We start from the raw sequence: 70,885 nt of genomic DNA on the forward strand, positions 1-70,885 counted from the left end.
TATTTATGTATAACAATTTTTAAACCAAATAAGTGCGTGTGAAGATGGCGCACAATTTTGGTGAAATCGCAATGCGGATTTCGTACATTTAGAAACGTTGTAACGTACCGGAAACCAAAACATGGTTTATTGCTGGACTGGTTATCGTTTGTTAGTTGAGAAGTTGGGAAGCTCAAACCCAATCAAACCTTGCATTTATGCGAGTTTGAACCGATAACGGAATAACCATCACGTAAATTACTAGTTATGTAAAATATCAATATATTTCTTTAACCCGAAAAAATATCGCGTATCGTGCTTTTTTCGTTGCAACTAATCAAACGGAGTGCCGTTCCTGTATTGATTCGTATTAGCAGGAAAGTGGAACGAGATATTCTAAAGTAAAGATAATGTGTAAGGTCTGCAGTCGTAGACCTTATCGAATCTATTCTTAATCGTTTCACTCAAATGAATAAAAAATTCGTAAAATAGATATTATTTTGCAGATTTCATAGATTTTTATTATGGAAGAAAATTTTATCCGTTCGGTACTTTTAAAAATTCCTAAATCTTATAAAAATCGATTCTGAAATGGATATAAGCATTAAAACTGCTCCAGTCTTCAACAACAACCAACAACAAAATAACAGTAAACAACCACAATGGTTGCCATGGTAAAATGTTCAAGAATTTTTGCGCCTTTTTAATCAATAATATTGAAATATTTGTATGGTCGGAACAAATAGTTATTTCACGATATAAGACGTTAGTAACTGTTAACATTACATTCTTAACTGGGATACCCACAGCCATCACAATACAATAGTAATAATAATAATAATCAGTTAGGCTAATACCTAATAACAAAATACTCTTTCGGTTACTACATCACCGGCAACTTAGGCGCTGCCAATGATCACTGCGAAACTGTGGACATTGAAGGCAACAAATTCGGAATATACACCATCAGGGACATCGATGGACGCGTCAGACAAGGATGGTTTCAGAGCCAGAATCAACTCATCTTACTGTTGACACTTTTTACAACGGCCAAAACATCTTAACCATCAACCACGCCGAAGTATTTCCAAACAGCGCGGGTGGTCTGTTCAACGGGTCTTAACTGGTCACCACCGAGAAAAAATCATTGATTTTTTCAATAAATTCATTTTTATAAATACGACTAACAGCCCATTCTTTTTACTCCATTACTCTGGAGCTCTCAATCCAACAATTTCGTTCGATGGTCTCGGAATTCTTATTTGCTGATCGTATTGTTCCAAATTCTTAATTTAATGGTTTTTTAAATTTATATTTTTTATTGATTAGTTTCGTAATGTTTAAAAACAATCTCTTACCTTAACTTATCTTAACTTTACTTTTATATTGTTATTTATTTATTTAATATGTTTATACATGTTCTGATAACCACCCACAACAGACTTTGCCTCTGTGGTTGCCTGTAAAGTGTTTGGGTTTGTGAATTTAATACTTATAAATGTAAATATTTTAATTATACGAAATATAACATGGAAAATAATAATTAAATTTGTGTTGGGCTTTGGAATATTGCTTTTAGAGCGCATTAATGTGGATTTAATTTGCAAATTAATAAATCAGGATTGTAATCTTTTGATACGCGAAAACCTTGAGAGCGTATTTTCTTTTACATATTCGCGATTTGTCTTTAACGTGATCCAAATTCTCAAGATGAATTACGTTTAAAAATCGATACGCTAGCTCCCTCAAATTCGAAAATAATCCGCGTGTAAAAAGCAAAAAACTGGTCGGTTAGCGGCAGGGTTCCCATATGTTTTCCAGCTCGATCCCACGTAAAGGACTATATTTCGTCCGAATCTCGGGAGCTTTATCTGTAGGGTGAATCGTTATATTTTTTGTTTTCAAGGTAAACTTGTAACGAGGGTGAGGCATTGAGGTAACCACGCCTCATACGTGTCTTGATTTATCACGGACTGTTTCTTTTCTCAACTTCAACCCTCTCGTGACAAACGTCCATCTGCCAACAGCGGTTCCATTTGCAGAAACTCTTATTTCCGATGTATTAAACGATCCAATTATCAAATTATATAAAATTATCTTTTTAAATGAAGTCTTGTTTTTGCGCTCATGGACCAGTGTGACTCATATTACTGGCTGAGGCACCATAATCTCTAGAAAAATATTTAATAATTCTGTTTGAAGCTATACAAAAATTTGAGGCCTAATTTTGGGGATTAGAAAAAAATACCGGTATTATTTATAAGAACTCGTTAAAATGCCCAAAGTGATTTTTCTTAATAGAGAGGTTTTTTGACCGTATCATCTGCTTATCACGTGACTTTTGTTGGCCTTGAATATACGTACATGATGGTAAATTTCATATAAACGTATTTTTTTATACCTTTTTAAGTATCTTCGTAAAGAGAGTTTGCTTTTGTTATTTTGACAGTAGATAGACCAAAAAAACTGAATGGTTATTTTAGCAGACGTTTCCAAACAGCTACAGGGAATGAACCGACAGGTTAGGCCCATGCTAGTAAACGTGAACGCGGAGATTCTAGGAAGGTTTGCGTAACTTTATCTAATCTTTTACAAGTTATCCCTACACGTTTTTAAGAGGGTGGCTTAAACTATGGAAAAAAAAATATAATTTAGATCCTAAAAGTGTGGTCGTTGTCCAGAAAGATACACTGGTGTTTAATAATGAATAATAATAATAATCAGCTTAGCTAATACCCAAGGCACCACCATAGGCCGAAGTCAACTAGCGATATCTAAAGCCAATTTCCGGTGGCCGTGGGTTACAATGCGTAGGAGGGTGGTGGCAAGCCCTTCATTCCACGCGAGCCAACAGCTCCTACACACCTACTATTACCGTTACTCTCAGCCAGTTTGGTTGTGGTAGCTTAAGGTTTTGGTATCTTTATGTAGCCCCTGTAGAACTGCTCGACCCGCGCAGCACGTATACAAAAGGCTAAATTTAAATAAAATGATTAGCTTTTTCATTTACGCTACCACCAACCATGCCAAATAAAATATTTATTTTAAAAGTCATCAGATGGCGGAGCGTATATTAAAATACGCTTATTAGCGACCACCCAAAAACGAGTTTGACAATTTGACCTTTTTTTTTCGTCCAACGAATGGCTAATTGAACTTTTTGTATTTTAATTGTTAATTTGGTACCCTAATTATAAAGTAATGTTTGCCTTTATAAATACAAGACAAAAATAAAATCCTTTAAGCTCCAAATTAAAAAATGCAAGCGGCAAAAAGTGGAACAACGTTCGTGGTTCAGTCCGTGAATCTCAGTCGCCAATATTTTTGTCTAAGACGCTTGTCGAAGGCAGCCCCTGGAAACAAGTTCCATTTAAGTGTATATAATTCGGTCAGAAGGACGCGCGAGGAAAACTTCGAAAATTTAAAAAGCTTTTTCTCAAGCAACGAGTCTCAATATCAAGTTCAGGGTCGTTCAAACGAAATCGAGAGTTGGTTTTTTTTCTCCAATCTCCTTAAAAAGTCTACATCGTAATATTTAATAATGAACAAAGAGCCCCTCGATAGACGGATGGCAGCTTGTCCTCGGGGGTTCACGAGGATATGAGTAGACCGAGAGATAATTCTCGAGTATCTCGCTCCTCGGGCCAAATACCTCGTTGTATCCAACCAATCAGAATACTCTGCGTGTATAATTTTAACTTTCTATATAAACCTAACGTTAAGAATATTTATCGCCTATTTATCCTTTCTTACGTAAAACTATTTACATTTATATTTATATCTTGGCGTGATGATAAATATAGCTGGTAAGAATTTGAAATACCACTGTAGTGAAGTCTGCATGTGGTGTTATTCTTTAAATTGAACAGCGCCGATGGGCTGGAATGGTGGAAGGAGGGAATTTAACCCGGACTGGCCAGTCAACAACCCAGAGGAGACTGGTTTTTAAAAACGAAGCGAGTCATTTTTGCCCGGGATAAGGATTTTCTTTTTTTGGGGGGAATGGAGAGGCAGTCGAGGGGCCAACGGAAAAGGGGAGAATTCTTTATAAATAGAAGAGGAACGTCTAATGAAGACACTAGTGTTGTTGTACTTATAGAACTATCACGGTCAAGATGCAGGTACGCAGATCATTTTTCTTTTCTATAGTTCTTCGTTACAGCGAGAATATTTGTTAAGCCTTGGTTACGTTTAGGTTGTTGTGGTTTTTGGATTGCTAACTTTGGTTGCCGGCTTACCTGAACACGCTCCTATCGGAAATTCTCGAGTAGTGAGTTACGTCGCCGACGAAAATGGATACCGAGCCGAGATTCATGACGCGGATGGGACTGTGGCTGATCCGTCCGCATCTCCGGGTAGCTCTCAAGGAGTTTCAGTCACCAACGCTAAGGTGGTGGAGGTAGCGCCCATTAAATACAAGATACGGCATTCTCCCGTGTTCCATTACTACGCGGGTGGAACCGCGCGCGATGACAGTCCCACCCGCGTCCGAGTGTCTTTGAGGAAAAAGGAAAAGGTCGAGGAGAAACCCATCGAAACCATCGTTCCAGCGGTGACTTACTACGGTGACTGGTCCGCGGAGGAGGAGGACGCCATTCAAGCGGGCTCTTCCAATCGAGCCAAAGATTCCAAGGAAGCTGTACTTCGAAAGATTCCGCATTATAGCGGCGCCGAGTCTTTGACGAGATCCGTGGAACCAGTACCGACCTTTTATTCCCAAAACTGGAATCAGGGTGCGGGTGTACCGCAAGAACAAGGCGATCTTAGAAAAGTACCCATCGCTTATTCACCCGATTGGCCATCTCAAGGGGAACTACGGGGACCTCATCAACCGAGAATAATTCCTCTCAAGTTTTACCAATACGCGCCAGGATTTCAACTCGGAGACCAAGGCGTGCAACCGCAGCCTGACGCGCCCGACAGCCCTCAAAGTATTAGAAAAATGGACCAATTTCACAGTTATACCATAAATCACAACGTCCCTGGGGTCCAATACGCGAAGAGATGGTCGCAGGGCCCTCAGCAGCCCGTCGCTAAGTACCCTGTTCAGTACGTTAGCTCTTGGTACGGTCCTAAGAAAGAAGACTCTCAACCGGTAACAGTTCCTGTCAATGTAGGAGTACCTTTGGTCCACTACACCGACGACATTAAGAAGGCCGATTACAAACCATTCACCATCCCGATCTTCAATCATCCAGCCGGACTTCACCGGCATTTGGAGAAACTCAAAGATCACACCATCAAAATCGGCGAGACAATAGAAAGGCACTTGGGCCAATACGCCAGCGTCTTGTCCCCAGTCAGAAAACAAATCAAACCCAGCACCGGCCTCCATAAAATGATCAAACCGCCTGTGGTTTATCATTGGAGTTTACCAGTCGACGGGGGCTCCGGGAAGTGGGAACAGTCCAGCTTGAATCCACCGTCGTGGACCGACGCCAGGAAAGTCGTCGAAAAGGTCAGCGCCATTCTGCCGTACGCAGCCGGTTGGTCCAACTGGAATCCAAACCCTAAACCCGAAGAAGACCCCAAGTTATCCAACACTAGATCGTGGCATTCTGTACCAGAAAGTGTACCAGCTTGGTGGTAAAATAGATTTTATAAAAATGACCCTCGATTTTAATATTATTAATCATTATTATTTCGTTCATATCCTCCAGTCGCCTCAAAAATAAATGTTTGTTGCCAAAAACTGCGTTTTTTGTTCCGTTTATCTAACCGGATTTCTTTAGGGAGATTTTCGGTTTCCTTCGTAGTATTTAAGCCACGTATAAAATCAACCTACTGATGTGTCTATACTAAAGTGATTGCGTATGGTTAACACGTAGGGGCGTTTGCGTGGGTTTTGGTATATATTAGTTCTAACGGTTTTTCCTCCACTGACCCCGTACTTCGAATTTTAATTTTCTTAAATATACCCTGCAGGTCTGCTAAAGAATGTATTTTGTTATTGTAGTCAATTCCCGGTATGGAATTTTTAATTCATTCGCTCTTAAAATAAATTCACAATATTATAATTATTACACAGGCTATACTATAAAAAAATTACAGTGCGCGTGTGGAGAAGAGAAATATCAAACTATCGATAGTTTTGGTCAGATTCAAAATCGTTGCCGTTTGTATTGCCAACGTAAGAGATTTTAATGAAATGCTTCGACATACGGTCGATGGTGCCAATTTAAGTCTTGGGCACCAAAAGTAAATAAACAGGTATTTTACGTCCGCTTAAGCATTTAGTTTATGATTTGACTCAAAGACCGGATATAGCGTAACATACTGTCACTACTTAAAATTTAACTTACACAATCGATAGTTTGATATTTCGATATCCGCCCCTTCTTCACATGCGCATGGCCATTTTTTACGGATCAAGATTTTTTTGTCATTTTTGATTTTTACAGAATAGCCTTCCAGGTTTTATTTAATCAAGCTCCTATTTTTTTATTCCAGTACGAAAATTTTTATTCAATAGAAATTTACGATAAAACATAATCCCTTGAGCTATGATAACGCGTTGAGATTTTGACAAACTTTTTAATTAACGTTAATAAATTTAAAAAATGGCATAAAATAACGCTAGAGTTCTTTAAGGAAACCAAAATTTCTATCTCTATCTTTCTCAAAAAATGGCGTTGCATAAAAATCTAGTTAGTTTTTGTTTTCAAGGGCGCTCGTGAAAAGAATTTGTCAAAGTCTGGGATTCTAGCCACCAAAAAAGCATTCGACAAAAGAAAGTCACCCCCAAGAATGACATCCCGCCCATGGGCGTTTCGAGAAAAAAATATACTAACTGAATAAGAATTTTTTAAATTTCGTCTAGGATATATTTTCTGCAACCTTTGCCATTATCAAACGTACTTTGAAAATTTTGAATTTTCACGCATTTTTCTTCTATATTTATTCAACGTAGCCGCCTAACGAAGTAAAATGTACTTATTTATAAATCATATTTTATCTGAATAATTGTTTTGGAAACTATTAGATGTATTTCTACATATTTCAAGTTAATAACATTAGCAGTATAAGAATAGGAATACTTCTCTAGTAATATTACTTACTTCTGAATGTTTGCAATTAATATATCCAAGGTTTTCCGCATCGAATTAAGAGAGCCTGACATTTCATAATATAAATGAAACGCATTCTAAGTTTTAAGTATTTCTAAATTGTTTCATAACGATCTCATCCTACGCCACAAATAATTAAGAACATTCCATTTCTAAGAGGAAAAAGTTTCAAATGATTTAATAAAAGTTAACACTTTCTCCAAAAAGGCGTTAATTGTGGGGTTAGCCATTAATCCCTGATAAATTAGAATTCAGAGTATATTTAGGAAATCCACATTTAAATGCGGGATAATTATTAATAATCGTAACAATCCAAACTGCCGGGGTGATTTTTTTAATTACCTCTTCGGAAAAATAACGTTTTTGTCGTCTGTGTTCAAGGTTGGGTTGCTTTTAAGAGAAAAGGCTTAACAACTTTTAAACCACACCCTTAGGTCTAAGTAGATCAAGGTTAATATACAATCGCGACTTGCCAAGAACTGATGGCATTTCGGAAAAGACGCGCTTTCGCTTTTTGAATATTCAGGGGGGGGAGGAGTGGGGGGCGAATCGAAGAAAGCGTCACGATCTCGAGGGAAGGGGTGCAGATTATAGGGGGGCGCAACGGAGAATGTTAACGAAGAGTCGATAAGTCAAATAATATGGTTTTAAGGAACCCCAAAATTAACTGTAGAGAAGATTCCCCGACTTGAAAAGACACCGAAGAGATGATATTGGGAGGGCCATCTTTTTCAACCCCCGGACAGCGTCGCACTGTCTTGGGCGGTAGTTTTTTTTGGCTTTTACCCGGTATACTTTGAATGTAAATTTGGAAAGGTATAAAAGGGGATCCTCTTGGGTTGAATCTTCACTTTGGGTCCATCCTCCAAACCGATCTAACACCAATACTCAAACCAACATGCAGGTGAGAACGAAAATTCCTATTCCACCGACAACCAAACTTATATGAAGTTTTGGTTGGTTGTCGAACTCGATTGATTTTCGGTGTACGGGATATTTGATATAATTGAATAATTTTTGTGGTCCAGGTTGTAATTCTCGCCGCTCTCGTCGCCGCCACTTGCGCCTCACCTTTAATCCAGGCCGGAGGCACTAGCGCTACTTACAGCGCCAGAGACGTAAGTCCCCATTATTTCGCGTTTATTTAAAGATATACTGGATGTTGAATGGGTATTCTTAATCACCGAAATAGAACGTCGGTAACTACAATTTCGGTTACGACGAGTCTCACGCTACCGGTGGCACTTTCCGCCGCGAAAGTGGCAGCAAGAACGTCAAGATTGGATCATACGGATTGACCGACGCCGATGGACGCCGAAGAATTGTCAGCTACGTCGCCGACGAGAATGGATTCCGCGCCACCGTCAACTCCAACGAACCCGGAGTCGATGGCTCCAAGGACCCAGCTAGTACCGCCATCAACGGAAGCCCACTGGTCTACGCCGCCGCCGCTCCAGCCCCTGTCCTGTCTTACGCTCTCCCGGCGGTAGCTCCCGGCGCTGGCCCAGTTGCCTACAACAGCGTCGTCCAACACAGTCCACTCTACTCCTACGCTTACCGATTTTAGAAGTCACCCGCCGCTGGTAACCCGTTATTCTTTCAACGTTTTTTCTAATGTACAAACGATTTCACGACGTACTCCGTTGTTGTTATTAATGTTGTTGTTAAATTTGAAGACGCTAACATTGTTTCCGAGATTTGTATCACAATTGTTAATAAAATGCCAATAAAAGTTCATGTTGACGGCAAATTCTGTTATTTGTACAGTATAGGCCTATATAACATTCTGAAGCTTATTATTACGCCTCGCTGAAACCTAGGAGCAACAAACACAACACCCCACACAAGGAGAACGCAACCCGTCAAAAGTCGTGGATTTTCTTGTGTACGTTTTTCATTGGCTAGACGCTTTAGCACCTGCTGCCGTCGGAAGGGGGAAATTCGGAAATTGTCTCCCCCCCACCCGTAAAACGTTCAGTGTAAAGACTCGTGACGCTCGTCCAATGAAATTCGTACACAATCCTTCGTTAGCGTCTTTAAAGGCTAGCTGCGTTCTCCTTGTGTTTGTTGCTCCTAGCTGAAACAGACGCCATTACGTACGTAAGTTTAATTTAGTTGAAAAAAATCACTTTCACTGGCTATTTAATATTCCGCTGGCCCTTAACTAATTACTTCGCGACTGTCCAATGGAAGGGACCTTCGAAAGCAATTAGAGTTTTGAGCCTCGAGGGCTGGTGATTATGGAAAAATGACTAGGTTTTTTATAGCTTGTTTAAATACGGTTTATTGCAAGCCCAGGCCTTATAGTCCCAAGCAACATTTCATTGGATCATTTTAAAAGAAATATAAAGAAATTATTTTTGAGGTACATTGCAAAGCGTTTTGGTATCGCATCCCGTAAACAAATATGCCCGTGTGAAAATACTTTTTTACACAATGAAAATTCAACCAAGTTGAGATATGACTAAAAATTAATGCCTATATCATTTTCTTTGAACGCGACGGTATTTACAACAACAACAACAATAACCACCGGATAAGGTAACATTAGAAAAACCACATCTTATTGTGTCTTTTTTAGATTCTGTAGCCGTAATTGCCCAAGTGCGGAGCGTAGAGATGAGGATAAGCGGCGGCGTAGTGGTGCACGAATGGGGCGTATTGGTGGGCGGTTGGGGCGGCGGCGTATGCGGCAACTGGGGCGGCGGCGTATGCGGCAACTGGGGCGGCAGCGTAGGTGGCGATGGTGGCGGCGGGAGAGACGACCAAGTCCTTGTTGATGGAAGTATGAGCCGGGTCCTGGATGGTAGCCCCGACTCCTGGTTCGTTGCTCTTGATGTCGGTACGGAAACCGGCGGCATCGGCGACGTAATTGACTATTCGGACACGGCCATCGATGTCGGTAAGTCCGTAAGACCCAACTTTGTTACCTGTAATTAGGAATTAAACTGTCACTGGCTACTAAAGTGGTAGGAAAGTATAGGCTGGTTTGCACTGTGGCAAAAACGGCACGACGCAAAAAAGGTATTTGGCTTTAAAAAATACTTTTGTGGTCTGCGTGGCTTTTTGCCTAGATGAAACCCTGGATTAATTAACGAACAGGAATATTACGGCTTAGCTAAAATTTAAAACGTTTGTTTTTGTTGTAAGAAAATTCAAAACTATATCTCCACAAAGTACGAAAAACAGAGCATGGAACTGCTTGCGGAAAATCTAGATAAACCCAGTTTTTAACGCATGCGCAGACGTTGTTACGTCTCTATTTCTCGATAGAGAGCCATTTACAAACGATTTAGCACCAATCAGGGAAATTCTACCCTGCGCGTTAATTAATCCATGATGTAACCAACCTTTACCCTACACAAATGGAACGTACCATACACATCTCCTACTTCCTTTCTGAAAGTACCACCAGTAGCGTGTCCTTCATCGTAGGCAAAGGCGTAGTTTCCAATGTTCTTTCGGATGAAAATAATGGTTTACAAATCTATTGATATCTAAGCAGTAATTACTTACATCTTGACTTCTCTGTTGAGTGCTAAATCCGGTGCTGACGCTAGAAAGTACCGCTACCGGTGCACCTGCATTAGCGTAAGCGATCACGGCTAAGATAACGAAGACCTGAAACGTAAACCAAAGGAAAGAATAAGTTATAGTCCAACTACAGTTATATCGGTGGAAAATGCACCTTCATTTTGTTGAAATCAATGGTGTTGCTAAGACACTTTATGCCGATTTGGTGGTCCGAGCGGTCCCTTATATACCCCGAAACGGACCGTCCATTGTTTAATTCATAAATGGACTTATCCCACCCTTTTTGGGGCTGGCGAAAAACTCCGCTCTGAACATCTAACATGACCGTCTAATCTTTAAATAATAAATGGGCGTTCATGTGTCAAATTCCAAAACAGAGGAAGGAACTCGACGATATCGCAAATAATGAAGTTTTTACTCTAATAAGCTGCCATATAACAATCTTTATAATGACCCGCTATGCGCGTTAAAAAATGTTCGTGAGTTTAACATTTTAGTTAATGGCCAAGGACGTTTCTTTTACTCTGCCGGGGAAATTTGCTCGGATTTTTCGGTGGAACAATATAGAATCTACGTAGCGCGGTTAATATATGGGCTCTGGGTGTGAAGGTTTCAGGATTCTACGCGGATCGCCACGCCCGGCTTGAACTTATATATATCTAAGTTTAGTTTAATTTAATCGGCGCAATAAAAACATTATTTTCACCCCACGGAAAACTTTCGTTTTGGAAGGACCTTGAAAGCCACATCCTTTTCGAAAAGCTATACAGCCTTTCCGGATGATTTTAAAAAGAGAGGCGTGTGCTCTATGGGCATTTTTAATTTGGGAGGAGATTTCGTGCCTGGATCTTACCGGTGCACGACTGCTGGCTGTAATCTTAATTCTGTTTTATGTAACTATATTTGCATAATACATTTTTGATTCGGAAATGTTTTAATTATTTCAGTTAAGGAATAATATCAGCTTAGCTTATACCTAAGGAACCCACACAAGCCGAAGTTAACTAGTAGCTTTTGAAGCCAATTACTGCTGGCCGAGTTAAATGGCGGAGGAGGGTGGTGGAGAGTCCTTGATGCCACGTGAGCCACTTATTAGTAACTTTAATGGAGAGGGGGATGCCGAAGAGCTCGAGGAAAACCCTCTAACCAGCAGGGAGATAACTTGCTAACTCAACGCGGAAGGAGTGGTTCCGAATTTTAACCCAGTGTCACAAACTGAGATCGAGCCCAGCTCCTCTTGCAGCGAGGCGCGAGTGTAAACCACTTCACCTTATATATATTGGTAAACCAAATAATTACACAAATTGTTTTACACTTGAGGTCAAGTACAAAAAACTGTTCTGTACGAAAAATAAGATAGGCAAATGTTTTGGTTTAAGAGAAAACTGTTACACTAACTGCTGCACGAGAAATAAGGTTCATAAACTGCAGGAAGGGAAATAAGTGACATAAACTGCAACCACGGAAATACATTACGTAAACCGTAACAAGGGGAAATAAGTTACATGTACACCAACTGCTGCACGATCTGCTGCAAGGGAAATTATTTACGTAACCCTTTACAAGGGGAAATAAGTTACAAAAATGCTGCACGATAAATAAGATGCACGAGCTGCAGCAAGGAAATTAAGTTGCATCATTCACTGCTCGGGAAACAAGTTACACAAACAGCAAAATTTAAGACAGTTAAAAAAATCGTTGAAGTTGTAAAACGGATTGGTTAACATTATTTTCAGCTGGTTTCACTCAAATAGCGTACTTAATTTAATTTTGAATAGCAAATACCCCGGAATATTTATCAGTGGGTATTTACCATCTCAAACCCTTTTTATCGTGTCGCGTAAGACCTTCAGCCCCTATTATTTTCAACGTTTCCTCTCTTTTGTGAAATGGCGTACGACATGGTTTCATTGTTAATTTGCTCGTTCTTGAGACACAGAGTTCTCCAAAATAACCGGAACAAAAAGTCCGACCAATACATCACTCTAGAACCTGCTACGCAACAAATTACTCTTATTTCGAAGAGTCCTGGAAATTCACCCAAAAGATTTCAAGTGTCTGCGTAGTGTCGCTCCCATTCTTATTAGAAACGTTTCGAAACATAGTTTAATCGTGACTCAGATTTTAGTGGATCAACCCTTCGAAACTACAACGCAATGCGTAAATTTTAAAAGGACAAATTTGAATCCCACTATAACGTCAAACCCTTGAAATAACGGTTCTAGATTTCTACAAAAACGATTTAAAAGAAAAGGGAAATTTTGGCTCGGGGCGAATATTCTCCCAATTAATTTCATTTTGCCTTTTTATTATTATACGACTCTGGAGAAATTGAGAAATTTCAAACGACTTGCCAAAAGACATCGGGAAAAATTAGTTGTACTTCTACAACCGTATTATTTTCAATGTTGTATTTCTAATATGGTTAACGTATCGGTAGCGGTGATGGGATTAACGAAAGTAGAAGGATATTTTTCTAAATGTAAGCGGTGAAAGTTTTGAAGATTCGTTATAGATCCGCCCTTGCCGTTTTGATAAACTGTTTACGGTGAAAAACCCCAGCCAGTTTTTTGAAATATGGTTGTTATTTTATCGAAGGCTAGTCTCTCTGACGTTCGTGGTTGAAGGGAGAAAAGCTACCTACGAAGATATTTATCTGGGAGTGGTTTTTGTATTAGTCGACTAAGCTGACTGTGTAGAAAAAATGGGTCAGGAAAAACCTAGCTTCCTTCGAAAGAGTTTTTCGGACCTTGAAGAGAAAGATTTCTCTGAAATACGAAGATCGGGAATAGTTTTCGATTGTCCCGTTATGATGGCGTCGCTCTTAAAAGGGGGGCCAGCGGCGACGCCCCGAGTCGGAAAATGGGAACGGGTATAAAAGTGAATTTTCACTTTCTCAACCGGTCATATCTTTCTTCGGTGCCGCAGTAGACGCTTGGACACAGGATCATGAAGGTAAGCGATTTGATCTCTCTCCACGACTAAACAATGGATTATTAGGCGAAGGGTGGGTTTGATTTACGGCGTTAAATGTTTACTCGCTATTCTCAAGCGTTCTTTCACCCTTCGTTTATTAGCCCATCAAGATACGTCCCATGTACGGATTAAATGGGAACTTAAATTGGTTGGTTGTTTGTTTCGTTTAGTTCCTCGCTTTATTCGCTTTTGTCGCCGTGGCCCGAGCTGGGGTGGTTCAAGTGGCACAACCAGCTGTCGCCGTTGTTGAAACTGGAATCAGTACCCAATCCCGCTCCCAAGACGTAAGTACTCAGTCTCGGCTTGCTTAATCGTATTGATAATTTTGCTTCAATTTGAAATTAACGACAGCTAATTGTTTCTATAGAACCTCGGTAACTACGCCTTCGCTTACGACGAAGGTCACACCACCGGAGGTACCTTCAGGAAGGAAGTTGGAGACTCTTTCGGCAATAAGGTTGGATCCTACGGCCTCGTCGACGCCGATGGTCGCCAACGTATCGTCAACTACGTCGCCGACGCCAATGGCTTCCGCGCCGATATTAAGACCAACGAACCGGGAGTCGGAATTAGCGCCGAAGATCCAGCTCATACCACAATCAATAAGGAAATTGTGGCTGTCGGAGCTCCGACTGTTGTCACCAAGTCCATCCAAGCTCCAGTTGTCTTAGCCACCGTAGCTTCTGCCCCACAGGTTGTTCACGCCAAATCCATTGGTGTAGCTCCCGTCGCTCATGCCCCAATAGCGGTCGCAGCCCCAGTGGCGGTCGCAGCCCCAGCCGCTTACACTCACCAAGTCGTTTCTCACACCGTTCCAGCACCAGCCGTCGCTTACGCTAGTCCCGCCGGCGCTTTGGCCTACAACTCTCTTTTGGGTCACAGTACCGTATCCCACGCTGTGTCCGGACCAATCACCCAAGTTATAGCTCACTCCGCTCCAGCTACCCAAATCGTTACCAAGAGCGCTCCGATTATTCAAAACACCATCGCCGCTCCATTGGTTCAACAACCTGCTGTTTTGACCCAACAAGCTGCCGTTGTCCAACATGCCCCAATTGTCCACCAAGCTCAATTGGTCCAACAAGCGCCAATCGTTCACCAAGCGCCAATCGTTCACCAAGCTCAATTGGTCCAACAAGCGCCAATCGTTCATCAAGCTCAATTGGTCCAACAAGCCCCAATCGGTCAAAAAAGCCAAATCGTTCATCAAGCTCAATTGGTACAACAAGGCCCAATCGCCCACCAGCAGGCTGTCTACCAACAAGCCCCATTGGTTCAACAAGCCGTTTACCAACAAGCACCTTTGGTTCAACAAGCCGTTTACCAACAAGCACCTTTGGTTCAACAAGCCGTTTACCAACAAGCACCAGTCGTTAAACAAGTTGTGGAACAAGCTCCATTGGTCCAACAAGCCATCTACCAACAAGCACCAGTTGTTAAACAGGTTGTCCAGCAAGCCGCTCCACTCCAAACCCTGAGCTACAGCTCTTACACCGCTCCACAATCTTCCTTGGCCTATACCGCCTACTCTTCCCCAGCTACCAAGGTCGCCCACGCCCAAGCGGCCGCCTACGGATACGGCCACCCCCATCTGGCTTACGCTCCGAGTCCACTGTCGTACATGACCGGACCTCTCAGCTACGCCCCGAGCCAATTGTCTTACGCCGCCAACCCCATCCCAATCGCCCACCATCAACTTGGAGTCAAGAGTATCCATTCAGGAGTCCGATACATTTAAACGGAGCATTTCTGTAATTTATTAATTTTATATACATGTATACTATTGTATAACGTCTTTCATTTGTTTAAAAAATAAACACGAAACCGTGATGACTTTTAAAAGCTATTCTTTTCCAATCATTACTAAACTTTATAACAGAATCGAAGACTTACAAATTAAATTAAAAAAATGAGAACTAATAAATAAATATTTTACCTCCGTATTATTGCAAGGGTTTTAAAAATTTGCTTTAAACTTGATCACTTTTATTGTTGGCCTATCTTTATTTTCTTAATAATATCAGATTTACGATAAAAATTAAGTTTTTGCGAATTTTAAAACATTAGCCGTTAAAACTTTTAACCTCAATTTATGGTAAATATTTTCAAGTAAACAAACCCGTACATTTTTAATTAATCAATTCCCGTAACCTTGTAAAAGTTGCACTTGGCAATTCTGGCTGGCAAAGATTCGACTTTTGAGAAATAAGACCATTTCAAGGTCCGCGACTGTTGGGCTGCTTTGAAACGTATAATCACGCAGTACGCCGAGTAATATCATTTTTAAACCGTTAGATTTATTATATAGTTTGGAAGTTAGATTATAACGGATCGGATAAATCAAAGCCCCAGGGCGCGTTTTAGCTATGATCGAATTATTTTTATTTCCTCTCTTTACACGCTGCCAGAGTATCAATGCCAAACGATATACGGTAATTAAAGTAGGATTTGCATACAATAACCTTGCGAGGTTCGCGCCGAAGCCCCAAAGACAGACAAGTCCTCTTTGTACGTGATTGCAATCGGAGGCGAAATCTTTCCCACACTTCCCAGTACTTCTACCGAGAGGAACGTACCATTTATCAACCTCGAACGGTACACACTTATTTTACGACTCGGCTGAAGGGAAAGGAAACACCCCCTTTGGCCCGAAAAAGGGTCCGTACTCTTCTGAGGAACGGACCGAACCACCTCCCGCTATTACGGAAACTGACGTGTTGACTAAGATAGGGAAAACACACAGTCTCGGTTAATAAAATTCACTCCATTATCAAGATGTTTCGGAGAAAAAAACGTCGAATTTTTTATTTCTCTCTTACCGCCGACACACCAGCTGTGGTGCCATTTCACCCTGAGAGCATTCCTCCGCTGTAACAGAGCCTTGAGCTCTGTTCCGAAGTTTTCTTAATAGGCTATAAATCCCGCGAAACCTTTGCCATGAAGCCCAGACGACATCCGAGTCTCCCGAAGGATTCAAACCGTCACCGACCACCAACTCTTCCTCGGATATCATGGTAATTCCTTTTGATTTTTCTACCCTAATCGAATCCCCGATTCCATTTGATTCAGTTAGCTTTGGTCGATCCCAGTCGCTTTCGTTACACTCGTTCGCTAATTCAATGTCCTTCGCTCTTGAACTTGGGCCACCCTGAGGTGTGAACGCGAATGCACCTTGAGCTTCGCAAATACGTGGGTTGAATCTATATACACGAAAGAGATTTAACTGTTTTTGTAATCGCGGATTTGATTTGCTGAGAAACTGAGATAGTAATTAACGGGGAATATATTCCCGTCGTTTCGCCCCGAGGGTCCCTAACGGTTCATTTTTAAAACGACACCTGCTGGAACAATGCCTAATTATATTTCTCCCAACTGAAATCATATTTAGATATTTCCTTCAATTGTATACTTTATGTCCAAGGTCATATCCGACTAACTCTAATCGGACAATCGTATCTCTTCGTGAAACAAAGACCATTTTGCCATTGGCGTTTTTTTTCCAGATAATTCGTATCTTTCACGCGTCTTTGGTGTTATTAAGTCTGGTGATCCTGTCCCGACAAACTGGCCTTCTTTACAGACCGATTCAAGTCACCACAGTCAAAAAACCAGATAACTCCGTACAGTTTCGAAGATACGATGTAAGGTTTTTACCATTTTGATAACGTTAGGCTAGGCGCCCACTGGCTGTACGTTTCGTATCCGTCCTGCCTTCCACAAAGCATTGTCTTCGTCACGAAGCAAAGGCTTGTGAAAGGTAGGACGGAGACGTTACGAAGAGCAGCGAGCGCCTGGCTTTAAGCCCCATTTTCATGCTCGCTGGTAGCGGGTAAAAATCGACAAAATCAGCTTCAGCTATACACTTTTTCACTTTCCGCGTCGATCTGTTTCAAACAAATATTTTAGCTTTATTTTCACGCTTGCGAGTGGCAGAAGCGAATTTTGACGATTTTTATCCGCTACCAGCGAGCATGAAAATGGGGCTTTAGAGTTAGCTAATTTCGTAAGCGTTAAAATAAGGTAACGTCGATACTAAAATTATGAACTACAAAGAAAATGGCAGTGATGGGCACCGCTCATCTTATTTGAGGGGTTTTGTAAGTTTGAGCTAAATTGAGCGGAAAATATATTTTCAGCTCTAAAAATTGAGCGGAAATTACGAGCGCCTATTCCGGCTCTCAATATTGAGCGGAAATTACGAGCGCCTATTCCGGCTCTCAAAATTGAGCGGAAATTCATAAGCGCCTATTTCGGCTCTCAAAAATGAGCGGAAATCCGCAAGCACCTATTCCGACTCTCAAAAATGAGCGGAAATTTGCGAGAGCCTATTCCGACTCTCAAAAATGAGCGGAAATTCGGGAGAGCCTATTCCGACTCAAAATTGAGCGGAAATTCATAAGCGCCTATTCCGACTCTCAAAATTGAGCGGAAATCCGTGAGCTCATATTCCGGCTCTAAAATTTTTGAGAGCGTGAGCAGTTAACACACGAGAGACCACTAGCGGTGTGCGAGCTGAGCGGTTCCCTAATAAAAGTGCCCATCTCTGCAAAATAGTATAGGCGTCTATTACGTCGCGAACCGATTTTCTGGGAGTCAAAGGCTGTTTTAACCTCCAACCCTGAGATGCTTCGGGTACGTGCGGAGGTGAAAGAGTCTATCTCTCCCTCGAGGATGCTCGAAAGGGAAAAACGGGGTGAATAAATTAATAGCGTCGACTACCTGGTCGTTTTTTTCTTTATCTTACGCCACGTACAGGATGAAGGGAATTACGCCTTTGGCTACGAGACGGAGCAGTCGTCCGCCACATCCTTTCACAGGGAGATCGGAGACGCGAAGGGCAATAAAGCCGGCACTTACGGATTCACGTCCAACGGAAGGATCCGAATCGTCAACTACGTGGCGGATTCGCGGGGTTTCCGAGCCACGGTTCAAAGCAACGAACCCGGACTGGCCAAATCGCCGCACGTCGCCCTCACGTTACCGCTCACGCTGGCCCTCTGGAAGCGAAAGAATCTAGAGTACTCCTTCTAAGTGCCGACCAATAAGGTTGAATAAATAGAGATCCAAATCCGCCTTCCAGGACCTACCGTTTTGCGGGACAGTATTTGTTGAGTTGGAGATTTAGGCCTAGGAAATGAACTTAATCAAATCGTGCTGGCGCCATCTATCGTGTTATTGGTCAACTAAACCTTAACATATTTTGCAAGAGTGTCTGCTTATAGAAACAGATGGCGCCAACACGATTGGATTAAGTTTGAAACTTGAGTCTAATTCTCCGACTCAAATAAAACGTGTCTCGCGAATCCCAGATTTGTTTGGATCTCTATTTATTCTACCTCATTGGTGCCGACACATTTTGAGCGTTTTTAAATGAACAGTAACGCCTTCGACCATTCCTTTACGTCTTCAGTTCCCGGACATGGAAGTTCTTGAGACAAAAGTGGGAGAGCTCAGCTTTAGTTTCATTGTTTTCATTATGGTCTGGAAATGATCCGCTGGAATGGTGAATTAATTATTAAGAAATCGCGTTGGATTTGGTCGTCTTGGCCTACTACTACTCCTACTACAGACAAATTGGTTATCACATTGATAGTGTAATTAGGTTTTTTTTTGTTTGTATTGAAATAAATCCGGATCTTTTTTAAATTTCTTTGTACTTGAGTTTTTAAATTTGCGAAACATTGGAGTTTAATTATATAACGTCAAAAAGTTACAAAAACAAAGAGCATTCATTAACGCTTAAAGGTGGTTGCATTAGACCAAACGAATTTTTTACGTCGATGCTAGCCGTCGTGCCGTCTTTGCCTTAAGGCTTACTTTCACTATGACAAAATTTCCGTTAGCCTTAGTTTCAATAGTTATAAAGTGACATTATGACGCGAGCTAGTGCAAACTAAGCTTTAGTGCCACTCCTAATACAGATTTTGCGCCTAGTGAAGGATAGGTTTGGTTAGGTTAAGGTTAGTTTAGGCTTAGAATATAATTAGGTCATGTTAAGTTTAGGGAAGAATTAGGTTATTTTATATTTAGAAAAGAATTAGGTAATGGGTTTAGGAAACAATTAGCTACATAAAACTTCTTTACCGTGGTGAAATATAAATAAAACAAATAATAAATTTAAAGAGACTAAAGTGTCAGTCTTTTTAAATTTATTTATTGTTTTAAGCAATTAGGTCATGTTAGGTTTAGAATAAGGTTAGGTTAGGTTTAGGTTAGGTTTAGATTAGGCTTAGTTTAGGTTTAGTTTAGGCTTAGCTTAGAATTTAGTTATTCTCTGCGGCCAAGAAGAGGCGAGGTATTGAGGTAATAATAAATAGTGTTTTAAAAAGGAACTACTGATAATTTATTAGATATTTATTTCTTAATTAGAATTAATGTTTCCATCAAGATTGGAATACCATTTTACCAAATTGCTCTGTTAGTATTACAGTTTTCTTTCGCAGCCTCATATATGAGGATTTTTAAAATTAAGCAAAATCAACCAAAATTATGATAAGATTGGTAAATGTCACTTCTGAAAAAAATTACCCATTTTAAAATGACATCCAGATCGAAAATATTTTGCTAGTAGCAAGAACGTATATATGTATAAGAACGTTGAACGATCCAATTGGCACCTGGTGCCATGATGCAAAAACCGCGTGCGGCGCGCGCTAAAGGTTAAAACCGTTTCTAGTTCAAGCGCGGGCTGCACGCGGATTTTAGGGCGGAGTTATTCTGTAACCGATTAAATCATGGCCCAAGCGATGCCTTTTGTTCAACGTTCTTATACATATATACATGCTTGTTAGTACTCAAATTTAGAACTACCCAAATTTCGACACAACTACCCATTAAAGGGAATATAACCTCAGGTATTTGGTGTGGAACACCAACGTTTGCTGCTCTGGCCGCTCTTGCCTTTGGCTTTAAAAATGTTTGCCACCAAATACCTTTAAAATAGGCCCTGCCAGTTTCCTTAATAAAAAATGAGTTGATTAAAATAATAATGTTTTAATACAGGATAAAAAAAAAGCTGTACACTTATTGGGCTCTGATACGCGATACAAAAAATACTGTAACGCTCGAAACAAAAGAAACTATTTACATTAATATTGAAACAATGATAGTGCCCGAAAAACAAAAATAAAAAAACAGAATTTCACAAAAAAAAAAGATAAATATGAAGCGACAGTAATAAAATTAAAAAAAGGCTAATAGTAAGTAATGCTGAACAACTTAATTATTCAAACCTTTTTAATTCAATTACGTTTTCGTAAAATAATTAACATTTATTAGGTTAGTCTGATAGTTCCAAGCTAAGAATAATAAACCTACATAAATTAAGTATCTGCAGACTACCAATATCGTAACCTATGAAACGTAATATTCAAAACTAGCAACAAGGACAAACATTCCGGAAAAATCTACTAAAAATCATTATTTCTCGTTGTACGATACGTCAACAGTATAATTAATTATCTTTCAGACGAAATACAGTTAGAGAAACTTGGACCTTGGAAATGACGCGTTTTCTAGTTATTTTTTTCTTCATTGTTCATTGGAACTCTTATTTCTCGCCCATATGAGATTGACTCATTTTCTACAGGGTAGATTAAGAAATGAAGTTTAATTTAAAAAATATTTAATTTTCGTAATTCAACTTTTCAGTTTATGAACCCCTAAATTTTAATTTTGATCACCCTGTATATAGTCTTCTTCGCCTTGGTATAATTTCCAATTACTTTCACACCCTAAAAATCCGGTTAGAATCGAAAAGGTTAAGTTAAGAAATTTTCGCTATGAAATGTTCATAAAAATATCGCAATTTGAAGTTTTGCTATAAAATTAATCCACTTTATCAAACAAAAATATACTTTTCAAATATCAGAGTTTCGATATTTTAAAAACCGAAATATTTACCATATCTTCCCTTCCATCTCATACAAGGAGACTACCCGAGGTATTACACACCGATTTCGTTCAAACTCAAGGGAATGGTAGACCTTCATGTAACTTGAAAAATCCTAAAGGGAATTTATTCAATGGGAAACCGTTTTGCCATGACAACGAAAAATGTTTTTGACAACATAAAATGGAAATTTTTCCTATTTAAGCCATATCGATTCATTTTCACCCATTTGGTTCAAATTGATCAAAATGTGATCAATTTTGATTTTTTTCGTCAATTTTTAACATTTTTTTTTATAATTTTTGGTATTTTAAATTTTTTTAAATTTTTTAAATTTTTTCACAGGGGGGGAGGGACCATTGTAATCGGTCAAAATCCCATGTTATTTTCAATGGGAAAATTTCCAATTTATGTTGTCAAAAACATTTTTCGTTGCCATGGCAAAACCGTTGCCCATTGAATAAATTCCCTTTAGGATTTTTCAAGTTACACGAAGGTCTACCAATTCCCCGAGTTTGGACAAAATCGGTGTGTAACACCTCGGGTCGTCTCCTTGTTAGTATCGCGAAATCGATTGTCCGTATGATAAAATCGAGTTAATTACTAGAAAGAAAATGTTCGACACAGAGTCACGACCACCGTTTATCAAGCTTATTATATCAAGCTACTGCGAATTCCTAAAAAAAGTGAGATTTAATTGAGTTGTGATGGTTCCGCGTTAAGCTATAATAGTCCAAAAACAAGCGTGGGACGATGTTACCGTTTTTAACTGCCGAGTTGCGATAGCCTTGAAATCGATACAAATCGATTCAAAACCTTTCGAAGGAGTTGTGTGAACGAGGCTAAATCATTTTAAACCGATTCAAAACGTTTTCTACCGCTTAATAAGGTCAATGGCCCGAATTTGTTTATAAACGATCATTTTTCAATATCCCCTCCAGACAATAACATTTTGAAGGACACTAGTCTTACATATTTTACCACATTTTATTGAGCCCACCACCGTTTATATGATTGATCATACCAGGCTATCCTTACACTATAAACGAACTTTGGTAGATCGTATAAACGGTAGAAATATATATTAATAAACGCTATCAATTTAAAACAAACGTTGCAATATCCTCCCGACTTTCTAATAAATATTTATTAAAAAAAAAACAGAAATCGTGTATAATTTCCAACGAAATATAGGGGTGACTTCTGTAGACTTCTGTTTGGGTTGGAAAAACGCCTAGATCGTTTGTATAAAGTCATGTTTTATTAAACTTTTGGGATTATCCGCGCGTTGCGCCTGAAGCCATTATTTTACATAGTCACCCGCGAAAAGACAATGAATTTCAATAGCTTTAAAATATATTCCCCGTTTTGACCTTGTAGACAAAATAAATAGTTTGAAAGGGTTTATTTCGCTTCTGTGTGGAAAAAGAGCTTTATTCTTCGAGAAAAAAACCAAGGCTACTCGAAATGGCTCAGAAATTCCGTTATATTTTCATCATTCAATTAGGCTTACCTGGATGACATTGAAAATGAAGAAGACGCTCAACTTAACGATATAACGACGCTTCTTTTGATATCCCGCGCCAAAACAAACGTTTTACACGTTACTAAGAATGTAAGTCATTCGAATGAGAGGTAATTATGACGACTCCAGCACGCCCAGGGTATATACTTGAAAATTGACTCGTTGAGATCTGTATAAAAGGGACCATCTTCGTCATTATTGGAACCATACTGTAAATCATCTTCTGCAAAGCTGGTGCCCTTATCACTCAAGCATCATGATTCAGGTACGTTTTGGTAACTTCAGACGATTCGATGACTTAATAAACGAATGTTTTCCGGTAGATTTTGCTAATTTTGACTACCATAGTAGCTATAAATGGAGCTGCCATCAAATCGCCTCCCGAATCCGGTGTCAGCATCCAGCAACAGCACGAAGATGTAGGGTGCTTGTTCAATTATATTACGTGATATTAGTGTTGCCGTGGCGTACCGAGGGTATATGGCGCCCGGTTAAAAAGCTTCAAAATGGCGCCCTCCAATATACCAAAAAAAATTAAAATAGCTTTGTAATTTTTTTATTAAATGAAAATCAATTTAATAATATTTTTTTATCCTGAGTGTAAAGCCGGTCTCTCCCCCGAGAACAGACCGCGAATTTAGTATAGACTATGCTACCTTTAACCGTTACTTTAGTATCGTCGTTGGTACGGCCTTACTTCAAAAATTATATAACCTACCGATTAATTTACCAACCACAACATTAGTATGTCCTTCGTAAGTTCGATTTTGTTCTGATATTGTGATAAATTTTGGAAAAACTAGAAATTGTTTTAGATAGAAATCTGAACAACTGAAAAATTAAAATTCTATTGAGCGAAGAATCAGAATGATCACTGTTTGAAGGAACAATTGGAGATTAAAGATGGCAGTGTTTTGGCACCCCCTACATGATAACCATATTGGCGCCCGGTTAAATATTAACCACCTTAACCCGGGTCGGTACGCCTCTGTAAAGTCGATATTAATTAATTTAGAGTTTTCTTTTTAGGAAAAAGGTAATTACGCTTTCGCTTACAGCGAAGGACATACCTCGGGTGGAAGTTTTCACAAAGAAGTGACAGACGCGTCTGGGAACAAATATGGTTCGTACGGACTTCAAGACGCGGATGGTCGCGTTCGTATCGTGAATTACGTGGCTGATGATAAAGGATATCGCGTGGATATTAAAAGCAACGAAGAAGGAGTTGGTACGCATCCGGAAGATCCGGCCCACACTAGTATAAACAAGGCCGCTTTCTTGGTCTCGACACCAGTATACCACATCATTAGTCCCCACACCGTGACGACGCCTCTGACCGGACCTGTCGTCCTCGGTAGCCCTTGGGGTGGTTTCGCTTATACCACAGGCGTGGCCCACCACCCATTTGGTTGGCCGATCGCGTCGTACAGTTCAGTGGTTCGAAGCCCTCAGTAAGACGATCAATGTTATTTTTTATTATATTATTTGTAGTATGTTCAATATTTTAATTGATAATAAAGTTAATTTTATATAGGCTTGTGATTTGCTAATTTAGTAAGACACATATTTAAATAACTTAATACCATAAGTAACATAATTACGTAAGTATGACACTGAATGATCTCGAGTAGTAGAGTGGTTGCGTAATCGGAAACTGGACTCGTATTTATCTCTTTGCTGGCGAAATTTCTGCCAAATTAGTTTGATGGCTATAAATACGAGCAAACACACGTTGAAGTCTCCAATTTGAAAATAAATAATTTATATAATCGTAAATTTAATAGACAATTGCTTCGTCAGTCCATAATGATGTATATGGTCATTGGCGAAACAGACTATCATTAAAGAGCTTAGCGTTGTGAGAATAGTAAGTGCCATACTTATGATAATTATGTTACTTATGGTAACATATATAAGCGTGATAGAATGTCGCGGAGGAACAGGCAATTCGTTACTTCCTGCTCAATTTGTTGGTAAAAATTCTGCCAGGTTAGCTCGAGTGAAAAAACATTATTTAGATTTCAAATTTAAAAATAACTACCATCAGTAATGAAGCGAGTGTTAATAATAGCAAATTTTTCCATACGATTCAATATGTCATCAGAAATTTGTCAAATAAAGCGTCGTTTTTACTTTTAACAACGTTTTAATTTTGATTAAGCCTTGGTTAAAAAAGGCTGACGACTTTTAGTCAGTCGTTATCTGATATTTTAAAACCACTCAGTCTCTAGCCACGTTGTGATTTTCAGTGGCGAAACAGACTACCATTAAAAATAGAATAGGAAGTGTTTACTTATAATGTTACTTATGGAAAGCGAAACGTAATTAGACACAAGGGTTTAACTTTGTATTTTTATTACAAATATTTTGGCACAACAAAAATACAGTCCATTAGTAATACACTAGCTTGACTAACATTTCTTAAATGTAGTGTACCTTAGGAACAACTGTAGAATTGATTATTCCTAGGGCGCTATACTCTAAATCAATATCACCTAAGACCGTGGACAGTGAAGTGGTTTATTAAAGCTGTTTTGGGGAGAGCGTTTCAATTTCCCAGACTTCGGTAGAGTTCTTAGGTGAGGGTGATTTGACGTACAGTTTGTACAAATAATTACGTAAAATTATTAGTCGTAAATTTACCACGATTTGACGATGGCACCGGCGGACGTAACTGGGAGGCCGTAGGCGATGTTGGAGCTGCTGTAGGTAATGGCTCCGGCGTATGGGTTAGCCAGGGCAATCGGGGCGGCGATTGGAGCGGAATAGGCAATTGGAGCGGAGTAGGAAATTGGAGCGGAGTAGACGATTGGGGCGGCTACTGGAGCAGAGATGGTGATAGGGGTGTTGAGGGCGGCAATTGGGGCCTTGAGGGAAGCGACCAAGTCGGACAGTTTCTTGTTTTCGGCGTCCAAAGCGGCGCGGATCTTGTCGGCTTCTGGGGAAGCTGGGGCGGCTGGAGCTTCGGACCTCAGTTGTGCTGCTGGTGCTTGAGCTGGTGCTGGTTCTTGAGCTGGAGCTGGAGCTGGGGCTGGGGCTGGAGCTGGGACTGGAGCTGGGGCTGGAGCTGGAACTGGAGCTGGAGCTGGGGCTGCGGCTGGAGCTGGAGCTGGAGCTGGAGCTGGGGCTGGTTTTGGATCGGCAGCCTTGGACAGACTGACAGATTCTGGGATGATGGCGGAAGCCAAAATTGGGGCAGAAGCTTCGACAACGATTTCTTTCTTGTTGATGGAGGTGTTGGCTGGGTCGGTGGCGGTGGCTCCGACTCCCGGTTCGTTGCTCTTAATGTCGACGCGGAAGCCAGCGGCGTCGGCGACGTAGTTGACGGTGCGAACACGTCCGTCAATGGTACTGAGTCCGTAAGATCCAGCCTTGTTACCCAAAGCGTCTCCTACTTCCTTTCTGAAGGTACCACCGCTAGTGTGGTTCTCATCGTAGGCGAAAACGTAGTTACCTAAAGTCTACGTCAAAAAAGAACCAAAGTTAGCCTAGTGTCTTACCACTTAAGTCTTTTGATTCACGAAAAACTTACGTCTTGGGTACGGGACTGGGTGCTAACACCGGTCTCGACTACCGCTACTGGAGCTGCAACTGGTGCTTGGACGATCACTCCGGCACTGACGCAAGCGACCAAAGCGAGTAAAACGAAAGACTAGAAAGGAGTTATTCAAATTAAAACTTTGAAAAGGTTCGAACTTAACTTAAGGGTTAATCCGTTGGAGAGAAAACAGTGCGGATACTTACCCTCATGTTGCGTACCGTTCTTTGCAATGGGCAAAAGTGGAATTGATGTCTAATGCCAGATGGAACGCCTTTTTATACGAGCCCAACATTTTCGCATTGCGGGGTGTGGTACTATAAAAACGATTTAAATGGTATCACCATCATTCCATCAAAATGTATTCCGAATTTTTAAAATATTCGGGTATCATTTTTTACGTTTGACATACCCTCTGGCCCGGGAATTCAATGTCAGTGTGTTTTTACGTCGGTGACTGGGCGACTTAACGGTATCGACGAAGTAATTGCGTCTTTTTTTAATAGATTCGGGCGCAGCCAAAGGACGAAGCGCCGTCGAAGATACCCTTTTTTCAACAAAGGGCGTCTACCCACCGCCCTTTCCAACTGGTTTTTGTCGGGTAATTGATGGATAATTATCTCCCTTCGCTGGCAGCGTCTAGGAGGGCAGGCTGAAGCTTCACCCCTGCTGCAGCTCCAGGCGCGAGTTCTCGTGCCCTTGGTCCAAACTTAAAAAGCGATATATTCAAGGCAGTAATTAAATCCTTTTTTCGTATGAAAAAAAGATGAAATTAATGTTGGACGTGTTAGTTGACGATTAAAGGAATGCCGGGTTTGGTACACGGGGCTCCAGCGTGATGTAGGATTATTGGTGTGAGTGTGTGTTGAAGAATAACTTTTTTCGTAGTGTCTTGATTGATGGCTCGATAGTGGTTATTCACGCCGATTGGTCCGTGTTCGATTCCGTAGATAAGACGTGGGACGTTCTAATTGTTAGGGATGGTTTCATTGTTTTTCCTTTGTCTGAAGATTTATTTGTCCTAAATGTGTCGTGGGTGGTTTTTCTGGGAAACAAATGACGTAAAATGTTTTAATGTCCAATTTTGGAAAATATTATTCCGGAACAGGTTTAACAAATCCAAGCATGTTATTATTATTGTGCTTTTGTAAATGATTACTATTCAACTGTTTAAATTCGGTCTATGTGTCATTGATAATGATAGAATTCGTGCAAATAGCAGATACATATAGATTAATATTCGTTATTTCTTCCTTTACTGATGCAAGTTAATGTGGAGACGGATGATAAAAAAGCGATTTCTAGCCTTTGGCGTTTTTACTTTTAAATAAAATACGTGTAGTTTGGAAATGCTTGTTGAAGATATTATTTGAGGACACGTTTGCTTTTATATACATGGTGTAGATAAGCCTATAAAATTGCGTCGTTATGGCTTAAATATTTAATTGTAATCAGGGATAATTGTAATCAGGGATAATTGTAATAAGGGATAATTGTAATCAGGGATAATTGTAATAAGGGATAATTTTAATAAGGGATAATTGTAATCAGGGATAGTTGTAATAAGGGATAATTGTAATTAGGGATAATTGTTATAATAACAAGCTCTCTTTTAGAGATTTCGTGATATATTGCTAGATGGTTCAAATAAGACAGTTATAAAGTTAACAAACAACATTTTATTCAACAGTGAAAAACTATACAAGTAGGAATGTCGTGTAAAAGAGAGAAAATTAGTAGACAAAGTTGTTGTAGGCGGCTGGATGGATTCCGTATCCGTGGTGGATAGCGGTAGAGTAGCTTGTTGGAACTGGAGCCGCGGAGTAGTGAGAAACGTGAGAGGCGACGTGAGCCAAGGCTGGGGCGCCATGGGCGGAGTAGTGAGCCAAGGCTGGGGCGCCATAGGCGGAGTAGTGGGCCACGGCGGGAGCGACGTGGGCGGAGTAGTGGGCCACGGCTGGGGCGACGTGGGTGGAGTAGTGGGCTACTGGGCCAGCAACGGCCACAGCCTTATGGGCAACAACTGGGGCGGCGGCGTAATGGGCGACTGGGGTGGCGATGGCGTGGGTGGTGATAGCCTTGGTGGCGACGGCAGAAATCCTTCCAGCGGAATATTCGATCGGAGACTCAACGGCTTGGGTCAGTTCGTCGGTGGCTTCGACGGCTTCGGCGAGTGGGGCGGCCACGGCGACGGCGGCGGGGCCAGATGGAACGGCGGCAACTGGAGCGGCAACGACTATGAAAAATTTCACGTTTTAGCCTCTGAAATATTTTACTTACTGGTTCGTAAAAATACGAGTAATTACCCGGAGTAGGGGCGGCGGCAATAATTAAAGCATCCTTATTGATGTTGGTGTGGGCTGGCAAATACGGTTTATAAAAACGGTTAAGTACCGTACAAATTATGGGGTGGTAAGGGACGCTGTGAAATACCTGGATCTTGAGCGGTGGCTCCGACTCCTGGTTCGTTGGACCTGATGTCGGCGCGGTATCCGGCGGCGTCAGCGACGTAGTTGACGATGCGTTGACGACCGTCAATGTCGGTCAATCCGTAAGATCCAATCTTGTCGCGAATAAAATTGTAACGATACATTCCGAAGAATAAAGTTAGAGTATTTACCTTGACTCCGGGGCTTCCAACTTCCTTTCTGAAGGTGCCGCCGGTGGAGTGGGCCTCATCGTAGCCGAAAGCGTAGTTACCGAGGGTCTGCGTTACGGAAATCGCCAAATGTCATAATTCCGATTCGTATTTATAGGAGAGATAGAGCTTACGTCTTGGCTTCTGTGGACGGTACTAGTTCCGGTGTTGACCAATCCGGCGACGACGGCGGAGTTGTAGTGAAGGGCCGCGCCTCGGACGGCGGCGATCAGGGCGCAAACAATCAGGACCTACATTCGAGAAAACGGGGTTGTAATCGCAATCACTGTATTCCGTTCCGGCCTGATGATCCTAGTCCATTAGAGACGCCTTACCTTCATGACTGAATTAGATGTTTTAACGTCTTCGCACTTTTGGGCAAAAATGTGATGAACCCAGGATTCGACAATCGTATTTATACCCTCCCCTTCGGCTGGCCATCCCTTCCTTCCCAGATGCGCCCATTAATACTGCTGGGTGGGGATCCTCAAACGCGCTCTCGTATCTCATACTCTCATTTTTTTCTCTCTATCCCTTCCCTTAATTCTTACGTACGAAGTTCACAATTCGCAGATTTTTCAAGGCCCTTAGAAACTAAGTATTATACTATTCAGCGTCGAACCTCGAAATCGTCACTTTTTTTGGCCCCTTTTTACTTTTAAAGATTTTTCTAACTATTACATTCGTGACTATATTAATACCCCTTTTCGCTTCTTGGCCAAAAAAGTAGACGAAGGTTTGACCTTGACTCGGTCCCTCCCATGTATCTCTGGTCATGTTAGGGAATTATTCGAACCGTATCAGACAACCGGGTATTATAACTTTTGGAAAAAGGGGCGAGCGGAAAAGAGATTGCGCCACCTATTTCATTTCTCCCATAGTCTTAACTATCACTAGAAGCATCGTTTAATTTTTTTTCCTTCACAGGGTGTGTCGCTTCTAATAAGTGGTTTCTACCGTGCTGCGAGGTTATAATATTCCGTATTAAAAAGAAATTGAATAATAGTACCGTTAGCTCTAGTTATAGTTTTAATGTCGTCTTCTTGCTTAGTGTCGTTTTTTTTGCTCTCCACAGTCCTGCTAGACTAATGAATATTTTATTCTGGTAAAGATATTGGTTTCCAATGGCCATATCTTTAACAATTCGATTTCTTACTATTAACTCAACCTACCGAGAGCTTTTTATAACTGGAGGCTAAACTTCGTAACGGTCTATTTTCAATTAAAATAGTCCCCTTGTCTTTAAAATCTTTTCGTAATTTAGCAAACGAATTACCAGTAATTTCGATTTAATAGCGAAAAAATGGCTGATTTATGATTTTGTTCACTTCTCGCGTCGCGATCAACCTGTCAGATTTAATTATCTGAGAATAGAATCTAAACGAAAGTCGTTAATGCACCAGAATGTTTCCCCTCCCTGACTGTCATTTTTAAAAACGCTAATGGATGGAAGGAAAGTTTTCAGAAAAAGTTTTAATTAACTTGATTGTTTAATCACTTAATTTTCCTTCTTAGTGGTGTTTTGCTGTGTCTTGTGTGTGTGGATACGAGGTTTGGCCCTGGTTTTGATATAATCAGGTGGGAGGTGACGTTGACATAGATCACGTTTCCCCAATTACGTGAATTACAGACGCGCACGTGATATATTGAACACGTGGAATATTGATTGATATCAATCTTGTGTTATGTTTTAGCATTATGCATTTTTTTATAAGTTAATAATTGTGTAATATAGTGTATCGAAAACGTGATCTTGAAATGGAAGTGTATTTTAGTGTTAAATATTGGCCTATTGACTCTACTTGAACCCTATATAGCGCTCTTCTTGGACTTTACTATAGCACTCTATTAGCACCATTTCTTGGACTCTACTAGCACTCAATTAAGACTATACTTGAACTCTACTAGCACTCTATTAGGAGTACGCGTGAACTGTATTTTAATTCTACTTGGACCCTATCTGAACTCTCTTTGAACTCTACTAGCACTGTATACAGACACAATACTTAGACTTTATACTTGAACTCTATTAGAACTATACTTGAACTCTACTTGGACCTGTACTACCAATCTATTTGGACTCTACTAGTACTCTACTTGGACTATACCTACTCTCATTTTGAACTCTGCTAACACTATATTGACACTATACTTAGACTTTTCACTTGAGCTCTACTTCGACTATACTTGAATTCTACTTGGACTATACTTGAACTCTACTTGAACTCTACTAGGGTTTTACTTGAACTCTATACTTCGACTATACTTGAATTCTACTAGGGCTATTTTTGAATTCTACTAGGGCTATACTTGAACTCTACTTCGACTATACTTGAACTCCACTTGGACTATACTTGAAATATATACTGGGAATCTATTTGAGCTCTATTTGAATTTTAGTAGGCTACTACTTGGAATCTCTTAATTGTATTTTAGTAGGATTGTAATTGGAATTCCTTATTTGTATTTAAGTAGGATTTCCCTTATTCCTTGGAATCTCTTTAAGCTCTAATTGAGTTTCACTAGGATCCTACTAAAACTCTGCTTGGAAGTTTCAGGGAAGCTAGTCTCTAGTAAAATGGTCCTATACGGCACTGATATAGTCAAAGCTTGGACGCTGTGGAGCCGTTTTACAAAAATGCTTATGGAAATTCTATCCACAGCAACTAAAATAAACCTCGATCGGAAAATTTCCTAAACATGTCGCAACTGACTTCGATATCATTTGCGGGTGATTTATTTAGAAATGACCGATGGTAGACGCCCTAAAGATATAACTCGGTATAGCTCTACAACTAGCTGGGATGACATTTTGATGTATGGAAGTTTGGAAGAAGTAAGTCAAACTTCTGCGAACTGGTGTGGGCATCCGAGATATCTCCCACGAAAAAAGTGTCTTTTGCGAATTTCGGGAAACAATTAATCTGTAAGGAAGCAGAGGCGTGGTCTTATGTTCAGCCAAAATGTCTTTCAAATAAATGATCCTAAGCTACGTAATCTTCGAAATTGAAATCTCGAAAAGCATTAATTTTATATTTTAAATTCAACCCTTTTGGTGTAAAAATAATAATAATTCACCCTAATTTATCAAAGCGCTACATTCATTTGATTCAAATTTAAACTTCATTTTGTTTAGCGTTTTGACTCGCGTTCAAATCGACTGAGTGTATAAATTTCCACTTTACGGAACTTAAACTATATAAAGTTTGATATCTTAATTGGTATCGTGAAATTTACGAAAAGACTAAATTGTTGAAACGTTTCTGAAGGATTTATCGTTCAATTTGCACGCTCCGTTTTGACTCTGCAAAGTGCAAAATCGTTCGCCGACAAATTAGCTTTGAAATTCCCATTCAACGTGATGTCAAATGTGATTTAAAATCACGTTAACTTTTTCGCGTTCAAGGTCTTATATATGTCCTATCATTCTTTTTCATACCACGGTACTTAAAAAGTAATAGTTTTTTACGGAACACCCATTTAGAAAACGGAATTAGAAAAAAACCTTCGACTAGAGTCGATCTGTATGTCTGTCTAGCAAAGTATAAAGTTTAAGAAGCGCATTTGCCAAAGTACGCGACAACTTGTTGGAAACCTTTCTAGCGTTCGAATTAGCTTCGTTTTCTCCCCGCGAAATTTCAAACCGTTTAATAAATTCAAATGAAAACCTTGACCATAAAAAATGTAATATTTTAAAATGGTTTTTTCATTGTTTTAAGCCCCGGTCTATCACAGTGGCTGATCTATTTAAAAAATATTAATTTGTTTGAAAATGGAATGCTTTCGATGCCTGATTGCCAAGTATGATTATGGGGTTTAGCGGCACGTTCCCCCTACGCCTATAATCACAAACTGTATGATCTTAAACTAAATGATAGGCATTGTACTTTCGATGAAATTATACTGTTGCGGGTATAATTTATGTTAGATATCTGCCCGCGGTGTGTTTAAAGTTTGAACGAAATTTTCTTATTTCGGTAGAAATATAATATTTTATTTTATGAAGTGGATAGAAATGTACAGTTAGGAACAAAAGACGCGAAGCCTTTAGAAAATAGCCGGAATACCAGCGTGATGAAGAATGGCGGAGTTGTAAGCGAAGTTGTTGAGGGCTAATGGATGATGCAACAGAGGGTGGTTGATTCCGAAGGCGGCGTGGTGAAGGAGTGGGGAGGAGTAAGCGGTAATTGGTGCGATTGGTGCTGTGACGATCGGGGCGGCGACAGTGGCAGCGCGGGTTACGACGAAGTCCTTGTTGATGTTGATGTTTGCCGGGTCCTGGGTATCGTCGACTCCTTGTTCGTTGGTCTTGATGTCGGCGCGGAAACCAGCGGCATCGGCGACGTAGTTGACGATGCGGATACGGCCGTCGATGTCACGAAGTCCGTAAGAACCGGCCTTACCAAAAGCGTTACCAACTTCCTTTCTGAAGGTACCACCGGTGGTGTGACCTTCGTCGTAGGCGAAAGCGTAGTTGCCAAGATTCTGTTGAGAAATTAACGGTCATAAATACGATTTCAACTTACGATATTTTTTAAGTCAACCTACGTCTTGGGACCTGGTTTGAGTACTGACTCCGGTCTCGGCCAAAACGGGCACGGCGGTGTTGAGGACGACGCCAGCCCGGGCGTAAGCAACTACGGCGAGGAGGACCAGGACCTGCGGGTAGCGATTAAGATAAATATTTCGTTAAAGGATCGTAACTGCGTAGTTAGAAATGCTCGGAAGCTCTGGGACGACGCCCCAACCAATCCATCATAACGCCAGCAATGACTGTCTTATTAAAAGAAATCATTTGAAAAGTTTTCTCCTACCTTCATGTTTTTTCCCGTGACGCGGTTGAAACAGTGATGCTAAGACGGTTGTTTGCTGCCCTTTTTATACCACTTGGTTAAAATTGGGGAGGTACTTTGGGTCATAATAACCAATTTTAAACCATTCTTTTCGTGATTTAATTGGAGCATACACCCATTTTTTCCCAACAATCAAGGTTCTCGACATTCAATATAAACTCCCAATGGGTGTGCTTCGATATTATCCAACTATAACGGAAGAGGTTCAAAATACCCCCAAAAAAACCCCATCTTTTTTTATATACTGGAATTTGTATCTGGGAGAGCCTTTATTTTATAAAGTAGAGAAATCTCCGAGAATATCTGTCTGCCATAACCTTCGCGGCTTCGTAATTTCTTACCCGGAAGGTTTTTCCCTCAATCGCAGATCGAAGATTACAGGTGCGAAAATTGAATCTTAAATAACGTTTTAAATATTTGCCATCGTATTTGTTCTATCTCTCGCTCTCCTTAATGAACCATTTGTGTAATTAATGTTCCTCGAGATCCTAATCTTCGATTTCTCGCAGCTGAATGAACGCTATTACGATATTTCTTAAATGTCCCCTATTACGCGCGTCAAGGTTGCCAAGGTGCTGCTGTGATTGTCAAAGCGGGACTATTGTATAGTCTATTAATATTTCACGTGACGTCATCATCTTTCATTTCTGTAACGAAAGGCTTCTCAAATAATCACCATCTTGATAAAATTTTTCGCGAAATATTATAAGGACACATTATTTTTTTGGTAACTGTTGAGTACACTAATCATATTGAGCTTTGAGAAATCAATTCCCAAGGATTGAATAGAATTGGTTTTGCACCTAGTGGTGATTGTAAGCGCTGATTTTGGAACCTTCTTCCCATGTTCCTACAAACATTCTGTAAGCTACCTTTTGTGTATAAAATAACGACATTTAATTGATTGTGAAAACGTTATAATTGTGTCTTGTTATATTTTGAAAAACACTCTATTCACGTAGGCCATCTTAGCTATATACAAAAAAAACTGGCTGGCGTTTACAAAATAGCAAATTAAAGAACGCAATTGTATTAAATAAAAACTGAAAACCACTTTCGCGCTCTGTACAGAGGCATCATCGGGTCGGTGAAAAGCGCGAAACTAGTCGTTATTTTAATTATTTTTAATTGAATCATTTTTATTACGTAACTAAAGTGGTTTTTAATTTTTATTAATTACCAAATACGTAAGAAGCCGTCCATTTTTAATTCGAAATTGTATTTTTTATCGCTGTAACAAGCAACAAAGAAAATACTCTGACGAATAATTCGTTAAAGGTGTATTAGCTAGACGATTTTATGTAGCGGATTTTGTTGTTGGAAATTTTTAACATGATGGGTATTTACTACACGAAAAGCATTGTTATGGATTTTTGTCATGAAATATTACTATTTTGTAAGTGACTATTTCATTTTTGTGGTACGCAGTAGTACAAAAATTGTTCACACGAGGGCTAACCAATTGGGTTAAAAAAATTGGATTATTAATATTTTTATTATCGTCTGTTATACTATTTTTTGTATGAAATTTAGGAACTAGCTTTAGACTTTCAAAAGGATAAGAATGTGACAAGTAATCAGACGACAGGTCAAAGGTTTCGCAGTTCCCACGTCAGCGAAGTTACACTTACGACTAAGTGCTAGACTCTTTTTGGGGGTCAAAAAGGGCAAAAAATGGGAGGTGATAATTCTAGCTCTATATTGGTCAAACCACGCTAGCTCTCCAAAGGTTTCAAGTTATGTTGTCTTTTACTGCTAAAAGGAAGGTAAAGTTTGTTAACTCATGGTGAAAGTATAGAAATATTGTAGTGTCTTGTGATTTCATAGTTACAAGTAAACCGTCGTGTACATAACATAAGGTAAATTACAAGTGTTAACTGTATTTTTTTGTAAAATAATATTTAACATCTATTCTACTAATTCTGATTTAAATTTATGTATTAAATATTTAAAAAAAATTAAACTCTTGAAAATATTGATTTTTTTGTTTACGTGTGCTTAATATTTCTATATTAAAAATTTAAATATAAAATCTACTTTAGTAGTAGTGAAAATTGTAGAAATGCAGGAGTAGTTTTAATCTACTCCTGTATTTCTACAATTTTCACATATGTAAATATCTTCTTTTCCAGTATACCCAACACATTTCCAATGGTGCCACTTTATCACAAGCGATTCAGTCCATAGTTGTCGAAATCTTTGGACAGGAATAATATTTCCAAAGATCAGCTTTTATATTTAAAATTTTGTTTATTATTAGCATTGCTTCCGAAGTAAAATACTTTATGGCAGCATCTCTAATCTTTGCACTAATATTAATAACTTCGTCTTGTACATTTTCAGGTATTATTTCGACGTTTGATTCTTCTATTTTCCCACATCCATATATAGCTTTATCTACTATGCTTTTTTCAACAAAATATTCGAGAAACTGCACAATTATTTTGCGCTCCAACACCGACATTTTAGATAGTTTATTGAAAGTTGATTTTCCAAGTGTAGGTTTATATTCATCGGGTATAGTTGTACAAAAGTCTATGTATTTGTACCCCGCTGCTCCGCCTTAAGCACTACAGCGGCCCACAAAACAACAACCAGGCCGGGACAAAAGTGCGCTTTGCGAAACAACGTTCGGCCAGTGAGACAGCCATCATGACTGCCCCACATATAGCAAACAAACGCCCTCATCATGGCCCAACAAAAGGAGACACCATGGGCTGCCCGAAACCCACCCTCGCACAGCTGAGGACTAGAGTGACTTCCTCTTCCACCGCAAAATACCCGAGTATGGAACATCCCTGAGGTTCCAGTGACCCAGCGCTCCGAGCACGGGACGCCCCAAGGACTCCAGTGGCCCAGCAAACCGGGTGTGGATCGCCACCAAGAGCCCAGCGACCCAGAACACCGGGTATGGAGCCCCCCAAAGGCTCCAGTGACCCCATCAAACCACTGGATAGGGTTGTATAATAAGAGTGTTCAGGAGGGGTGGAATGTTCATGGTTTCCATTAGACCGTTTCTTAGTTAAATAAAATACCATTGAAGCTTTCTCGCCTAGGTCGGGTTTTGCGTATCGAATATTAGTTGTGCTTCGCTTCTTTACAGTTACATACAGTAGAAAAAAATCTCTTCTGCTTTTCAACGAGCTTGTTGTGTGGAATCTTCGTTGTTGGAATATGCATATTTGTAGGATTATTTTGACTATTTGTTGCCGCAGTATTACTATCCAAGCCATCCATTTTGGCTTTACTACTCTCAATGTGAGTTGATTTAAAAATTTGTATATCCAGTAAGGATTTAGATGCCATTACTTGTTTTTCAACTGTAATTAAAATATCTCTATTTTGGAATTTCCAAATTGCACCAATTAATACTTAAACTTTTGAAATTAAAGATTATTTTTCATTCTCCAGAGATTGCTTTCTATTACCATCAGATAACACTTTTTGTAAGAAGGCAACATCAGTTTGGTTGGTCACATTTGTAGCTGTTTCATGTGTTTCTTGGCATTCCATAGAACTAGTTAGTTGTTGGTTTTCTGAAAGTGTTTCACTTTCAACGATATTGACTAGATGAATGTGCTTACATAAATTGGAATTAATAAAGCGGTCTAGGCATGTGCATAGAAATTTATGTACGCATACTTTACATATTGCACAAGATGCGTGACAATTGTTACAAATATTGGTCTAGTTTGTGACAATATACTTAATGTTATCATACGCATCAATGTCTGCGTCTGTCAAAGATTAATCACTAAATACTTGCCATGAAACTTGAGAATTTTTTTCAACTAAATAGGCATTTCAATGGCATGTTTGTGTCGTTTGAAGTTTTTTGATGATTTCCAAGTTATTTTTCCCTTAAAAAGTTTAATGACTCGATGGTGTGTCGGGGTATGATCGTAATTAAACAGGGTTGCCAAACATTTGTTTGAAAACTTAGTGAAACGCTTCCAAGTGCATATTTGTATTTATTTCACTATCTTCTCTGTAGCATGCAGCCCATTCCTTTTTACAAGTGGCCCACTATTTTACAAAATAATTTCCAAATTCTACAATGCTTTCCTTTTCTTGCATTTTGGAAAGGAAGGTTTCCAACATTAATTCAAATTTTTCAGGAATCCTTTCATTCATCAACACTGTTATTTCCTTAAACACTTGTGAAGAAACTTATTTTTTAGGTATTATTGGTAACTTCTTTTGTATATCGTGGTAAACATGCCATTTACTTAGAAATTTTGGACTTTCTTCTCCAAACACATTGCACCAGCTTGAATAATATTGTGGGGCTTTATCTGACATTATTAGTTTCGCTTTTATATCCCCAACTACGTTCTTAATTTCTTGAAAGAAAATCCTCAACACTTCTCCGTCTTCTTTATTTGAGATCAACCAACCAACTGGTATTCCTTCTTCAAATTCATCAATTACCAAAACAGTTATCAATTTGAAACTGTAGGCATTTGTACCATGAGTGCAATCAAAACAAATAATTTCTTCTCCAAATTGTTTTAGCATGTTTCGTTGAAATGGGGACATTATTCCCAATGCAAAATCTTGTGGTTTAAAATCTAAATAATGTATATTTTCAGGAATTTGATTTCTGTCCTCATGTTGCTTTTTGTAAAGTAGTATGGTTTTATTATTACTAGCAACTTTCTCGCAAACATACGCATCAACGCTTAGATGGTCTTCCGCGTGGCGTTCTGTGGTATTCAAACCAAATGATTTTCCAATATTATTTCAATCTTTGTTAACTGTAAGATGCTTCCTTTGCAAATGGACTATATTACTCTCATATAAGTCATCCAGTACTCTTTTCTTTCTCACACCTTGAGTCAGTTTAGCTGCAACCATTTGCCTATCTGATTTCGGTATTCTAATATGACATAGTTCCACATTATGACCATAGTGAGTGTTATAAGAGTAGAGAATAACTTTTCCATTTCCAAGTTGATTATATACTTAATAATAATCAGCTAGGCTAATACCCAAGGCACCACCTTAGGCCTAAGTCATCAAGCGACTTTTGAAGCCCTTAATTCAGGTGGCCGGGTTACAATGCGTAGGAGGGTGGTGGCAAGCCCTGCATGCCACGAGATCGAGCCAACAGCTCCCTACACTAACTATTACCGTTAACCTCAACAGGTTTTTATGGAAGGGGAAACCGAAGAACTCGGGGGTAGCAGTAAATTACCCATTGATCTTAGAAGTTCCCATAACTTTTGATTGTCGCTGCCCTAGTGTAGTTTTCCTTTAATGTCCACAGGGCCGGACTTAGAGATCCTGGGCCCACAGGCAGATAAGGAGTCTGGGGCCCCCTTTTCACGCGCTGCATTTACTCTTATCCCTGGAACTAGGCTGTGCCTGAATTTCCCTGATTCAGCGTAGAAGTCTGAGCTCTACGGTTATATTACTAAATAAAAGCTCTTAACAATCGTCGACTAAATATGCGATAATTATGCAACATTTCGATTTAAGGCTGCGTCCGTAAACTGCCAGGCAGAAATTTTGCTAATTTTAAAACAAAATATTCTACCTAGGAATTTCTCCAATATAAATTACGATTGATATCATAGATTTATGCCTTCGAATACAGTAATTACGGTCACTGGAGGGCACCTAGGCCACGGCCTAGGTTGGCCTAGGCGGAAATACGGCACTGAATGTCCAGCTCTGTTACAATACCAATACTCATCTTTTTCAGTCTTCCTGTTGCTAGTTTGGTTTTTCAAATACTGTACATTATATTTCTTCTCGAAGTCATCTTTCCATGACAGAAATGCTGAAATAATTTTTTTAAGGTTTTAAGTGTTTGTTAAATTTAATTGTAAAAGCGTATTTAAAGTTACCTGCGTAATCAATAAAACAGTGCTCCTTATCTTCAAAAATTATTTTATGAACATTAGTTAAATGTTTTATTAATTCATTTATGGTTTTAAAGGAATCAGTGCAATTAGACTCCCTACAATTTATACTAAATTCCTTATTTTCTTCCGTATTTAATTAAAAAGGTAAAAAACATTTATATTGTTATAACTTATAAGGTCTACAATGTTTTTTTTTTAAAGAATTAACTATTTATAGTTGTAAGTTCTTAGTTCCTTCACATTAAATATAAATAATAAAACAGACAGACATACTTCACAAAAGTTTCACCAAAAAAATATGAAGAACATGCAAGGGAATAGCTTAAATTAATTGGTGGAATTTCAAATAGTTATATATATCAAACAAATTTTCAGCCAAAGGTTCTACCTACCCGATAAAAGTTGCCTGTTGTTTTACTAAATCGTGTACCGCATTTTACACTGCTTAATAGGGACTTGGCAGTGTTACGTCACAGTTTTTTTTTCAATAGTTTTTATCGTGGGGAGAAAAATATAACCACAATGGCGGCTATGGCCAAAGCTACGGAGTGCCAAGTCTCTATTCACTGACAATTCGCGAGTTTCAAACTTTCAATATTATATGACACGTGCGCAGTTAAGCGAAAAGGCAGACGATAATGGTACTTTGACGTCATACATAAGCGGGACCTCGGTGACCTATGACGTCATTTAAGACTTATCTTTGTTGTTAAAATGAAAAGTACCATTATAATAGTTATTTTTAAAGCCAATAGAGGGCGGTTGTTAGTTGGACAAATTTCATTACCAAACTAATTGACCTTTAAATGTTGTATAGTCTGAATTCCATATTTAAGAACTTAAATTTGATGATCAATTTATGCATAAAATATGGTGAAACATCGTCGGCTAACGTAATTATAGCGCCAGTCACCCAAAGCTGCTTTTAAACTTGGTGCAAGGTCATACACTAAAAATATGTAACTTATACTTAAGATGAATCAACTTAAGGGTAATTTGCCTCATTAATTTTTTATTCTTTTGTTCACTTTTGTCTCTAGTAGGAAGTTTATTCACAATTGTTAGTTTTATTAGTACACATAGATGGCGCCAGTGGTTCCACGTACGAAATGTTTCCCTATTATTTTCGTTAAGCCATACTTTTTCAAATAAAACGTACTGGGTATCAAGCACCATAACGCTTCTCTTAAACCGGTTCAACCCGCGATTAAAACGCGTAGGATAACTTGGAGGTAAACAGTCCGTGAACAAAAGAACTATATTTATACAATTCTTACGCGTTCTTCCTACGCGTTATGCAGGCTTTGCAGTTTAATAACAGCTCACAGAATTTCATTGATGGAAACAGTGTTGCGAATGTTAGAAAGTCGAAATTCCCATTGCTGGATAGTAAATTCCCACAGATTCCCACAACCCTATTTAGCCCCGCCCCTTACGAAAACTGAACGGAAAACATGCACTAATTTTCAAAGATTTTGTGAAAGGAACTTTTGAAAATTAAATTTTATTGAAATTACAATTTTAACATTTTGGTTGTTAGGCCTATGCATTGATTGATTGTAGTATTAGGAGTCGCCTCCTTTATAGTATTTATAAAATCCCAAGATTCACGAGAGTACACAGCTCTAGATAATTTTGAGCCTTCTATTGGTAGTCAAATTAAAAAAAAAACATAGGATAAATACCCGCAGACGTGAAAATTCCCACAAAATCAACGTTTTTGGAAAAAAAAATACCTTTTTCCCACAGAGCCAAAATAGACCAAAAAAATTCCCCACAATCTGGCAACACTGGATGAAAATTTTAAGAGCAGCCCCCAATTAGCCTTTTCAGTTTACATAGAGCCACGTAGTGGCAAATGCATGAAGCTCATAAACTGCTGGATTTTCGTCTGCTAAGCAGACGCTTTATTGGATAATCGTCTGTTTAGCAGACGAAAATCCAGCAGTTTCTGGGCTTCTCGCATTTGTCACTACGTGGCTCTTAGTAAACTGAAAAGGCTAATTAGATGGCGCCACTAAGTACTAGGGGGTTTAAGCTATTTCCACCAACGGGAAAGCGGGTGAAAGGTCACTGTTTTTCATTGCCCAATAGAAAAGAATGGGAAAGGGCAGTAACCTTTCACCCACTTTCCCATTGGTGGAAATTATTGTAATCTCGATAAATACGAGAGAGCGTTTAGAAAATAACAAGCTGCCGAAACGAAGCAAATGTTTCTAACAGTCAATTAATTGTTTTATTTATTCTCTAATTTATCATTATTGGGCTTAAAGTATACGCAATTTTTAGTATTTTTTACTGTTGAAAACGATTGAGTTTCCCTTAAGTCTTGGCTGGTCCGTGAAAATGGATGTTGACGTCAATAGGCGAGACTATAAAGTCCAGGGGGGATGAAAAGATGGAAGTCACATGACTTTGTGGAGAACTGCAGCGCCATCTATCCTACGAAATTCGAACTATTATTCATTTTATTTTGCTAATGGCGGTTTAAATTTTCTAAATTATCTAATTATTATTATTATTTAAAACATTTTGTAATAGAAAAGTGTAAGTTAATTAGCTGTCTGCAGTATCTGGAAGGAATAATGTTTTCTTAGCCCTCGCACGGCCAACTATAAACACGAGTTACCGAATCGAAGTTGGCTGTGAAATGGTAGTCACGTGATTTTGTTTTCCCATTTTAACAAGTTGGCTAAGACCAAATTTATTTTATAGTTTCGCCTATTGCTCGGCCACCATTACCTGGCCCTTCCATAGACTACTAAAAGCTATCAGTCCTTAGCCACATAATGATTAAATGGTAATTTGTAAAATAGGCTATCATTAAAAAAATTGAGTTCTTTGAATAGGAACTGTGGTGTTTATTCTTTTCAAATACAATTATACAAAGGCTTTCGAGCAATTACGTTTTCCTATTATAAAATCAAGCCACACTCTGGCGTTAGAATGATGTAATTACGAGACAATTCTAGCTGAAATCTTCAAGGACTTTAGGTAACTCCAAATGAGTGCTTTTGTAACTGGGTTTTTATTACCGACCCTTTAGAATAACCTTAATATTAATTCCTTTCGTGTAGCATAATTAAATCAGACAACTCATATTCGCTTTTCCTCATAAATGTCTAATTAAAACTTCTTGAACCGCCGTGACGAATCCATATTTGTTTCTACCCCAAAAAAGGTTAACTAATGTCTAGGATGTATTCAAGTTAGCTGAGAATATTAAGATTTCCATGATTCCTGGAAGACATCCCCCGTCTACATGGAGAGCTTCAGATCGTACCAAAGAGTCTTCAGAGAAAATGGGGAAATATTACACAAGGAAAGGTTTAGGGGCGTGGTTTTCAGGGAATAACGAGACAAACACGTTGTTTCCTGCGTATTCTCTGTCAACCCCAATACATTCTTGCTAATGTAAATTTAATACCATTTGGTAGGTTTTTTTTGGTATTATTGAAAAACGAAAAGCCGCCATTAAACATGGTTGGCTGAATTAAATCAAATTTATTTAAATCGGGTTTAAAACAAGATTTAAATCAAGGAATTTAAAGAAAATCGTTGATTTAAATTACACAATGTATTTCAATGGGGTAATAAAAATTGGTTAAAAATAGGTTATTAAGAAATTAAAATATTAATAAAATATTATAAAATATAAATAATATTATAATTATAAAGTTATTAAATATTTCATTTAATTCAAGATTAGCTAACTGATAAAAGTAAAATATCCGTTAATTATACAATGAAAGCGCCATAAATTGTATGAAAATCAAAAAATCCGATTTAAATAATAAAAATCGATTAAAAAGTGGCAGTCATGCCCTGAAAGGACCTCCCAGTAGCTTTAATCAATAATATCTGAGGCATTTAGTCAAAGTCAAAAAAGTGGAAAGCAAAAAATGAAATATGATGTCATTTTTCTCTCGGTTGCGTCTATCGGGTTGCTAAATATTCATTTTAGGGTGTCGCGTAACGGAATATTCTTCGATTTCGATCTTCACTGTCAAGAGCAAAGACGCCCGGAAGCGAGAAAACATTTATTTGAAACAAGAGAAGAAATACATATTTCCATATCTTCGAGGACTTCTGCCAGATCGACGTTTTTCTTCACAAATTTCATTTTAAGACTCGCTTCTCGTGGTAAAGCTACTACAATTTGGTGTCGTTGTAGTTCCTGTGCATTCTTACCAAATTTGCGACACCCAAAGCCAGGCCCGACAAGAGAGGAGGGGAGATAGCCGGTACAAATGACCGGGGCCCTTGCAACTATAGGGGCCTTGGTTTGAACAAACGAGGTATTCTTATCCGATGTTTATCTCCGAAAAAGTCTAGCTATCTCCAGTAGTAATGGCTCTTCTTTTGGCCCGTAATGTATATTTTACCGGGGCCCTTGCAACTATAGGGGCCCTGGTTTGAACAATCGAGGTATTCTTAGCCGATGTCTGTCTCCGAAAAAGTCTAGCTATCTCCAGGACTAATGGCTCTTCTTTTGGTCCGTAATTTATATTTTACCGGGGCCCTTGCAACTATAGGGGCCCTGGTTTGAACAATCGAGGTATTCTTATCCGATGTCTGTCTCCGAAAAAGTCTAGCTATCTCCAGGACTAATGGCTCTTTTGGTCCGTAATGTATATTTTACCGGGGCCCTTGCAACTATAGGGGCCCCCGTTTGAACAAACGAGGTATTCTTATCCGATGTCTCTCTCCGAAAAAGTCTAGCTATCTCCAGGACTAATGGCTCTTCTTTTGGTCCGTAATTTATATTTTACCGGGGCCCTTGCAACTATAGGGGCCCCCGTTTGATCAAACGAGGTAATCTTATCCGGTGTCTCTCTCCGAAAAAGTCTAGCTATCTCCAGTAGTAATGGCTCTTCTTTTGGCCCGTAATTTATATTTTACCGGGGCCCTTGCAACTATAGGGGCCCCCGTTTGATCAAACGAGGTAATCTTATCCGGTGTCTCTCTCCGAAAAAGTCTAGCTATCTCCAGTAGTAATGGCTCTTCTTTTGGCCCGTAATTTATATTTTACCGGGGCCCTTGCAACTATAGGGGCCCCCGTTTGATCAAACGAGGTAATCTTATCCGGTGTCTCTCTCCGAAAAAGTCTAGCTATCTCCAGTAGTAATGGCTCTTCTTTTGGCCCGTAATTTATATTTTACCGGGGCCCTTGCAACTATAGGGGCCCCCGTTTGATCAAACGAGGTAATCTTATCCGGTGTCTCTCTCCGAAAAAGTCTAGCTATCTCCAGGACTAATGGCTCTTCTTTTGGTCCGTAATTTATATTTCACCGGGGCCCATAGAACAATAGGGGCCCTGGTTTGAACAAACGAGGTATTCTTATCCGATGTCTCTCTCCGAAAAAATCTAGCTATCTCCAGGACTAATGGCTCTTCTTTTGGACCGTAATTTATATTATATCGCGGCCCGGCCCAAACCAGATATATTTACTTTTAAAAATTTGCTCCAAATCGATTTTTTTTATTAATATATGGTAATTTTAACATTTTTACTGTGTTTAAGTCAATATTTCAAGTTTTTACAAATTACGAAAAGCGGTAAGGAAAAGGGTTTATATAAGTGTTACCAGAAGCGTATAATATTTCACTTACGAGAAAAGTATCCATCTAAGTCACTGAAATGAAACATGTAACTTTGCAAGCTCGAGCCCGATTCCATTGGTCGCGAGTATCCCGCCAAATCGCGGAAGCATACACCGAATCACGGCTCAAAATTTACCGCTCGTATTACTCCGCCTAACGAAGTAAATTGTAAAATTATTCCGCCCACGGGTACTTATTTATTGATAAACTATATTAACCCGATGTAAAGGTTTTAGTAAGTCAGTATGTGATGTATTGCACCCCGTACAATTTTATTCATTCTAAAAGTTTTTTGAGAAATTAACAGGAGCCTGAGAAGTAATTAAAATTAGCAGTATAGATAAGTATATTTTTCAAGGTGGTTAAAGGATGGTCGCTATGTGATTTTATTTTTTTAATATTAATTTTAATAATGATGTTATTTTAAATTTTAGGGGGTGCGCGTACGTTTCTTTTCAAATATATAATTTGCTCATCCAAATATATTAATATTATTATACGCAATTAAGCAAGCAAATAACGTTTATTTTCAAATATGTAATTTTATCACAAAAATATATTAATATTAATATATAAATATAAATACCGGCGCTCCAAGCACAATCATGGTGGTCTACTACACCTATTACTATATTCATATTATTATTAATTGTACATTTGAACTCTATTGCAGTCGATATTATGAGTGTTTGGGTCCTTTATATTATCAAATAATTACGCTCAATTCAGTTTCAGCTTCAACGTATTACTGTTAGGGGGTGCTGTAAAGTTTCACTTTAAATTAGTGGCGTAAACAGGGGGAAGGCACTGCCCCTCTCCAAAATGTGTGATTGTACGAACAACATTGGTTTTATTAAATTCTTTTAGTCAGTTGATCCAAAATCCTAATTTAAAATAGAAAAAAATGGAATTCAGAAGTGAAAAGTGAAATGGTAGTAACACCACCTTGTCTGCCTGCTATCTACATTGAAAAGTCATTTATTCATTTTTTTTCAAAGATTTTTTTGAATCTCCCTCGAGAGGGCCGCAGGGCTAGGTGTGGTTCGCGGACACCCTTGCCATATACAAATTGAGTCGGTTTTTTATGGAAGCACGACCCTATCATCGTGACCTTGTTAGTTGAATATAACGTAATAATTTATTAGTCCATTAAAAGTGTTCGTTTTCTTTGGCTTAACTCTCTCTGTCCATAACGGGCTCTTCGGCAAACGACCTTGCCCCGGGCGGTAACGTTCTCGTCCTCGGCCTTGCGAAAAGGTCCGCTCAGCCTTCTTCAAAATGCCATTGTTCTTTTCTATTCTTTCTCGGGATACGCGGATTTTAATAAATTGATTGTTGTACATTTTTGGCGCCCGATAACATCGATGCAGACCTCAGGTTAATTGGCGGACAATAAAGGGAGGGGCTTTTTGGTGTAGCGATGATTGATTATTATAATTAGCTTTAATAAAGTTCTTTAATTTCAACTTTTGCGGATTTCATTAATTTTGAGAGTGATAATAATTAAGTAGAAGGTGAAGGGTATATTGAAAATTATTGATTCGATTTTATTCAAATTTAATTTCGTTATTTGTCCATCAAGATGAAATTCTAAAGAAAGAACTTTTTAATAGGCGCTTAAATAAATCATCCTTCAAGAAAATCGCCAAGAAGTAATATTTCCGAGAGCCAGGACCCGCAATATATTGTTTATATAGTGCTTGTTAAAATAATGGAAAATTTTCACCTGTAAAAAGAACTTCGTGTTTTTGCCAAGCCTTAATATATAAAAAAAAGCTACCTGGCTAAAAGGGAACGCTTGTTTTGCTGCCGTAAAGGTGAAAAATTTCCATTATTTTAACAAGCACTATATAAACAATGGCTTGCAGGTCCTGGATCTCGGAAATATTACTTCTTGCCGATTTCCTTGGAATATGATTTATTGAAACGTCTATTGCCAGATTTTTTCTTAGCTCCAATTTAACATTTCGTCTTCATTTGAAATTATTTAGGTTTTTTGACCGCTTAACTTATCTAAACATAGTTCATTAAAGCTTAAGTTACGAATTTTCTAATATAAGGTAACGATATTTTATTCGAAAGTGTGATTTTCTACAAATTTCCTATAACAAATACGTGGATTACAGCAATCATTTAGATTTCTGTACCATTGTCCATTTTTTTAGTTTACGCGTAATGAACCAATGCTTACTGTACATCGTTAGTAAAGTAACCAGAGGCTTTTGGGGGCGGGGTGCAATCCAAATTTGAATGAGCTTTTGGAGATCTGTAATGTTTCGCCAGCACAACCCACCTCGTCTCATGCAATCTGGAGAAAATGTGGATACCGAAGATACTATGCCCACTAGACTCAACCATCTCCAGTATCTCAAGCAGCATTCTATCTTCGATTGTCAAGTGCTCCTGTTCAAAATTTATTAATAAAATGTATATGACCTATATCACGTGGTCATGGTATTTCCAGGTAATGCAGACGTCACGAACCAACGCCCATATTTTTTCAAACCCAACCTAGAGATTAAAAACTAGTTTAAATGAAAAAGCAACAGATATACCGTCGTGTGATACATATACCGGTGGTTTTTTTTAATCTTTTTTTACCGTAATCCACTTTGAGTGAAGGTTATAGTTAGCAACCGACCAATTACGAGCATCGGGGAAAAGGTTGGTTCGCCACGTCGTAGCAACACCCATTCGCCTCGACCTTGCACTCTGGCTGTCTCCCCTCGAGGCGCGTCCGGGTCCAGCCACTGCGAATAACTGTGTCCAAAGAAAAGGGTACTATTCTTGAAAGTGAAAACGCCTTAATTTTAATGGCGAGACGAATACGGTATAAAAGGGAGCGGGATGGCCAACAAGATTCACATTCAGTTCATCCCTCGAACCTCGAATTACTTAAATCATGCAGGTAAAGAAGGAAAATCCTTTCTTCATTTGGATTATACCACGAAGACACTTTGGATTATATTAATAACAAGCGTGTTTTGCGTTTTTCAGGTCTTAGTTGCTCTTTTTGCCCTCGTGGCTGTTGCCAATGCCGGAGTTGTCTCCTACGCCGGTGTCATCCCCGCTTTGGCCCATACCGGAACCAGCGTCCAACACAGGTCCCAAGACGTAAGTTTTTCTACAAATTATCCTACATCGATAACGATTAACGACTAGTGTACTCGCAGACCCTTGGAAACTACGCCTTCGGTTACAATGAAGGACACATCGGAGGTGGTACCTACCGCAAGGAAGTCGGAGATGCTTTTGGTAAGCTTGAATCGCGTAAAGTTAAGTTTGTTGGTAATGAATTTGATCAACTTAAATGGTACTTGCAGGTAACAAGGCTGGTTCTTACGGACTCACCGGCGCTGATGGCCGTGTCCGCGTCGTCAACTACGTCGCCGATGCCGCCGGTTTCCGTGCCGACATCAAGAGCAACGAACCAGGAGTTGGCGCTACCCTCCAAGACCCAGCCCACACCGCCATCAACAAGGCTTTGATCGCCGCTCCAGCCGCCGCTATCGCCACCTACGCCGCCCCAGCTGCCGTAGCCACCTATGCCGCCCCAGCTGCCGTAGCTACTTACGCCGCTGCCGCCCCAGTTGCCCACCACTACGCCGCCGCCATCCCAGCCGCTTACAACCATCTCGGTTTGAGCCATTACGCCGCTGCCGGTCTCCCAGTCGCTGGAAACCACTACGCCGCTGGACTCGGCCTCCACCATTATGGCGCTGGATTGGCCCACCACGGTTATTACTATTAAGTCTTTCGAATTCAAAGAGTATTTGAACCAGCCGCGTCTTTCTGTTGTAACAATGTTTTCCAATTACTTTTAATAAAAGTATTTTATTTTAAGTTTAAAAAATTTCGTGGTTTTTCATTTTGGATGAATTTGGTGGTATCGTTTTGGATGAATTTGGTGGTAACTTTTTGGTTAAATTTGTTGGTAATACTCGTATTTTGGGTAAATTCGGTGGTAATATTTTGGGTACATTTGGAGGCAATATTTGGGTAGACTTCGTTAACTTGTTGAGGTTAACGGTAATAGTTAGTGCAACGATCTGTTGGCTCGCGTGGCATGACGCATTGTAGCCCGGCCACCTGAATTAATGTGTTTAAAAGTCGCTTGATGACTTAGGCCTAAGGTGGCACCTTGGGTATTAGCTTAGCTGATTATTATTAAGTTTGGTGGTAATATTTTTGGTAAATTTGGTGGTAATATGTTTGGTAAATTTGGTGGTAATATGTTTGGTATATTTGGTGGTAATATTTTTGGTAAATTTGGTGGTAATATTTTTGATAAATATGGTGGTAGCATTTGGGTAGATTTCGTGGTAATGTTTTGGGTAAATTTAGTGGTAATGTTTTGGGTTAATTTGAGGGTAACATTTTGGGTAAATTTGAGGGTAACATTTTGGGTAAATTTGGTGGTAAGCCATTCTTATTTAAGGGGTCAGCGCGATTTCCTATGGCTAAAATTAATACAGCCAAGCGCAGGAGAATCAATAGTCGGGTCGCTAAAATTTTTAAGACTTTATTTTAAGCGATTTTCATGCCCAAGATTCAGTATTGTGGATGCCTACTTGCCTAGCGGGATTATTCTTACTGTCAACAATTATTGACTGGAAGTACTACAATGAATATTAATGTATCAGCGTTGGTGTATAGTACAGAGATAGCCATACGGATTTATTGCTACTGTCAACTTCAGCGAAAAACGTATTAGAATCCCGTCATTTAACGAAAGTTAGTCGACTGTAGATAAGAAGCTTCGTACTGTAATGAGTTAGTGTACCATTTTTGACATGGAAGGCCAACTGATCAGCTCGTATCCAGTTTCCCGGAAAAATGCAAAAATCAAATTTTGTCCGTCTTCGAGTTAACGTTGTTTTTCGCACTTTACTCAAGAAATAATAAACCATTTCTTATGGGAACTTTATTTAAATCTCATTATTTATACGTAATTAAGTATTTTTAAGTTAAAATTATCATTATTGTAATTAATTTACTTGCAGTTGAATAGTAATTATAACATTTAACCGTTAAGCCTTTGCTTCGTAGGGAAAATTGCTTTAGTCCCATTCGACCGAAATCCCATTCGACCGAAGGCGGTTTTTGAGGTGTCCCATTCGACCGAATTCCGCCGAAACGTGCGGTTTTTATGTGTCCCATTCGACCGAACGCTTTTATGTGTCCCATTCGACCGAACGCTGCTATATAAATTGGCTTTTGCTATGTTTTCAATTTAGTTACTGAAGTCGTTTGCAATGGAGCGGATAGCTAATAAAGGAGGGTATTTATACATCAATAATAATTATTTATTCCGTCTTAATCTCAAAATGAAGTAGCACTCTCCCTACTAGATGCAGTAGCTATGAATTTAGCTATGCCATTTTAATATCTTTGTACTATGCATTTATTTGAAAATAAAATGGAATGAGCATGAATTATATTTTTATCTTCACCTAGTCAAGAAAAGTAACTGAACCAAAACTGAAATAGTAAACTTAACCAACTCTAACCTAACCTAACCTAACCTAACCTAAACATGGATCTTCGATAGTACATACCTTATAAATAAAATACCAAATCACCCCGCCAATTGGGCTACATTTTAAAATTATTTCGGTCGAATGGGATTCGGTCGAATGGGATTTCGGTCGAATGGGAATAAACGGGGAAAATTAGCCGGTAGAACCCGATCATATATTCTAAAATCTAGTTTAATAATAACGTATTTAGTAGTACCAGAAAGAATTTTGTGGAAAGTGAAATTTAGTTTGAAGTTAATTTTGTTTTATCTCTTCCATAATTTTTTTTTTACCCAGCTGATTTTTTACAGAGTAAAAAAAATTAATCATTGAATTTTGATTTATTTGTATCCATCTAGCATTGTGTAAATGATTTTGGGAATTTTAATTACAGTAATGAAGTATGGTAAATATTTAAATAATTTTTCATAACAATAAACGTTTTGGGCATTCAAACTTAATCCTCTATGTAAAGGCGTCTTAATTATTCAAAAGCTTAAAGAGTGAGTAGACATGGCAGCCTAACATATAAGCAATTAGGGTATCTTAAAATTAATTTTGCGCGTGAAAATACGCTGCCATGTTAGGGTATAAAAGCGGGTAAATAAGTCTGCCATCAATTTTTTCTCACCTTTTATATATTTTAAAACCCTTTCCTTAAATTTGAGCCTTGAAACTGTAACAGTAAACTGAGAAAATTTTAAATTTTAAAGGATTACGTGTAAAATTACAGCATTTAAATTGCTGAAACTCATTATAGAAACTAAACTAGTAAAAAATTCATCAATAAAAGAGATTTGCAATCAATTTAATCAAGAAAGTTATTAAAGTTAACAGAAAATTTGGGTGCAGCTATAGAGCCTCTATTTTCACCATCAACAGATGATATTCTCTACCTATAGAGAGAGCCTGCAAGTGCAAAGAGAGTCATGTGTCTTGTCCTTTAGCTTAGAAAAGATAAGTCATGAATTTTCTTTCATTAAAGAAACGCTATCTATTTTATAGCCTACTTTTCATTATACATGGGGCCCCTCAAATCGAATTTAATGGCGTCCAGAATCACCCCCCCCCCTAACCCGTGGGAGCCCCAAGCACGAACATTTATGTTATATACTTTTGATAATAAGAACCCAAAAACCCCCGCTTTCAATTTTATCCAAATAAGTTCTAAATCAGCATATTCTTAAATTCAAATTTCCCGCGCATTCGGGTTGTCCTAACGGGGAAGTCTTGTACTTCGTGAGAAAATGTAGTTTAGTTCCTCTAAATGGCGGGAGAAGGCGCTGCAGTCTTCAAACTCGTTTCCCGGTTTTGCGAATTCGAGAGGGAAAGTCGAGTAGGGGTATTGGAACGAATTCTTTCGGCCAGCGAAATGGGTTAAAAATGAAAGTGGACTAGTAATTACATTTTCAGCAAACTATTTCAATCTTTATTAAACTTAAGTGTTGTTGGATTTTAAGCCTACCACTTATAATGTTGTTCTTATAAAATTAATAGCATTAATTTAGCCTTTTCAGTTTACATAGTGCCACCAAGCGGTCGACACGAGAAGTTCACAAACTGCGGACAATAAATTACAAAGCATCTGCTTAGCAGTTTGTGAGCTTCTCGCGTTGTCCGCTATGTGGCTCTATGTAAACTGAAAAGTCTATTTGGCGTTAGCTAGCTAAACATTGACTAAACTAATTTAGGTCAAAGATGTAATTTATTTTTTGTTTGTAAAATTGGTCTTAAAGTTAAGCGAGTTGTTCCAAAATATTTCTTATCTGAGAAGTTTGGAATTTTGGCTAATGTATGAAATTAAAGATTACCCAAAATATTTTGAAGTAATTTTTGCAAACAAAGCCAACACAAAGAGACATAAAGTTAAAAATCGTGATTCGTACACGTGTATATTTTAATCTTCAAAATAACCTCTACAATTACCTTAAGGTTTAACATTCAAATTTAATACTTTTTGAAAACATACAAAAGCGTACAAAACTATAAAAGTTTTTCTTAAGAGGGTACTGGTATTCTCCCCAATTTTGTTAAAAAAAAAAACACACATTTTTTTGCGCGAAGTTCTTTTATGCAAATATCGAATATACCGTTATTCGAAAGCGTGCTAGAACCATTTGAAACAAAAAGTATCTCTAGCCTCGAGGCGTTTTGACATTAAAGATATTTTTCAAGGTTGAATCTTACTCGAAACCGTGCAAAACACATTCCAAAAAAAGTACTGTTAGCTAAATTAGAAAAAGGAAAAAGAAATTTATACGTTAACCCAACCACACCCAATACGGCTTCGCACGGATTTTAGTCTTTGAATAACCTCTTATATTATATATCCTAAAACTCTCCAACTTTTCAGTTCTTCGTTCAAGTTACAGTGCCCATTTGTTAAGGAAATCCGGTTGCCTCGCGACACTTTTCCTACAAAGTAGAAATAAAGCAATTTCTCTTTAGCGTAAAGACAATGGTGGGTTCGTCTGTGGGCTTAGGGACAAAGGGGATTTCCGCCACATTTCTCAATTACATTTCGGCCAGCGGATTATTTGGGATGAAAACAATCCCCGGGAATCGAATTTTCCAGTTGAGAAGAGTCTGCCCCTATATAATGGCCCTGTCCCTCCTTGGACCCAAACATTCTTCTCGAAGACGCGAGCTTTGTCTTCTTGAGCGGAGATTTATCGTACCAAACGAGCGGAACTGAGCCCTGCAGTTATGGCAAAGGTAATTATCGCAATTTCCCACGTTTAAGCATCTCCTTTTTTTGAGAAATTTACAAGCTAAATCATCGAATTAATCGGGCTTGAGGTAATAGACGCTTCAATAAAAGCGATTCAGATATTAGCTAGGATGTATTAATACACGTACTATGGACGCGCAAGGTACTCTTCCGCGTAGCCATAACGTTGTACCAGAAATAAAATATAGTGTTGCATTGACGCAAAAATGTGGCGTTAGGCCTAACGGAGATTTTTGCGTTGACAATCGTCCTCGTGGTATTTTTGGAAAAAAAATGTTACTTTAAAATTAATATCAAAACTACTTGACTTCGTTTGAGTTGAATATGGTTGGTAGTTGGGTCTTTGCGGTTAGCCGGGCTAAGGTGGTAACCAAGCAACCAAAAATATATTGTCCAGTGATACCGACACGAGGGAAGTCAAAAGAGAGGTGGTTTAATTTGAAGCAGCTATTGCCCAAATAAGGTTTATTTTTTTCCCGAGGTTTTACACTTAATTTTTTTAAAGGACATTTTTAATAACTAATTTTGCAATCAGATATATTTAATAACTCTTTCCAAAACCCACCTAGAGACTAAGGTTCCTTTTGTTTCGTAGAGTATCATGTTTGCATTGGTCTTCGTGTTGGTGTTGTGGTTGGAAGGAATGGTCAACGCCGAAGAACCATCATCGACGGCACCGACGCCTTTGCCCCCACGGGAACCGACGCCATTACCAACTCCGGATGCTGTACAAACCGTACAACCGATGGAACCTATCCAAAACGATCAACCGCCACCGGAAGAAGTCCACGAAATGCCAGAAGAGATGGAACTGCGCGAAATCCAAGACGTTCACGAACCGCTTGAACTGCGCCGTGCTCCATTGACACCGGAAGAACAAGGGGAAAGCAAACAGTTCAAAGCCGAAGATGTAAGTTGTCGTCGAAGCGTGGTTTGGTGGCAGGCCTACCAGTATTTACATTAAAACCATAAAAACAATTAAGCTTGAACGACCGAAATTCTCCTTATTAGATCAAAAACTAGTTAGAATAACATTTCGTTTTTATTGTTAGGGAAACGAAATTTACCGCCACATGTGTTGAGTATCTCTGATCATTTGTGCCGTTAGATTGATATTAATAATAAAATATTTGCACGGAGAATTCGGGCGTAAGATTTTACATACAAACAGTAAAACACAATCGGTACTTGGACTACTAATAATCAGCCAGGCTAATACCCAAGGAACCACCCTAGGCCCAAGTCATCTAGCAACTTTTAATGCCCTTATCCCAAATGACCGGGTAAATTGCGTAGGCTCCTAGAGCTCCCTTCACTAAATATTACCGTTAACCTCTAGACGTTTTTATGGAAAGGGAAAACCCCTCCAACCATAGGGGAAATAACTTGCGAAATTAGTAGTTTTTACCGAGTGCCACAAGCTGGGATCGAGACCAGCACCTCTTGTTGTGAGGCGAAAGTGCTAACCACTACACCACCCCACTATTTATTAGTACAGGGACGTTTAGGTGGCACATAGTTCCTCTAGAAAGCGCATGCGCGAAACAGTCTTCGCCGTATCTCTATCGGGAAAAGTACGCGTAACAGCGACTGCGCAAGTGCGAGGGTATCACAATCATATCACAATCAGCGGACGTGTTTCCGAAGACGCAAATATAAGGCACTCCGGTATTTAAACATGGCCAATCTTTGTGATACCTTTGCACATGCATAAACTGAGTTGCGCATTTTTTAATTCGGGAGAGGATTGGGAAGAAGTGTTTGGCGTTTGATGGAGGCGAACAGTCCTTAAATTAGGTGGGGTGGCGGAGTGGTTAGCCTAGCAGCAAAAGGAGCCGGGTTCGATTCCAACTTGTGGCACTTGGAACCACTCCTTCTGCGTAGAGTTTGCAAGTTCTCTCCTCACTGGTTAAAGGGGTTTTGCTCCGAGTTATTTGGTTTCCCCTTTCCATAAAACTTATAGAGGTTAACGGTAATAGTTAGTGTAGGGAGCTGGCATGAAGGGCTTGTCACCACCCTCCTACTATTGGGTATTAGATTAGCTGATTATTACAAGTACTCATCATCCTTCACTTTTAAAAACCCTTACCCTAGTAGCACAAAAGAGCTCGGCCGACAGGTGCTTAATTGCACCCGGCCAACAGTGTTGGGCCTAGGGTGGTGCCTAGCTGATTATTTTTATTTATTATCATTAATTACTCCAAGATCGGTATATCATGAAATGTAATCTTAAAATATAGAAATTACTTCTTTTAGAGCGAAGGTAATTACGCATTTGGGTACGTCGAAGACCATATGTCCGGAGGCAGTTTCCGTCGAGAAATCGCCGACAAAACTGGCCGGGTTGAAGGTTATTACGGACTTCGGGACGCCGATGGTCGTGTGCGCATAGTGGCTTACGTCGCCGACGAAGATGGCTTCCGAGCCGACATCCAGTCGAACGAACCAGGCTTCGAAGTCCTGGACCCCGCCAGCACCACCATCAATAAGGGGAAACCTGTCGCGGCGGCCAATCCGTTAACGTACGACCGCATTTCCGGCAAAGGAGAGTTTGACTGAGTGTCAATATAGATAATTTCGTAGTTGAGAGGGGGTTGCGTTGGGTTATTTATTCACCGTTACTTAGCACGGGCCAAGCCCCGAAAATCCGCTAATACCAGTTCTAGATATCATTTCCGATTGTTAATACACGGCGTTCATATTTACCGAATTATCATTTGTAAGAATGTCAAACCGCCAGACTATTTGGTACCTTTGTACAATAATGACCTTCGCGCTATTTACAGGTTTTATTATTATTGATTTTTATAGAATATGTACATTTTTACCGTTTCAAATAAAATATTTATATTTAATAACGTTGTTTTTTTTCCGGAAAAATAAAATGCGGAAAATTTTCCGCAAATCGGGAAAATAAAAAATTAAAACATAAATTACTTTTTAAGGGTTTTCAATGTTTTAAACTTTTTATCGATATAGAGGTTTATTTTTACTTTAATATTCGAAAAAATTAGGCGAAAATGCCGCTTTATTTAAAATTTGCAAAAAACGTATTAGGCTAATCATGGAATGAAAACTTTTTTTAAATTTATTTTCCGGAAAAAAAGGCCTCGGTCATTTGTCGGAAAATTTTCCGACTTACAACCCTAATATTTAACAATATTATTCATTTTTGTTAAATTTGGAGGAGAGTTGTATTTTATAAATCTTAAAATCAACTTGAAAGTCCCGAAATCTGGGCGAAAATCAATTCCAAATTCTCAAAATCAACCTCTGAAATCTTTAAATAAGTTTCTGATTTCTGAAATCACTTTGAGATTCAAATTCCCGCACACAAAATTTGCAAATGATCGAAATTATCACAATTCTTTTGTGAATTTATGTCATTTTTGGAGCGTTTTACTCCTATTAGGTTATCGGTAGGATACATTTTAACAATTATTGTAAATAGGTTATGATTATAAATTGCTAATAACTCTAAATCTGTTCAGAACACGTTCAACTTTTAATTATTTCATAAAAAGTATTTTAAATAGTGTTTTTATGAAGCATTTTAGCCATTGTCCTCGACACTTATAACGCCTAATAGATTTCATTTTTATATTATTTACCAGTTTCAACATAATCTTTATTTTTTAATTTGGTTAGTTAGAGGTAGAGTTAAATTAAAAGGCAATGTTTAGAAGCGTGCTGGTTCACTACGTAATGTAGCACGAAGCTGAGAGAGCTCTTACCCCATCTGGTGGCAGAAAACGTTACTAAACATTCACTCATAGACGAAATACTGATACACTAGCTTCAATTAGAATGTCATATTTCCCTGACCTTTTAAATCAACTTAATCCGTTTATATAAATGCTAAGTTAATAAGAATGGACTGCAGTGCAAAGAGTCATAAAATACGCGAAAAGGTAGAATAGTCCATAATGAAAAGGGGAAAAAACCTAAACCCTAAACAAATTTGAAGAAATTAAAAAACTTACAAATAACTCGTACCTATAGGTATTCTAGTAAATAATATTTCCGAGACCCAGGACCTGCAAGTTACTTGTAAAAACTTGTTGAGGTTAACGGTAATAGTTAGTGTAGGGAGCGGCTGGCGTGGCATGAAGGGCTTGCCACCACCCTCCTACGCATTGTAACCCGGCCACCTTAATTAATGGTTTTAAACGTCGCTTGATGACTTAGGCCCTATGTAGTGCCTTGGGTATTAGCCTAGCTGATTATTATTATTATTACTGTATAGTGCTTGTTAAAATAATGGAAACTTTTCACCTATACGGTATGCAACAAGTGTTCCCTTTTAACCAGGTAGCTTTTTTGACGTATTAAGGCTTAGAAAAAACACAAAGTTCTGTTTGCATGTGAAAAGTTTCCATTATTTCAACAAGCACCAAATGAAACGTAACTTGCAGGTCCTGGCTGTCGGAAATATTACTTCTTGGCGATTTCATTGAAGGATGTTTTATTGAAACGCCTATTGAGGGGTAATCGAAAAACGCTTCACAAAACAAAATATAATTTTATCAACGTTTGCACATAAAAATAAGTATGAAACTTACCTATTGAGATATATATAACTTCTTGGGTTATTTGTGGATAGACTATGATTACGGGTACAGTGTTAGTTAATTCAATAACTATTTTTCAATTGCCGCGCTACAGCAAAGTTTGTCATGAATATTGGAGTGAAAATTAAAATGATAAAAGCTAACCTACCTTTAAAACTTTCTTATTTGAAATTGTACCGCAGCGCCATCTCAAAGTAAAACTTCAAACGATAAAATATAATAGTAATCCGGGCTATAACCATTTAAAATGAGGTCTGTAATATAATTTAAAACTTAAGTAATTGAAATAACAAATGAAAATTTGACAAAATTGTTTGGCCGCAGCGCCACCTGTCTTATTGAAGTACTAAAATTTTTCATTGTTATTGGTCAAACTTTTAACATTTTGATTTTCTGGTAATTTTTCAAACCCTTTATTTACGGTTTGAAAATTTTCCGAAGGGACTAAATAATATTTTTAATTTGTCAAAGTATTTAAATAAATATTTAGGACCTAATATTGTTTTATTTCCTTTAAGTGTTCGAAAGTATAAAACAAAAAAGAACAGAATAACTTGGAAATGTTATCCTTTTAAAATTAAAATTTTTATAAGAGCATGACCAACGTTTTGATACATCGGAGCCTCAAAATCTTTTCACTTCCCTAACTCCATTGACATTGTTAGGTTAATACAAGAGATAAATCTTAACTAATGCCCATGCCTGGCTGGAATAACTACTTTTACAGATTTATTGAAGCCTACTTGAACACCTACCTACAAAACACACCTACTAGTCTATATATTTGCTCCAAAAAACACGGACTTACACGAACTTACTTTCCTACATAATCCTATCTATAAACACACACCTACCTACATACATACCTACAAAGACACCCTACCTACATACATACCTACAAAGACACCCTACCTACATACCTACAAAGACACCCTACCTACATTTCTATACCTACAAACACATGCCAGGATATATGATTATACCTACAAAAACTCACCTAATCAGCTAGGCTAATACCCAAGGCACCACCCTAGGCTTAAGTCATCGAGCGACTTTTAAAGCCTTTTAATTCAGGTGGCCGGGTTACAATGCGTAGGAGGGTGGTGGCAAGCCCTGCAAGCCACGCGAGCCAACAGCTCCCTACACTAACTATTACCGTTAACCTCAACAAGTTTTTATGGATGAGGAAACCGAAGATCTGGGGGAAAAACCCCTTAATCCAGTGGGGAGAGAACTTGCCAACTCAACGCAGAATGAGTTGTTCCGAGTTTTCACCCAGTGCCACAATTTGGATTGAACCCGGCTCCTCTTGCTGCGAGGCGAAAGTGCTAACCACTCCGCCACCCCACTTGAATATACCTACAAATACTCACCTATATACATACTTATATCTGCAAAATCGTACCTATATACATAAAGACACACCTACCTACATGAAAATACCTATAAACACACCTACCTACTAGTATATATTTAACTGAGCAATAGGGACTTGGCAGCATGACGTATGTAATACGTCACCCATGGTTTTTCAATTGAAAAAAGAATACCAGCATGGTGGCCATAGCCAAAGATACAGCGTAACGTCATGGTGCCAAGTCCCTATTCGGATTTAGAGAGTGTGGGGTTTGCACGAAACAATTTATACCATAATTTCATGTGCTAGAATAAACTAAGCTTAATACACTTCTTTTGCGTTGACCCTTGCCGTAGCGTCATTTTTTTCCTCTCTTAAAACCAGTCCATTTGAATTGATTTAAGCCGAAGCGGCAAAGACCATATAAAGAGTAGCTTGCACCATGGGTAATGAATTTAGTTCAAATTGGTCCAATACTCTGAGAGCGCTGTAAACGTTTCTCGTGTGTAAACAACGGCCAACTTTGACACTCGTGCAAAGCGGCCAAACCATTCGTTGAAGTTTCTACGTTAACCTCCGAACCAAAATATCTCTCTTGGTCGAGCGCCCCTATCGGAAAATAATTTTGAGAATAGTTTTTGCATTGAAGCCAATATAAAAACGAGCGTGGCGCTGAACACCGATAGTTTATAGCATGGTTTATAGCGGGAAAATCCTTGTTCATGGAATTTCGGCGATTGGGTTGGCCGCTATTGCGCGAGTGTCAAAGTTGACCGTCTATTAAGGTTTCCAAGTTCATTTCAAAAATAAATTATCAATATCTAATAAACATGAGTGGTTAGCTTTTCATAATACTACTTTTAATCAAAAATTGATAATTAAAACTATTTAATCTAAGTTCATGTTTATTTGGTCCTATCCGTAGATAATTTTACGTTGAGCTTACTGTTTCTATCTATTGTTTTGACTATTCTCAGATGAAAGGGACCGAAACACAAGCGGATAAAATTATACGTTAGGCTTTTGTTTTCTAATATCTTTATTTTCAGATAAAGAGAGGTCTATTTTATACATACGAATAAATCCGATTAATATTAAATAGACCTCATCCAATTAACAGAAAACTAGGTCTATGCTTTCTTAGACTGAATCGACTACAGCGCCATCCAGTTTTGAGGTGTCAATTATACAGATAAGTAATTTTTATACAAAATATGATTATTTGTATTATAAGGTGTAGTATCTCTTCTTATAAAAACTTTAACAAATTTTACGGTGATTATTTAATTACTAGGATTTTTATATACAGGGTGTCTTTATTTGATCGACCCAGGCATTTTTCTCAAAAACTATACTTTCTAAAAATGTGAAATTTTCAGTATGTACTCTCTCGGGGAAGTCGTTGTTATTTGTAAATTTCTGAAAAATCGGTGAAAATTTTCACGGTTTTAGAAGTGTTTATTTTTGGAACGCTACGTGGTAGACGAAAAGTTTCAATTTTGTTTGTTTTTCATGACCAATTATTTTAGTGACGAAATGTCCGATTTCCACCGTACCAATTCCATTAGAGGTTTTCGAGTCTTTTGGCTAAGATAAAAGTGTAGTATCTTATATATAGCGGATATACCTAATTATTAAATTAATACGATTAATTAGAGTTGTTTTGCCGACCGTAACCGTCGAAAACCACAGTCAGGGTACCAGGAGATAGTATACCAAATGTGGTCAACCTAAGTTGAAAACGAACGCGAATGAAATAACGACCACTTATTTGCAATGGGACACGCGGCAAGTACTAGCCTCTCGAATTTAAAAAGTTCACCGAGGCTTAGATTCAAATTTTAATCGAAAATTATGACCAACCTCTCTTCTATTGAACAAAAAATATGTTGTATGAAAAGCTACACACCTACATTACGTTTATAGAGATTGTAGTAAATAAACTATTTAAAGAATTACGATAAATAAACTATTTAAAGAGTTACGAGAAATAAACTATTTAAAGAGTTACGAGAAACAAACTATTTAAAGAGTTACGAGAAATAAACTATTTAAAGAGTTACGAAAAATAAACTATTTAAAGAGTTACGAGAAATAAACTATTTAAAGAGTTACGAGAAATAAACTATTTAAAGAGTTACGAGAAATAAATTATTTAAAGAGTTACTATAACTAAATTATTTAAAGGGTTACGAGAAATAAAATATTTAAAGAGTTACGAGAAATAAATTATTTAAAGGGTTACGGGAAATAAAATATTTAAAGAGTTACGAGAAATAAATTATTTAAAGAGTTACGATAACTAAATTATTTAAAGGGTTACGAGAAATAAAATATTTAAAGAGTTACGAGAAATAAAATATTTAAAGAGTTACGAGAAATAAACTATTTAAAGAGTTACGAGAAAAAATTATTTAAAGAGTTACGATAACTAAATTATTTAAAGGGTTACGAGAAATAGATTATTTAAAGAGTTACGAGAAATAAACTATTTAAAGAGTTACGAGAAATAAACTATTTAAAGAGTTACGAGAAATAAACTATTTAAAGAGTTACGAAAAATATAAAACTTGGAGCCACTTCTTCCGCGTTGAGTTTGCAAGTTCTCCTCACTGTTTAAAGGGATTTTCCCACGAGCTCTTTCCATAAATCCTGGTTGAATTTAGGGAGCTGTTGGTTCGCGTGGCATGAAGGGCTAGCCACCACCCTCCTGCGCCCGGTATAAAATTTTAATTATAGTTAAAATAATTGAGACGAAACGACCAATTTTAATTTATTCAGAATATTATAAAATAAGTAGTTACAACAGTGAGTTAGACGTACTATAACAATGTACAATTGAATTAACCCTTTTTACAGTAAAAGTTTATCAGTTGAATATAATACGAAGCAAATTTTAATGAAAGAAATATCTACAGAGGGTATTTGTATTTTTCTCGCTTACGAAATACTGTAGCCACACCTTTAACGCTCATTTTATTTCAACACTTGCCCTTGATGAAGATACCGTAGAATAGCCATTTTCGACATCTGGTAGTGGACGACTCGTAGACTTCCAGTTGACGTTGTGACACATACCGCATGAAAAAGACCAATGCCGTCCAATTTCCAATATCATATATTGACTCGCAAACCCAGGAAACCAATGACTGTATTAGGAATCGTAGATATCCAAATATCTACACCAAATGTATTAACAAGAAGCAAAAACCTTACCATCAACAAAGCACAAACAGCCACTTGACTAAACGCAACCTCGAATATCAATAAACGTTAAATGAACGCCTTCGCTGTATTGCAACTATATTTAAGACGATTAGAAAACCCGTAAATAAATAACAAAAAACTAACAAAGTGGATCACCCTTTAACCCTCTTATCTCTGCTGACTGCGCTAAATAAGATTTGACCTTTAAAATTTCATACTTAAAAAATTTAGACTTTAAAAACCATTAATATACTATTCCGCTAAGCTGAGGTTATAATTTAAAAAAAAAACGTAATGCGTATCGGTGGTTCTGTGGTAGAACATTCGCCTGTCAGATAGAAAGGCTCGGGTTCGAAACCTAGGTGGTGCATTTTTTTAATCAACAGAGAAGACGTTACATTAGAATATCTTCGATGCAATAATTTAAATGGAGCACGAAATTTCGTTCTATTTTAAAAACCGAAATTTAATACTCTGTTAATTTGCAATAAACGCTTCCGCTTAAGCTGAGCTTATAATTTTCTTTGAGCCGTAGCCTGTATCGGTGGTTCTGTACAAAGTCCCCTCGGAGAGGTAAAAACGGATTTTTCTTTGTATTAAAAGTTCATAATCATTAGTCATTTGAGGCTCAATTTTGAACACAATGCGAGATACACAAAGAACTGCTTGACTAGAGAAATGTTTGATCGATGCATATAAATTTTTTTTGAAAAGATCCATTTTAAAATCACAATTTAAATAAAACTATATTTAAAAAAACATTTAAATCACTGGCTAAACTTTAACCCAATTAATTATCAGTATTAATTTATTTTAATTAGAATTATTGTAAATTTCCGTTTACGTTTGCAGTGATCGCGAATCATCAACCAATTTGAAATTAATAAAGGTATAAGGTAAATAGTAAAAGTAAATTTTATTCTATGTTTTTCTACTTGAAATTTCGAACATCGTAGAATTAAAACGATTCGCTTATAAAATTTAATTTTTTGCTTAAAAAGCCTAACGTTTTACAACTTGAAACATTATTATTATAAAATACAACGCAACAATAAGCGTATCTCTACCGGTTTATTTTATTAAAACATTTTGAGACTTCCGTTGCAAGAAATCGAAAACAACAAATGCTTCTTAAACTTCATTGTTTCCATTTCGAACCTTTTTCCCTTTCAGTCAGTGAGTGATAATATTAAAATTTTACCATAATTTGCCACTTGGTTTCTCTAGCGCCAAGTTAAAATGAAGGAAATTTACTTTTTCAGATTTTCCCAAAAATACGCTCTTGTTTATTAAATATATATCATTGTTTTATTAAATTATACGCGTATTCGTACAGGAAAGTTAAGCTCAGCCCTCTTATAGAATGATTGATTTGTGTTACCGTCACAGTAATTGAAAAAAGACTTGGCTATATCTAAATTGCTGGAGAGAGGTCGTATGGGCGTGGTTTTTCTACCGGGAATCTCGATTCTACCTAGCAATTAATTGTGAAAAAATGTCTTTGTCATTTTAATAGAATAAAGTACAGTACGTTTACTCCAAAACTCCTTTTAGTTAATCTACCGCATCCGATTTAATTCGGGAAATTTCAGTAAACGCCGTTTAACTCAAATTAGTGTATACATATTTATTCAGTTCATTTAAATCGTAGAAAAAAATCATCGTATTAAAAACATTAGCGTGCACGCTATTGTCCGAACGATAAGCGCTTCAGTAACTTTTATTTCCGAATTTACCACATCCCAAAAATTACGGGTCGAGTTTGTTCGTACAGTTGATACTTTTGACCATAAAAAATCTACATTTTTATTATACGAATTGAAACCAGTTCGGTTTAGAAGATGACCCTATTTGCGAAGTGAATATCAAATGATAAAATGTAGTAACTCATTCCTATTTCAATGTACTTGGAAAATTAATTACTTTCATTTTTTCTGGCTACGTCCAATCCTAGTGGTACAAGATATGGCCAATTGGCACCGGAATCGTTTACGAAAGAGTTCTCCGACTATTGAAGACGATTCGGTCGCTTTGTAATGGATTTGCCTACGAATGTATTAATGTTATCAGACTATCAAATCACGGAATTCGATATTTGATGTCGAGCGTGAAAAATGAGAGAATTCCGTCGCGTCGGTTAGCATGCCAAGCGCGAAAGGAAAAAGTGGGTTCTTCACTACAATTACCGCGATTTGCCCAGAGCCAAAGAGAATTATTAAGGGTTATGGCAAAGAGCAACTCATCCCAGTTATACCAGGAAACCGCGACATGACGCCCTCGCGTTATAGACTCACTATTTGTCGCAATCTCGACTGCTATTTCGCGTCTTCGGTTTAGAAAGTGAAGTGGTGGTCGCGGAGAAGTTCGACGAACGTGAAAGACTCAGAGTCTTTGGATTATTAAAAGACTTAGACTGTGATATGCCAAAAACACCATGAGGCTGGATGTAAGTGGCGTTTTATGACATTTTTCTTAGACTAAGCCCTCTTATGAACGTGTTCAATGTTTCATATTTTAAAATAATTACTTTTTAATAAGACCCAATGAAATATAAAGCTAAAGCTGTACCTGATCTTGTTTAAACTTGACGAAATGATCTCAGATATAGATTTTTTTTAAATGGTTAAAAGGTTTGAATGTATATCTACAAACATAAAAACAGTGAACCAATTTAAAAAATCTGCTAAGCAATTTGTTATTAATAAAGTGTCATTTAGTTCTTAACTAATACTATAAACCCAATGATACTGATAAAGCGGCATATATCATTCACATAAGAAAATAAATTCAATTATACTCTGTCTGTGGTAAACGGCCGAAAAGTCCTTTTTGACTGGGCCTTCGAACTAACGTATGCTGTAATTTCTAAACAAACATAATCAATAAAGCATTATTATTATTATTATTATTAAAAAGTTGCTACTTCATGGAATAGTTTTAGAAAAACAATTTATTGACAAATTTATAGGGGCTTTATTTTTTGTTTTGTTTATTCAGTCTAGATATACAGGGTATTTCAAAAGGGTATGCAAAAATTTGAAGGAGTTGTAGGGGGTGAGTTGAGAAGTATGCCTGTTTTTTTCCCATTTTCCTACGATGAGTTAAAAGAGCGCCAGTGAGTTTCAAAGTGTCACCTACTAGCCCCTGGAAGCAGGCTGCAACAAGCACAAAACCAATCAGCAGGGATTATTATTATTATTATATAATACTGTTTAAGTTTAATTTTGTACGCTGGTTACCTCGATTTGTTTACAAATTCCTTTTTTACCTATCAAAGGACCCAACCCTTAATGTTCGCATTTCCCCGCTGCTTGGTTTTGCGATTGTTGCAGCCTACTTACAGGGGAAACAGGCATACTTCTCAACTCACCCCCTACAACTCCTTCAAATTTTTGCATCACCTTTTGAAACACCCTGTATAATGTTTTAGAAATTTTTATTCTTGTCTTGTGTATTGGAGAATAAATCATTCAAAGAAGTCCTCGATCGACAATGACTTTATTCTTTTTGATCAACACTTTTGAATTCGTTTTACGAAACTCCATGCTTTTATGGATTTAGCTTAAAGATTTATTTACTTTACTAAAAACAAATGCTATCGCGTGTTTTACACTCATTAAGCATTATTGTCGAGAAAATCATATAATTTTAACTAACCGTAGTTGTTATTTAAAAGGCAGGTTAAATCTCGTATTTCGACTAATTATAGCGCAGATTAAAATCGCAATACGAAAGTTAATTTGTTACGCTTTGCTAAACGTTTTTTCCAGCCTGTTAAGCAAAATCCCCAACAAATTGAGTCTGAATTTTTAATCTCGTCAACTATTTGACTTATTTCCTTACGAGCTTATTATAAACAGTCTCTAGACATAAATACAAACATTATTTTTAAAAGTACGTTTTAATTTTCAGATTCTTTTGACGGTATCCTTAATGATTTTAACGAGGAAATCATGTTTCTGTTGGCAAAACAAACTGGCAGAAGACTCCATTTCCTCCGTGACCGTTCCTCCCACGTTGGACGGGATTTATTTAAATCTCCCGAGCGCCACCCCTCCCTCGGCGGCCAATACGTTGGTATTCCGATACGAACTAGTTCCTAATTCATCCATTCCCACGCCACCCATTACCGTTCGTAATGATCCCGTCGAAGGTGACCTTGAGGACTTTGTCAATAACGAAGAATCCGTGAAAATAAATCCAGTAACAACCGAACTCCCGGAAAGAACAACTATCGAAACTATTAATGTAGAAACTGTTTCAACGTTGCCCATCGAAGTTAATAAAGATGCGGTCAATGATGGGCAGATGGAGGGTGAAAGCGCGATAGATTTGGTTGCTAAAGAGAAGACAGCGGAACCAGAGGAGCCACTTCCACTGGTGGAACCACCAATAGAAGCTAATGTGTCCAAAAGGGTAACCATTCGTTTCAAGTACAAGCCGCCCTGGGGATCCAATTCTAGAAAGACCAGATCTCATAAGACCGAATCAAATTCAACCAATGGGTTCTTCTTCAAAGTAACACCTGGGAAGTTGAACGTAACAGAAGACGTTGGACCTGTCGAAATCATTAAAGAAGTTAACGTGACCAACGGTATTGTCGCGGAAACGGATTTGGAACAGCTGTACGCGAGAAGCCGGGTCTACGATCCGATTCCCAACCCGGACACTCACATCTACATCAAAGTAGTTCGCGATAGCAGTGGCAAAATTGACCCCGTTACCATTCACGAACCCCAAATAGTTTTTAACGATTCATCTAGTAAAGACAACGAGAAGGTCGTGACGGTCATTTCTTCGATCAAAGCCAACCATTCGAAACAGGGTTCTGCAGAAGGCCACAACGCGACTATTCCTAAGGATTCTGTGGACAATGAAGTGTCGCGGTTTGGTTCTCACGACAAACAGAATATATCTTTCAACCAGAAAATCCGCTCTGAACATACGACGAGCAATCCTCAATCGCATCAACCGAATATCGAAATCGCCCCCACTTTAGCGTCGCGGGACTTAAAGTTGGAAAATATAAACAATACCCAACCGGAGATAAAATATAGCCCCAGAATTCCTAATCCCCTGGATAATCCTAATTATCGTTTCGAGGATTACGGGCCCATTAAACCAATCTACGTTGAGAAGCAGTTTAATCTGTACGAACCTAGATTCCCAGTCACGACTCCGTCCTACTTCAGTCCACCCGACTATAGAGGTTACCAACCCGATCCTCAGTTTAAGGACAACCCGTCTTTTAAATTTCAACCCAAACAACCTCCGTTTGGATTCCAACCCAACCCGTCGACTACCACGACTTCGACAACGATAAAGGCTACTACGACAGTGGCCAAACCGGAGGAAACAACGTCTTCGTCACCGCCTTTGATTCCCACCATACCCACCAACGGTCAAATCTTTTACTTTAGTAGCAACCCAAACTCGCAAATTAAGGAGAACATGAAAGTTCAAATTATTCATAAAAAATCAGAGTCTTTGAATAAGACAATATGGCCTTCAAACCCAAATGAACCTTTCCAGAATATCGAGGTCCAAGAAAACCCCACTACTCTTAACAACAACGTCATTACCGTCACTGACGACCCTTTGGCCAAGCACGTTTATTTCAATATTCATCACGAGCAACATATCAACCACGACAATGGTAAGACGACTTTAAACACCAACCCCGTGTACCAAGTGAACATTATTCCTCAACACCCTGCGGCTCCCGTTCACGTTAGTTTGAAGAACAACGAACGGGTGACTGTGATTTCCGCTAACAAGGACGGAGTTACGCGTAGAACGTTTAACGTTAACGTCACTTCCGGAAACGATACCACAACGTACTCCGAGAAAGAAGATGAAAAGTCTGTGGACAGTACCCCGGATGATGAGAAAGATACAACCGACCAAAACCGAAACCCCAAAGAGGAAGTAGAAATTAGGACGCCTACCTCGGTGAATGACATCTTAAGAGCCATCGCCAGATCGGGACAGGCCGCTAGAGAACGTCGATTGATGAATCAAAATAATGATAAGCCTCGGTTGTCTCAGCTCGTAACGGAAGTTCCGACTACTACTACAACTGAAACAACCACAACATCTACTGCTACTACTACTACCGAAAATTCCAAACCAGTTCGTCGGTATACGGCGGATTTAGAAGACAGGGTCAAATTATTGGATAACATCACCGTAAGACCGGTTGCGATCGACCGAATTTTCGAGAAATTTCAAGAACTCGCTCAGCAGACATTGAGAGTCAATGGTAGTAGATTGAGCAGTAATGACGTATCCGCTTCTTTGACTATGATAGAACCGGAAGGTGGAAGCCACGTGTCCGACGATAAAGCCTACAAAAGGAGCAAGTACGCCAATGTTAGCCCTTATCCGTTGATCATCGAAGACCCTAAAAACTCCCCATCACCGAGTCACGCTAAGGCGTACGTGGAAATTAAAGTGCACGATCCTCTCGAAAGGAAGGAAAATGTACCCGAAGAAGAAATTAAGACTTTCCCCGTTGGTATACCCAAAAGAGACTGGAGTACCAGGACGGCTGGGCAGAGCAAACGAGACCTGAACTCTTACACGGAGACACCGGAGGAAGAGTTGGTGAAGGCGGAACCTAAACCTCTGCCGGTAACTGACAATGAAGGTCTGGTTCAGGAAGTGACGGAGAAACAAGAAAAGGATGATTTGTTTAAAAATATCAAATTCGAGACCATAGTCGAAAACGGCCAACTGGACAACGTAAATTCTCAGTCGTTTCCTTATAAGCTAATTTCAAGAGCTAGAGACGCTTACCAGACCGATAAGGTGACGGAAGGTTACGTGAATTTGAATTCCAACGACGATTCTAATGTCGTTAGAAGCCCGCCAAATTCAAATTACGACTCAGTTGGAGGAAGTTCCCAAAGAGGTCGTGACTCTGAGACATACGACTACGATTCGGGTCCCGTTATCGTTGGGAAAAATATAGAACCAGTGAAGAACGGAAGGGGTAACGATATACCGTACAACGAACCAGCGCCTTCTAGTAAACGCAAGGGGAGTCAAATTGAAAGTCATTCACCCGTAGCCAGTCTACCAGAACAAGACCCTCAACTTTCTTTCCAGCAAGATTCCTTTGAGTACGGTGGGAAGCTTTACCGTATTAAAGACGGGTACGCGTACGAGGAAGAGTTTCCGAACGGTGACGATAAGAAAGTGAGCAAATCCGAAACTTCCATCTCAGAGAGGCCGGAAGAACAGAATGAAGAACGCGTTTTGTTCAACGATAAAATAAACTTTGATAGTCAAATACCAGCTGGCTACGCCGCACACCATCATAATTATCTGAGAGGTTCAAAGTCACCTAAGCAAAGTGACAACGAACATAAACCGAATGTTAGAGGCGCCAGGAAAGAAATCCGTCCCAGTGATTTCTTGAGCAAAAACAGCGGAAATGTAAGACGTGGTCGATCAAAGGTAAATCTTCAGATTGAGCTACCTCCGGTAACTCCAGATACGAAAAGTGATGGTTATTTACCTCGTAGACCAATCGACGGTACTTCTCGAGAATTTAATAGTCCAAGATATGGATATTCCCCGATTCCAGTGAAAAAGCGGGTCAAAGAGACACGTCCACCTAACATCATCTCCAACAGTCCTCTCAGACCTCAGTTTCAAATGCAAGGGAATCAACCTCCGGTGGAACCATTGCAAGGACGGGGATACGACGCTATGATAAATGCCCCAGGTTTGGGCAATATTAGAATCGTTCTTGTTCCACAAAAGCCGGGTATGCAGCAATTAATTCATCAATCTGTAAATGGTATACACATACCAATCACCATTCCCATACCAATGAACACAGGGACAAATGCTCAAAATGACTTCACACCTTACAATCAACATCTAGAGAACCAGAATAATCGACCATATTCGAACCAACAAACTCCTCCGCGAGACGAGGACTATCCTGTAGGTGAAAGATACCGAGAATCTAATTACAATCAGCTTGGAGTTGCACCTGAACAATCGGGTAACAAC

The 70,885-nt window shown here is 38.7% G+C and overlaps 8 protein-coding genes and 1 pseudogene across 9 annotated transcripts; 5 read left to right on the forward strand and 4 right to left on the reverse strand.

The window, feature by feature from the left end:
* Positions 1-3,700: 3,700 nt before the first annotated feature.
* On the forward strand, positions 3,701-5,584 carry LOC149925643 (uncharacterized). Its single transcript, XM_090161297.1, has 3 exons — positions 3,701-3,785; positions 3,849-4,100; positions 4,175-5,584. Exons 2-3 carry the CDS (start codon positions 4,095-4,097, stop codon positions 5,567-5,569), a joined length of 1,401 nt encoding a protein of 466 aa, XP_090017423.1. The 5' UTR covers positions 3,701-3,785; positions 3,849-4,094; the 3' UTR covers positions 5,570-5,584.
* A 2,301-nt stretch (positions 5,585-7,885) lies between these two features.
* On the forward strand, positions 7,886-8,632 carry LOC149925644 (cuticle protein 14-like). Its single transcript, XM_090161299.1, has 3 exons — positions 7,886-7,950; positions 8,075-8,164; positions 8,239-8,632. Exons 1-3 carry the CDS (start codon positions 7,945-7,947, stop codon positions 8,611-8,613), a joined length of 471 nt encoding a protein of 156 aa, XP_090017425.1. The 5' UTR covers positions 7,886-7,944; the 3' UTR covers positions 8,614-8,632.
* A 702-nt stretch (positions 8,633-9,334) lies between these two features.
* On the reverse strand, positions 9,335-20,005 carry LOC149925645 (uncharacterized). Its single transcript, XM_090161801.1, has 5 exons — positions 19,955-20,005; positions 18,414-18,527; positions 10,563-10,667; positions 10,423-10,504; positions 9,335-9,976 (listed from the first exon to the last, which is right to left on the reverse strand). The coding sequence occupies exons 1-5, from the start codon at positions 20,003-20,005 to the stop codon at positions 9,624-9,626; spliced, it is 705 nt and encodes a 234-aa protein (XP_090017927.1). The 3' UTR covers positions 9,335-9,623.
* LOC149925646 (uncharacterized) lies at positions 13,505-15,402 on the forward strand. The gene is made up of 3 exons (XM_090161296.1): positions 13,505-13,535; positions 13,727-13,840; positions 13,924-15,402. Exons 1-3 carry the CDS (start codon positions 13,530-13,532, stop codon positions 15,292-15,294), a joined length of 1,491 nt encoding a protein of 496 aa, XP_090017422.1. The 5' UTR covers positions 13,505-13,529; the 3' UTR covers positions 15,295-15,402.
* Positions 20,006-23,228: 3,223 nt separating the features above from the next.
* Positions 23,229-24,427, forward strand: LOC149925647 (cuticle protein 14 pseudogene; annotated as a pseudogene). Its single transcript, XR_016477110.1, has 3 exons — positions 23,229-23,237; positions 23,296-23,391; positions 24,002-24,427. The product of XR_016477110.1 is annotated as a cuticle protein 14 pseudogene (transcript).
* A 1,118-nt stretch (positions 24,428-25,545) lies between these two features.
* On the reverse strand, positions 25,546-26,738 carry LOC149925648 (uncharacterized). Its single transcript, XM_090161298.1, has 3 exons — positions 26,717-26,738; positions 26,505-26,624; positions 25,546-26,433 (listed from the first exon to the last, which is right to left on the reverse strand). The coding sequence occupies exons 1-3, from the start codon at positions 26,720-26,722 to the stop codon at positions 25,612-25,614; spliced, it is 948 nt and encodes a 315-aa protein (XP_090017424.1). The 5' UTR covers positions 26,723-26,738; the 3' UTR covers positions 25,546-25,611.
* A 1,505-nt stretch (positions 26,739-28,243) lies between these two features.
* LOC149925649 (uncharacterized) lies at positions 28,244-29,489 on the reverse strand. Its single transcript, XM_090161802.1, has 6 exons — positions 29,484-29,489; positions 29,283-29,399; positions 29,131-29,217; positions 28,944-29,073; positions 28,817-28,870; positions 28,244-28,746 (listed from the first exon to the last, which is right to left on the reverse strand). The coding sequence occupies exons 1-6, from the start codon at positions 29,487-29,489 to the stop codon at positions 28,244-28,246; spliced, it is 897 nt and encodes a 298-aa protein (XP_090017928.1).
* Positions 29,490-33,132: 3,643 nt separating this feature from the next.
* Positions 33,133-48,045, reverse strand: LOC149925650 (uncharacterized). The gene is made up of 6 exons (XM_090161803.1): positions 48,031-48,045; positions 47,921-47,986; positions 47,672-47,878; positions 40,264-40,326; positions 33,697-33,807; positions 33,133-33,633 (listed from the first exon to the last, which is right to left on the reverse strand). The coding sequence occupies exons 1-6, from the start codon at positions 48,043-48,045 to the stop codon at positions 33,196-33,198; spliced, it is 900 nt and encodes a 299-aa protein (XP_090017929.1). The 3' UTR covers positions 33,133-33,195.
* A 332-nt stretch (positions 48,046-48,377) lies between these two features.
* On the forward strand, positions 48,378-49,226 carry LOC149925651 (uncharacterized). The gene is made up of 4 exons (XM_090161804.1): positions 48,378-48,383; positions 48,473-48,589; positions 48,649-48,730; positions 48,799-49,226. The coding sequence occupies exons 1-4, from the start codon at positions 48,378-48,380 to the stop codon at positions 49,224-49,226; spliced, it is 633 nt and encodes a 210-aa protein (XP_090017930.1).
* The last annotated feature ends 21,659 nt before the right edge of the window (positions 49,227-70,885 follow it).

Source organism: Leiobunum rupestre, chromosome 10 (assembly GCF_980474605.1).
Source record: "Leiobunum rupestre chromosome 10, qqLeiRupe1.1.hap1, whole genome shotgun sequence".
Lineage (NCBI taxonomy): Eukaryota > Metazoa > Arthropoda > Arachnida > Opiliones > Sclerosomatidae > Leiobunum > Leiobunum rupestre.

Coding starts and splice junctions, on each gene's coding strand:
- LOC149925650 (XM_090161803.1), bottom strand. Junction 33,808..40,263: donor CAACAGGCAACTTTTATCGG/GTAGGTAGAACC, acceptor CGCTACCCGCAG/GTCCTGGTCCTCCTCGCCGT. Junction 33,634..33,696: donor CTCAAACCAGGTCCCAAGAC/GTAGGTTGACTT, acceptor ATTTCTCAACAG/AATCTTGGCAACTACGCTTT.
- LOC149925646 (XM_090161296.1), top strand. Junction 13,841..13,923: donor CCCAATCCCGCTCCCAAGAC/GTAAGTACTCAG, acceptor TTGTTTCTATAG/AACCTCGGTAACTACGCCTT.
- LOC149925651 (XM_090161804.1), top strand. Junction 48,590..48,648: donor TCCAACACAGGTCCCAAGAC/GTAAGTTTTTCT, acceptor GTGTACTCGCAG/ACCCTTGGAAACTACGCCTT. Junction 48,731..48,798: donor GGAAGTCGGAGATGCTTTTG/GTAAGCTTGAAT, acceptor TGGTACTTGCAG/GTAACAAGGCTGGTTCTTAC.
- LOC149925644 (XM_090161299.1), top strand. Junction 8,165..8,238: donor CTACTTACAGCGCCAGAGAC/GTAAGTCCCCAT, acceptor TCACCGAAATAG/AACGTCGGTAACTACAATTT.
- LOC149925649 (XM_090161802.1), bottom strand. Junction 29,218..29,282: donor CCGTCCACAGAAGCCAAGAC/GTAAGCTCTATC, acceptor TCCGTAACGCAG/ACCCTCGGTAACTACGCTTT. Junction 29,074..29,130: donor TTGGAAGCCCCGGAGTCAAG/GTAAATACTCTA, acceptor ATTCGCGACAAG/ATTGGATCTTACGGATTGAC.
- LOC149925645 (XM_090161801.1), bottom strand. CDS start 20,005: ATGAGGCTGCGAAAGAAAACTGTAATACTAACAGAGCAATTTGGTAAA. Junction 18,528..19,954: donor CAGAGCAATTTGGTAAAATG/GTATTCCAATCT, acceptor CGGTAACGTGAG/GGCGACGTGCGGCGATTTGG. Junction 9,977..10,422: donor GGAAGTAGGAGATGTGTATG/GTACGTTCCATT, acceptor TCCTAATTACAG/GTAACAAAGTTGGGTCTTAC.
- LOC149925648 (XM_090161298.1), bottom strand. Junction 26,434..26,504: donor CCCAGTCCCGTACCCAAGAC/GTAAGTTTTTCG, acceptor TTTTTGACGTAG/ACTTTAGGTAACTACGTTTT.